The sequence below is a fragment of the Homalodisca vitripennis genome, chromosome 5 (assembly GCF_021130785.1).
Source record: "Homalodisca vitripennis isolate AUS2020 chromosome 5, UT_GWSS_2.1, whole genome shotgun sequence".
NCBI lineage: Eukaryota > Metazoa > Arthropoda > Insecta > Hemiptera > Cicadellidae > Homalodisca > Homalodisca vitripennis.
Window position 1 is genome coordinate 57,378,686 of NC_060211.1, and position 70,547 is coordinate 57,449,232.

General features: G+C 33.7%; 1 protein-coding gene across 1 annotated transcript; it reads left to right on the plus strand.

The window, feature by feature from the left end:
• The first annotated feature begins 3,833 nt into the window (after positions 1 to 3,833).
• Positions 3,834 to 44,865, plus strand: LOC124362252 (tudor domain-containing protein 3-like). Its single transcript, XM_046816599.1, has 8 exons — positions 3,834 to 3,944; positions 5,861 to 5,927; positions 6,363 to 6,524; positions 16,444 to 16,588; positions 18,105 to 18,215; positions 27,397 to 27,627; positions 43,976 to 44,123; positions 44,347 to 44,865. The coding sequence occupies exons 3-8, from the start codon at positions 6,472 to 6,474 to the stop codon at positions 44,841 to 44,843; spliced, it is 1,185 nt and encodes a 394-aa protein (XP_046672555.1). The 5' UTR covers positions 3,834 to 3,944; positions 5,861 to 5,927; positions 6,363 to 6,471; the 3' UTR covers positions 44,844 to 44,865.
• Positions 44,866 to 70,547: the final 25,682 nt, after the last annotated feature.

Genomic DNA, 70,547 nt, shown 5'->3' on the forward strand with positions numbered 1-70,547 from the left:
CCTCAAAATAGATCAAGGTTTCCAGAATGAAAAAGGAACTTGTGAGCCAAATCCGGTAAATACAGTGGAAATTGTAATAATTTTAACTTAAATTTTTTAATTCTGTACACTGAAATCTGCATAGATGTTTTACTCTGCATTGTTTTAATGGAAAAGTATGCATTCTTTTTACAAGAAAACCATTTTTTTTATTTCTGTGCTTAACAGACTGTGTATGTCACATGGTACTCATAAGTTTTTATTTCTTCTTTTACCATGTAATTTATACAGATGGTGTTGTATGGCCATCACCTTGCCAGCTAATGGAATTTTGCCTTCTTTAGACCTCCTTCACTTTAAGAAAGTCACATTTGTTACCATCAATCATTCAATCAATCAATCAAAGAATTCTTTATTGTTAATTTCTTCAAGAAATAACATGGCGTCAAGCTTAAAATGAAATACATTATAAAAGTAAAATTGTACATTACAAAGTCGTGTCTTGCTTTACAGAGTCTTGTTTGAGTCCTTTACTAAGTCAAAATATTCATTTAGGGTGTATAAGGGTCGCTGCACCAGCCAGTCTTTGAGTTGATTTTTGAGTTGTCTTCCAGTAAGTTACTGCTCCTTTATTTAGAGAGCAGTGGTAAAACCAAGTGCCAAACTCAAAACAGTCTTAGGTTAACCATAAAATTGTGTTTATTCTGCCCTGAAAGTCAACATGACACCCATCTTACCAGATTCAAAGACTTTTTTAAACATACATTTTTTGTGCATAACTACAAAAATTGCACTATATGTGACCTCAATATTTTAATGCATTACAATGTTTCATCATATTCGATCATATTCTGGATTTTATTATCATTTCAGGTAGACATGATCATTGGAGGTTATGAAACTTGTTATATCTTAGTGGATGGACAAACCAGTTTTGACTAAATTATCCAATTGATCCAATTTTAAAACAACTGCAAGCAAGGAGCAAGTGTGCCATGAACTTCAATCCAAATGATCTCTGATCTTCTCAGTGTTAGTTATATGTGTTTAATCAACTCTTGGAATCCACTTAAGTTTGTCACTTCAATTGATATGAAAAAGTATTGTATGTAAATTTGACTAATATTTCTTTAGTGTGTATAATGATATTTACTAAAATCAAACCATGTTTTATATTAGTACCATCTCTTGGACTTACTAAACATACTTCCACATGGGAAGGAGAGGCTAATGTTAGAAGTTGAGAGGAAGGTACATCACCTTCAGTTCCACACTTGCTATTATACTTCGGAACTCTGTAAACTAGATTTGTATATTAAGTTATTCCTATACCCAACATTTGTGTTTGTGATGTACTATTACTATCCCAGATGAAAGGAATGTCACTTGTTGGTACCCAGTTCAGTTTCTACAACGTACCGGGAATATATGCCCAATAGATTCAATCAAAACACAACACTGATATCACAAAAAAATCTATGCTACCTAGGATGTCCGATAGCAGCAGTTCAAAAACTGAGAATTTGTCTCCTTTTCATCTTCATTATGATGGTTTACGTTGTAGTTTTTAACTACTCTTTTATGGACTGATTTTATAGCCTTTTAATTTATGTAAAAAAATTAGTGATTCATATAACTATACCACACAAGTAACTCATACCTGCAAAACTATGAAGCGCCTTGTCAACATTGTTCCTGGTCTGCTTGAGAGCCTGTTCCGCCTGCTCCTGTGTGAAGCCCATGTCCATAATGGTGCGCACATTGCGGTCCACGATGGGTTTGTTACCGCCACCAAACACCTTGCGTGCTCCTCCTCGAGCGGCCTCGGCAATAGCTCCCTGCCTCTGTGCTTCAAACTCTGCATTCTCCTTAGCCACATTCTCACCTAATGACCTGGTCAAACAAATTGGGGGCTTATTAAAAATCTACAAATGATATATTTTTTTAAAAAGGTTGAGAGATATAAACCATAATTATAAAATGAAATGATTAATCAATCACACATCATCCATAAATCAACAAATAAAACAAAAATGGCTCAGGTTGTAAGCTTTGGTTACACGATATCATACTTAAAGAATGTAAAACAATGTGTGAAGCTTCAGTCAGATCTAGATGTTTTATTGTACATATACACTAATCATGATAATATGAGTAAAAAATTTAATACATGCATAATAGAGGGAAAAGAGTATTCTGCCAGCTAAAAACATACTAAATATCAAAGCTACACTGTTGCAACCTACCCTTCTATGAGACACATATCACATTATGATTGGTTTCTTTGTTTTGATGGAGATGCCAGTTTTTTTTTTTTAATGTTTTTATTATAATCAACTTTTGTTTAATAACTAATAAGCTAGTACCGCAAAAATTATCAAAATGGCAGGCTGCTTTTTCCGATCTTTCTTCTTGCATACAGGTTTAGACCAATTTTCCCTTACAGAATCACACATATCAAAACCCAAAACGGAAACCCACCCCCCTTACATGTTAAATAATATTTTCATAAATCAGGGGTTAATTTGTAATTATATTGATTTCATAATACAATAAATAATTTTGTATGGGTGAATAAAAACCATTTTATACAGATTCATAAAAGTTAATGCCCTGTAAAAAAAAATACTAAACATTTTTTTTTAACAACCAAAAACGCCTTTTTGAACCCTCAGGACCAGAAATATGATGATGGTGGCGGAAAACAACGTACCAAAACGCATTGTTTGATGAGCCTAGACTAATGAACTACATAAGAGATCCCCCGCGGAGCAGAAACAGCTGTATTGAGCATACTGTTTCGTAAAAAAATTAATATTTTTTTGCTATTTTTTATGCTATTGTCATTGTATTAGGACACCAAAATGTCCAATAAAATAAGGATATGAAATTGGTGTAACAATCAGAAAAAAAGTTTGGTCTGATAGTATAAAAAAATTATTTTTACACAACATTAAAATAACTTTAAAAAATATATTCTTTTTTAGATTTTTAGGTAAATAATAAAAATAGATTTTAACGCATTTTTTATTAATCAATTTTTTAATTCAAAAATAAAGAAAAATTTGTTTAAACTATTGGTGCAACACAGGCCACATTATATTCTTCTTAAAATTTAGGTTTTTATTGGTATGGTCACAAAAAACAAGTTATATTGATGGTCTCCTAAAGATAAAAATTTCTGCAACCAAAACCCAAAAAAAAAAAATAATGCAAAAACAAACTCCTCGCAGATCATCATTGAGAGGGAGGCCGGGTTTAGGGTCATTGTACAGGTTGTAAGTAGGCACTAGCGACGGTAGGGAGTGGTAGAGATGTAGGTCCTACTAAAGCGCCGTAAAAACGTCGAAACCGAAAAAACGCAAAAAAAACACGAGCGTATCGTTATACCCCAAACGTTACCTACACGGGAGAAGTAGGATAGCTGACTAAATATGGGCATTATTTTTCTCTTTTATTTCGTTTCTCCTTCGTTCATCTGAGTCTGAGATTAGTTGGCCTAATAGGTATGGCATCAACATCAGTTGGGTCATCACTGAAAATTTGAATGAAGGCACGTCAGGACCAATCGTCATCTGATAGAGCTCAAACATCCCAGGTTGTCCTGTCCAATTCACTCGAGGTGATATACAATGTTGTCACGGGGGGGGTCTCATATGTGTTCAACCATAACGCAGAACTGATTATTACTCATAAGATTAAAACAAAGTAAAGAAAAAGTGACTAAAAACATCCCCACCCCCCCCCCCCCCCACCCCCCCCCCCCCCCACCCCCCCCCCCCCCCACCCCCCCCCCCCCCCACCCCCCCCCCCCCCCACCCCCCCCCCCCCCATATATACTCCAAGTTTTAGTATGACTGAAGAACTGATATTTTTGCAGGCATTTATCTAATGAAGCCATCCAAAGGATATCCGACAATGGAGCCATCACTAATGTACGGACGCTCCACAATAAAGCTCTAGATGTGAGTAAATATTTTACTACATTGTAGGTTGTTTTTTGTTCAAACTAGGTTTTGTGTATGAATTGGTGTTATGTTTGTAATGGATAAAATAAATGTTTATTTCTTTCTGCATAAAACATGACTGCCACGATAATATAACCCTTGGTTATAGCTGCACTAGCCAAATACACACCTGGTAGTTAATAATAAAATACGTTACATATGTAAATAAACAAGGTCCATTCTACTCCTAAGTGGACACTGGTCTGTTATTTTAAGATATATAAAAATTATGTGGCACACAAGTTGTTGCTATAGCCTATTACAGAATACATGAATTATATGTAAGTTATATTATACAAATCAGTCAGTCAAGATTTTAATTTGGGAGTAAATTGTCTAAATTAAAAATATTAAAGCCTTCGAGAGCCGTATTTGTATTTAGATAAAAACTTAATCTTGTACCATGTTATTTCATTTAACCATATTGTTGTATTTGGTACCTATCTACTTAGAAATAACAACATAATACCTCCACATAACTTACGAGGGCCATCCAGAAAGTAGTACCCGTTTGTGAAATAAAGACACAGAAGTAAATATTAACAAATATAAACATTTTTATTGAAAAGACCATACCTTAAACTACTTCTCCACATAATCTCCAAGCAAATTTAAGCATTTGTCATAACGTGTGACGAGTTTTTGTATTCCAGCGTCATATTCCTCCGCCGCCAGCCGATTGAAATACGTAGTCACGCCTTCTTTAAGTTCTTCATCGCTGTCAAAATCTTTTTTTTCCCGCCAAAAACTCTTTAAGTTTTGTAAAGAGATGAAAAATCTGAAGGGGCCAAGTCCGGGCTATACGGTGGATGGTCGAAAATTTCCCAATTGAATTGCTGCAGAAGTTTGTTGTGTTATCCCGCTGTATGAGGCCTGGCATTGTCATGGAGGAGAATGACGCCATCAGACAATAGACCTCTCCGTCGATTTTGTATTGCCCGCCGTAATTTCTTTAATGTTTCACAATACGCATTAGTGTTAATAGTGTCTCCACGGGCCATAAAATCAATAAGCAGTACACCACGTCGATCCCAGAAAATGGTTACCATAAGTTTCCTGGTGGACAGAAACAGTCTTGAATTTTTTTGGTTTCTTTGGTGAATGAGTATGATGCCACTCCATTAACTGTTGCTTACTCTCAGGTGAAGCATAACAAACCCACATTTCATCACCAGTAACTATGCGATTCAAGAACGTGTCTGCTTCATCAGAAATAACGTTTCAAAAATGTGAATGCAGCAGCCATACGCTTGGTTTTGTGCTCATCTGTAAGCATGCGAGGGACCCACCTTGCACAAATTTTTGAATAATGCAGATGGTCTTTGACAATTTCATGAACAATTGTTTCGAGATGTTAGGGAAATGTTCACAGATGTCATCAATTGTGACGTGCCGATCGTTCCTCACGAATTCGTCTACTGACCTCAGCAGTTGATCTGTAATGACAGATGGTCTCCCTGAACGCTCCCTCTTTCACCTTTATTCAACTAGTGAGACTTCCCATTTTGTTTAAAATCTATTGGTTACAATGGGTGGTTTGAAACGATAACAGGTTTTTGAATATTTGCCATCTTTATATGGTACAAAAAATAGAAAACACTAATTTTATTGAAATTTATCCTTTTCATCAGGTGTTAAAAAAAACTTAAGAGACGTAAGACTATATAAGCACATAATCAATTGTGTTGACTTATGGTTCGTATTTCTTCAGATGTATGCTTGAATTTTTTTTATATATAACTTTTTCTGTAGCAAAATTTCTATCTTGAAAATATGATTTTAGTTTCTCCAGGTGTAATATTTTATGTATTATATTACAATTAAATTTAATGTGATGAACTGCATATAAATTTAAAGTTAATTTATATTTTCAGTTGGACTTGCGAGAGATTTCAGTGCCATTTTTTCCCTGAAGACATAGCCAAAGGAAAACTTGAAGTTGTAAGTAACAGCAGATTATATAAAAATTATTCTTGCAAAAAATGTGTTTGCCAATCACACAATGGACGTGGATCTAGGGTGATGTTAAAGACAAACAAAATAGTACATTAGAGATGACATAACTTAAAATCTCTGACATAAGGTATATAATTAAGTTTTGAAGTTAGACTTCATGATGGTCTTAATTTTTATGAAAGGCAATTTGGAACCACATTTAACATTATTAAAAACTGAGTATCGTTTGTGTTTTTTTAGAGGAAAGATTTAGAACCATACATTTTGTGATGTGACAGATTAGATCAATATGGAAAGAAGCTTTGGATAATTGAGAAAAAAAAATTCTTAACTCTTTGAATCTCACATTCCTGACTAATTGACCTTCTTGGAGGGGAGGGTGAGTCTGAGAAAATTAATGTGATCAATGTATAATTTTAGGTACCAGGAAATGTAATAGTACAAGTTCAGAAGGTGCGGAATATTTCTGCTCCAAAGGCCAATGAAGATTCTCAGGCTGCGCCACGCATGTTGAAGATTGTCTTAACAGATGGCCACACTGTTTGTCACGCAATTGAAGTTGAAAACAGTTAGTGTTCTAAGGTATGTCACCTTTTCATAGGCCGATACTATATAATTCCAGTACTTACTTTTTAAATTACGAATACAAGGGCTATCCAGAAAGTAGATTACATTTTGCTCTGTAACCGCTAAGTACGGGACTATTGTGGCTATTTTGATATCAGGGCGTTTCTCCATTCAGTTACTATCCAGCCGTGTTAGTAAGAGGTTTACTGTCACTCCTTGTTGTTTTACATTAGCAGTTTAAAATGTGCGATGCAATTCAAAATCCCATGAATTCTGAAGTGAGATTGGTAATATAGTTTCTGTTGGCTAAGTAGAATGAAACCTATTGAGAATTTAACGTATGATTAAATAAAAGGTGGAGTGCATTAAGGTTTAAAAATGGCTGAAACTAATTGTGCATGATGGGCAATGAAGTGGATGGCCAAGCATTGTGACCAATGAAATTGTCTCTCAAGTCAATGATAGGATTAAAAAAAGAACGCTGATTCAAAATAACAGAACTCCCACATAGTTTTTCTCAAATTTTAAGGGGTTTGTTACATGAAATTGTTATGCAGAAGTTAGATTATAATAAATGTTGTGCAAGATGGGTACCGAAAATGTTAAACAATAAACTCATAAAAATCAGCGTATGGCTGTTCCATTCACATTTTTGGACAATTGCGAAAAAGATAATTACATGCTGCTTTGATTGAATAAAAAAAAAACACACTTAAATTGCTACACAGTCCTTTGATGACAATGTGTATCTGTGGGGGTGTTGTTACTACCTGGTTGAAGTCTTAGGCGGCAGAATTTATAAATACTGCAATTTCTAAACTAGTTCACCGCTATGTTAAAGTGCCTAAATTTGTATGATTACCATGTTGAAAAATTAGTGTTTTAGTGTGACTTTAAATGTATATGGTACAATTATTTTCTTGTACTTTGTTTTTTGATTGTATCAAAACGTAATGTACTTTCTGGATAGCCCTTGTAGTTATTAATAAAATATTCATCATATTATAGTAGGGTTAAATGTAAACATTATAGATAAAGGTTTATTTACATTTAACCTACAATCGTATGTTGTTGGAAAATCGCTAAATGAGAATAATATTTTGTTAGGCAATCACATCGTAGCAAAAGCGTAGTATTCAATTTTAAAATAATATTTTGCTTTTTAATTCTTTAAGATAAACAAACTATTTATTTGGTATTAAATAAATTTAAAAGAGCATTTAATTGAATTTTTGAACATAAAAGAAAACAAATTAAATAGGGGACGAAAACAGGAGAGGAAAGGAATGATTGGGACTTGTGCATGTACCCACAGCCTCAATACTAATATATAGTATATAAATATTTTGCTTGGTTTGTTTGTGAAGGAAAACAATTTTTAGGTAGTCAATCATTAAAATTTTTGTTTACAAATGTTTTTGGTTTACTTGAAATAATCACTGGGCATTTTGAACAATTTTTTATGAACACTTGAATGACATGGAATACACACTATGAGTGAAATAAATAATTTGGTGTATGAGTAAAATTGTTTCATTGAGATTCTCAGCAGCTTGACTGTTATATTGACTTCTTATAAAAATCTTACCATATATAGTTCCTTAAATCCCGTATATAGTTCTTGGTAAAGCATGGATCATCGAACAGACGTGAATGTCTGGTTTGCTTGGAGGGCCATTGAGGCCAGGCTGGTCCTAGTGTGCAGAGGCCAGGTGGAGTGAGTCAGTTGGTTCAAGTTTTACAAGACTGGTTCCAGTGAATGCCTGCCTTGCTTTAGATAGGTTCAAATGTGATAATGAGGATTTAAATTGAAACGAATTAATCAGTCTATAAAATCTTAACAGTACTCAAGGTAAGTGAATGATTGAAAAACAAATAAAATTGAGAATTCCAATGTATTTAATAGTTATGGTTTTCAAGAATTATTCGAATAATCTATAATACAGGTGGTGGTATAACTTTATGTTACAATTGTTATTTTAATCTTTTAATATTAAAGAAAAAAATCTCACTTATAGGGGCAATGAAATAAAAGATTTTTTACTCGTAATAATAAATTGAAATATCATTACAGTGGAGTCCCGCTAATCCAGAACATCGTGTAATCCGAATGTCGGTTAATCCGAACAGGTCCAGGAGGAATTATTTTATAACGATAATGAACAGTTATAGGAACTAATTACTTAAAAAATTAAAATGAGTGCATCATTTCGTACATAAACAAAGAAAAACTTTAATTAAATAGACATACAGTATTTTATTAAGACAAATTGTGTACGGTACAGTACAAAAATAATGAAGTTAAATACAGTACCAAATTGAAACTTATAGGTTAAGTAATGAGTTAAATTACTGTATTAAGAAGTGAAATCAAACAAAAAATTGGACGTACAGTACTGATATTAATATTGAGTACAATATTAATTGTTAAAAGACATAAATTCAGTTATTGTCTTCTGTAGCATTGAAGACAATGTCTATTGGATGACACGTAGTTTCACCGTCGTGTCGTAAACATGATTATCGGCAGGTGTAGCAGTAGCTCTAAGTATCGTAGTGCAAGGTTAAGCGCTGCTGCAACCGTCTGCGTGTGTCACCAACTCTCCTTATCACCCCAGGTTCTCGTCGGGTCCCGTAGCGCGTGGAACCCGTACAATATCCAGTACGCTCACATTGCAATAGAACTCTCACACTAAATACGGTTAAATGTGCTTAGTATTCGCAAACACGTTTTATTTGTCAAGAAATACAAATGCAACAGTCAGAAAACATATTTTAATACAAAATGTTGATAATTCTATAACAAAAATAGACCCATTCTCAAGTTTTAAAACCGTATTTTTCTGTAAATTCTGGCTAATCCGAACAATCACATAATCCGAATAGGGCTCGGTCCCAATTAGGTCGGATTAACGGGACTCTACTGTAATTAAAAATGTATACATAATATAATCAACCTACCATCAATCTACTTCAAATTTTCTTTGTGCACTCAACAACTTATTGCATACTATACATTTTCTTGTTATTATTGTAATAGCTGTGTTTATTAGTTACTAGCTGTTAACCCACGGCTTTGCACGCAAATCTTTGAACCGAAGTCCTTATATTACTTAGTAAAAGCAGAAGTCAGAAGTCAGCATGCTTTATTCATGAACTTTAAGTACAGAATTTGCGTCATAAATTAATAAAAAACAACATATACTATCAATAACAATAGTAAATAGAATGGTGAAAAATGTTTCTTCTAGAGGATCAAAATTCCTGTGATTGTCGCCATCCGTAAAACTCAGTCATGGAGTAAAATGGGTGGTCAAGAAGCCAGTTCTTCAGCAAGTGACGAAACTGTTGAATGCTTGCAGTCTTCAGCTCTGGAGGAAGGACATTCCACATTCTGGCACCTGCATAGCTGGGTTTCTTCTCAGTCATTGTGCGATGGTGTGTAGGAAGGCTGTAATTGGCTGACTGTCTTGTGCTGTAGTCATGAATCTGAGCTGCGGTTCTTATGGGGCTTAATGATTTTAGATGTGAGTATGTTACAACTTCCAAGATATACAGATTTACTACAGTCAGAATTTTTAGGTCTTTGTATTTGCTTCTGCAAGTTTCTCTTGACTGGAGATCTCCAAGTATTCTTATAGCACGTTTTTGGAGCAAGAGCACTCGTTCTAGATTACCCCTTGTAGTTGCTCCCCATACTTCAATACCATAGCGTAAATAGGTCTCGAACAGGCTGTAATAGGCGATCTTGGCTGTATCCATGTCACAGATGTTCTTAATCCTGCGAATTACAAAACAGGCTTACACTTAGCTTGTTGCACAGGAGATCGATGTGGGGGGTCCAGGAGAGGCTTTCATCAATTGTTACTCCCAAGTATTTGGCAACAGTAACTTCTTCAAGGTCAGGTAACTTGCCTACAGCCTCTCTGTGCTTGCCTAAAATAAGTTGCTTAGTTTTTTGTCTCATTTACAACGAGGTCGTTCCTATGGCAATACTGAATTGCCATGTTAAGAGCAATATAAGAGGTCACTTCAAGATGTTTTGGATTATTGTTGCCCAATAGCAATACAGTGTCATCTGCATACATTAGTGATCTGCAATAGTCTTTTAGATATCTTGGAAAGTCATTGGTAAATAAAATGAAAAGTACTGGACCCAGTACAGACCCTTGAGGAACTCCCCGTGTGATGCTTTTTGGTTCAGATTTGATTTGTTGCATAATCCCCTTGCTATTATGCATAAGTTCAACCATTTGGCACCTCCCTGTCAGGTAACTGTGAAAACCAGTTATAGGCAGTCCCTGTTACACCTATCGCACTAAGCTTAGCCATGAGGTGTTCGTGGCTGAGGCAATCGAAAGCCTTGCTATAATCTAGTAGAATAGCAGTAGTGGTGGTGTTGCCATCTTCAAGTTGATCAATAAGGAATTCTACCAGACAGATTAGGGCGGTGGTTGTTGACTTGCCTTTCAGAAATCCATGTTGCTGGGTTGTAAGGAGTTCATTTGTCGTTACATGGTCTATGAGTTCTGGTTAGTGTCAGTTTTTCAATTATTTTAGAGAATGTTGGAACTAGAGAAATCGGTCGATAATTTGAGGCTTGGGTTGGGGATCCCTGTTTGAACAATGGGTAGACTTTGGCCATTTTTAGAGCAGATGGGAAGTTTCCAGACAAAAAAGATTTGTTTACTATGTCTACTATGGGGTCAATTAGCTCTTCTTTACAAGTTTTTAAAAGCTTTGCTGAGATTCCATCATAGCCTGATGAAGTTTTTGGTTTCAGACTATCCATAACTCGAGACACCTCCTGTCTGGTTGTTTGGTAGAGGTCTAATACAGGAATATCTGGATTTTCAACTGGTAGTAACATTGCTTGGCCAGTAGTTTGTCCATTGTTATGGATTGTGTCATCAGCTATGTTGACAAAAAAGTTGTTCATATAGTCTGCCATCTTTATTGGGTCAGATGAGAGTGTACCTTGTATGTCAAGTTCAGTCGGGAGGTTTATTTTTTTCTTTAGGTTTTCTTTCCGAGTTGATTACCCTCCATAAAGCTTTTGTCTTATTATCAGCTTCGGCCACAGCGTTTTTTTGTGTACTGTTGTCTAAGTAGTCTTAATCTCAAGTCATATTCCTTTTTTATCGCTGATGCATTTTTCTTATGCTCTTCACTACCTGTTGCATTGTATTGGTCTTGGGCCTTAACCAGCATTCCTTTTAGGTGAATTGTTGTAGGGTCATTTAACATTAATTTACTTCGCTTTGGCATTGTTCTTGATTTAACCATCGGACAAGCCTCGTTCATTACATCAGTCAGTATCTGAAGAAATCTGTTGTAGGCATCGTTAACCTCCAGAGAGCTGTAGACTTCTGTCCAGTCTTGTTGGCCGAGACATGTTTTGAGCTTATAAAGATTTCTGTTGTTTATGTGCCTACGCTCCATGGTAGAAGGTGCCTGGAGTTTTGTGCTGTTCAGCTTTAGTGTGCATAGTTGGCCTGTGTGATCGGAAATTCCTGTGTTAATGACATGAACATCAAGCTCCTCTTGTGGGAGGTTTGTGCAAACACAGTCAATAAAGGTTCTTGAAGTTGGTGTAATCCTTGTGGGTGGTAAATCGAGTCTCTCCATATCATGGCTTTTTAGGATGTCTTGCATTAGGATGTAGTCATGCTTTTTATCTAGTGAATCTATGTTAATGTCGCCCATGAAGATGACACGATGCTTTTCTGCCTGTATTTTTTGAAGGATCTGAGCTATGATTTCCAGGCCTTGAATCAAGTTTCTGTTTGTTCTGTACACACCTATAATGAAGGTGGTAATTTTTCCTATTTTGATTTTAATGACTGCCACTTCACACAATAGCTCAATGCACTGGTCATGAACATTTATTGCTTCAATTTTCTCCTGAAGCAACTCTTTTGCATAGATGGCAACACCTCCTTTTAAGAAAGTTGTCCTGCTGAATTCTGCTACTAATTTGTAGCCGATCAGTCTTGTGTTTAGCAGGACCTCTCTTTTTTGTCCATGTTCTGTTATGATGACTAAGTCAGGGTTTGTTGTGTCTAGAAGGGCATTCATCTTGTCAATTTTGTTAGAAATTCGATCTACGTTCTGATGTAATTATGATGTAATATGATGGGAGTCCTAGAAAAAATTTAAAACGTAAGTATCAGAGTTTTAACTTAATTATTATATCATGTTTGGCACGTGTAGGAGCATTTCTGGTTCTAATTAATTATATACATAACATCACAGCTGAATCTGCCTTGTCATCCCGATCAAGAAAAACACAAATCTCGGATCACACAGGAAACTTACTTCGGTCAAAAAGCGTATATTTCCAGTCCTTGTCATATATTTCAGGTCTAAGATATTCCCAGTACCATACTAGAGTTTGCCTTGTTGTTCTGACGAAGAAAAAAAAAAAATATACTTACTTACGTAGGACCGAGATGCCTACTTCGGTTAAAAAGTGACTACTTAAGACTGTTTAAATTCACTTACCTACTACTATGTCACAGTTTTGCTTGCCATATTGCCTCGATCAAAAATACTATATACGTTCGATTATCTAGTTCTCGTAAATCTATTTTGGTCAAAATCGTGTTGACGTAGTTTAGTTTGCCTTGTCCCGATGAAGAAAATACACACATAAGTAGGACTGAAAATGCTATAACGACCTAGGGGGAAGTTCTACCTACTTCTTATTTACTTTCGGTATAAGAGGAAAATCCTTATTAATGTTATGCATTCCAAAATAATCGTTATTAAAATTTTGCGTTACATTTGTTTTTTGGACTGTGGCCAGGGAAAGAATGAAATGTTGAGGCATGTTAGTATTCGTTTCTCTGTTTTTCCATAAGCTATTGTTAAAATGTAATGTCATAATGTCAAGGAAGCCCACCATTTTAAAGTAACTTACGTGAAAACATTTCATGACTTTGTTCATTAAGGTTAGTTTTATAACAGTATTTAATGCATTAGATGATTTTAATTCGTCACTGGCACAATCTGCAGTAAAATTTATATATTAATGTTTTATTTACTATCTGCATTACACTACCGATCAAGCACTGTTTACTTATTATTGATAAAATCTAAATGTAAACAGATGTTTCAGAAAGTTTGTCGAACTATACCTGTCAACAGGTGTTTAGTTTAATTTGAATTATGAAACGTAAAAACTATAATTTTTTATGAATTCCAAAATATTCCAGGTAACTTTTTCATTATAAAAACCTTCCTCGGATTTCAATGGACATTTTACAAAAAGAATTAACAGAATTGGTCCAGCCGTTCTCGAGATTAGCGCTTACCAACACATTTGGTGATTCATTTTTATTTATAAGATAAATAAACATTGTATTAAATTAACATAATGACTGTGGCAGACATCCTAGTGCAGTTTCTCAAAATGTGGTCTGCGAACCCCTAGGAGTCCACGAGCACATACGTAGCCTACGAAATGTGGATAAATATATAGACTGCTGTTAATAGATGTTTTAAATGTGCTGTTAATGTACGTTTGAAATAAAAAGCACTTTCTACTTACAAGAATAACATTTCACGAAATCAAGTATGAATTGGCAATTATATAACTACACTAAACACTACAAGGCCATAATTGTATTGCTCAATCCCAATTTAGCACTAGCATGTTAGCAGGAATAGGCTGCAGTTGTGCCCTTGGCGTTACACCGTAGTGTGTCTACAGAAAAGTTCGAGGGGAGGGGGAAAGCAATGAGTCACGCAGGATGTGACCAAAATAAAACATCAACTTCATCCACTTTCTAATGACAAGTTAGCATTAACACTATGTCAAGTGCATACAGTGCAGTGTGTTTATTTGCCTCATATATAAATATGCATACACTACCCATCTTTAACCACCAATCCATAGGGCACTTTGCTGATTACTAGTGACCTACACTCAAATGTTTATTACAAATGTAATAATTACTAATTGCTATATATTATTTGGTCATTTGTGAGTTAGATATATAACAAAACTTTTCTATATTTTGGATTTATTCAAATAAATTTCACATTGGCTGTAAATGTGCTATATGTGCATTGGAAGAAAATTTATTCTTTACTACTTTTTATTTTAATAAATTTATTTTTAAAAGTAAAATTCAAACTATTAAATATTTAATTCTTTGGTTGTAACAACATTTATTTGTAAAAACCCATATTTTTTAAAACGCCTGTATCTTTAAAATTAGATGAACAGTAATTAAATTAAAAATCTTTAAAACCGCAAAAAGTGCCTGCCACTTTGAGAACTATGATGTCCAGTTCTAGGGTTAATGGCCCAGGTGATGCAAGTAGCACAAAATGTCAAGTGGACACACTGTAACAATACATAAAGATGCACTGGCAGTGAAGAAAATGGTCACCTGAGCTTAAAACTTTTTATTTGACGAACTCGTCAAAATTGTCAATTACATTAATTCACGATTCTTGAACTCTTGCATTTTTTTCCAGCTATGTCAGGAAATGGGAAGTAAGTATGAAAATCTGTTTTTACACACAGAGGTTCACTGGCTTTCTCGAGGAAACGTTCTCTAGCGAATTTTTAAAACTAGCTGATAAAGTAAAAATAATTCTTTTTGATCGATAACAAGTAAAGTTCATTTTAAGAGAACAAGTTCATGACTTCGTGGCTTTGCAAAATTGCTTACTTGGCTGATTTATTTCTACATTTTAATGTTTAAACTTTAGCTGCAAGGACCTGATATTAACATATTTGTGGTAGAAGACAAAATCAAAGCAATGTTTGAAAAACTGAAGCTGTGATCAAATCGAGTGGAAAGAAATTCTTACATATCATTTCCTGTGTTATAACAGTTTTTAACGAAATCTGAAGAAAGTCTACCTGTTGAGTTTCAAGACATGATTGTTGAATATACTACCGACTTAGCAAGTGAATTGAGGAAGTAATTTCCTGCACCAGATGCAAACAATGACTGGAAGAGTCTTGTTTGCATGGTACACTCTTTAAACAACAACCAGCCTTATTGACCTCTCTGAAAATGAACATGATGAAATGGTAGATTTGTCTTGCATTAGGGCTTGGGAAATAATCTTCAAAGAAGAAAATGATTTGTATCATTTTTGGTTTCTTAACCTGTCAGAATTCATAGATTTAGCAAACAAAGCCCTCAAACATTTTGTCCCTTCTTGAACTACTTATTTGTGTTAACAAACATTTTGTATGCCTTGTAACATAAAAAGTGTCAAGAGAAATCGGCTGAAGAAAGTTCAAGTAGCCTTGAGGTTGAAAATTTCAACGATTCTTCTCAAAACTTTGGACATTGTAAAATTGAAGAAACAAATGTATTCCTCCCATTGATAGTGATAAGTTTTTATGTTATATGTTCATCAAGATATATATGGGAAAATACCTATACTAAATATTGTTGAAAATAATTACAGATATATTTATTTTAAAGTCCAAATACAACAGATTAAATTGAATTCTGAATTGTTATTACTGCAATAAAAATTGGTAAACAACATTTTAAACTTTTAATTAGTACTCATTTTTATGAATGTGAGGGTATGCAAATGTGTACTTGATAAATTATCTATTTTGATATATTTTCGTGAATGGGGTTTTATGTTGGTTAGGAGTCCTCGAAGACTAGGTTTTTAGGTGGGGGTCCGTGATTTGCTTGACTTTTGGAACCTCTGTCCTAGTCTGCTTGGTGTCTTATAAGAATACTTAACGTCACTGAGTACAGATCCAGCAGTGAAGTTTTTAAGGGTTTTATATCTCTTGTAAAGTAAGATATGTCATTTTGTGAACTGTTATAAAAATGTTACATTTGTGCTAGGATTTTGTGAATTTTTCAGTTTTAAACTCAATATTTTCTGTAGCTTAAACCTGGAATAGTTAGGCTGTGTACTAATAGAGATGATGATATTGTAGCCTGAACAGCCCGCCAGGCACGAAGGTGTTGTTGAAGGGAGAGTCGCTAGCCATGTCCCACGGTCTGCTGCTGCTGAGGCCAGGTGGTGTCCAGGTGCTGGGCGGCCGTGTCACTGCACTCATAGACAAGTGGGAGCTCAATCGAGTGAGTCTTACTCCTTCCTGTCGCAAGTTCTTTTACTTTCTGAATAAAATTTGCCTTAAGAAAATAAAGGTCTATTACATACTTTTATGTCTTTGTATTGTTTTCATTGCAATAAACATAATTTTAATACTGAAAAGTTTTAATATTATAAAAATACTCCAGTGCAAATAATTGTTATTGAATACCAAAATTAAATCCGTTTTGATAAGTTTTTAATTTGACCAATTCTGAAATAAATATTCTTCAGTTGTAAACATAAAAGGTGATTTCCATAAATTAATAATGATTATTATATTGGGTTTGAAGTAATTCGAGTAATCACGCTTTTAGCAGAAAAACACAATACTGTTTTCATCTTTTATTGTCATCTTCAACTCATTATTGCACACTTTAAATTTTCCTTATTTAAGTATGAAGTCTTGGAAAAAAATAACATTATTTTCTTGTGTGTTAATTGTATTTTCACAAATTAAACCGTAGTTAAGCATTAAATTTTAGTATACCTCCATTTTCACTTTCTTTTTTATGTAAACATATATATCAGTAGTAGCTTCCAATATTTACAACAATAATGCAATTGATATGTATAATGATTAATGTGTTGTCCTCTTTTGGAAATGTACTAATAAATTATAAAATGTTTTTGATTTATTTTCTAGTTATAAAAATTAATTAAATAACTTTTTTCACTAAAGTTTCAGTGCAAAAACATAGATACAATACTTTTAGATCTATAAAGTCCTCTTTACTAACTAACCTGTAGGGCATGTTTCCTTGTAGAACCACTATTTTACCTTAGCAAGGGGGCTATTTAAAAAAGTTGCCAGTTTAAAAAATTATTTTTTCAGAATATCCTGATCATTAAACATGTGCATTTCCTCAGAGTTACTCCTTTCTGTTCTTGAATTTTTACATAATTATTTTTTTAGTTTTTAGATTGACATAAGAAAACTAGACTAGATTAGAGATTAAATAAGCCGTACAATAAATACAAGAATGTGTAAGTGTACTGTGCACTATCGGGTATCAGTGCATGCATATACTATTACAATTTATTGATAATGCAACTTGGTAAGACAGTAACATATTTTATCAAAGATGAAGATTCTGTATTCTACTATGTAAATGACAGATTCTTGTATTGATTGCTCAAAGATAGGTTCAATTATTTGGGTGTAATTTTCAGAAGACATAGACAACAGCATGTGATTGAGTAAGATATTTAAAATTTAGTTCTTAAAAAGAGGTTGTAATGCATGTTGGAAATGTTTGTTACAGTAAAATTAACTATCTTTTCTAAAAACTCTCAGGGCTTATTAGTAACAAATACAAATGGAAAATAAATGTTTTCCTGTTACAGAGATTACAAATGAAGGAGCATTATTTACTACTTAAACATTGATTCAGTTGTTTAGTATTGCTCTTGGATCATTTTAGAGATACAACTGTATGTTCCAAAATGTACACTGTAGGAAGCACTTCACTGTGTAATTGATTTTAACAAATGTGGTTACAGAGTCTCGCAAAACACACTAGAGGAAGGATTGGAGAGGAGGGTGGACCCCCACCATGGATCCCATTCGGTCAGAAGATTCTCCGCCCAAATCTTCAGGACCGAAATTTTAAAGTAAGAAGCATTTGAAATTGTGTAAATTAGAAAGCAACAGCTTTCACAATTGTGATGCCTGAAATGTTTAATTTATTTCTGCTTGTGAAGTGAGTAAACTTGACAAGAGATGTGCAAAAATGTGAAGCAGCTTTCATGTGTGCAATGTATGAAAGCTGAAGTTTTACTTTGATTTTAAATGTGTGGTGATTCTCTATGTTTAGATATCGACTTTTAGCAGCTGGTGAAAGGCTAGCCATTTTGAAATCTTGAGTTTTTAGCATCAGTTTGTTTGAGTATGGGTTCCATTGTCATTCAGGAAAGTATTTCTTATTAGAAATGAATATTAATTGCTTCTAATACGTTTTAACAGCATTTTATGTGTTTTTATTATTTTTTGTAATTTGATTAATGAAATAAATAATTTTTATACATAGTATCTATCAACTATCAAATTTATTTTATTCAATCCCGGAAATTGATTTTGTAGTAAATCTAGTTTAGGTTTTACTGTTTTTAAAAAATAAATTCCATTAAAAAATTAGAGATCATATATATATATATATATATATATATATATATATATATATATATGTTTTTGGTTATTTTATGTGTTTCGTTATGTGGTTAGCTTTGACCTGAAGAAGTGTAATGCGAAATATAGTACATTAACCCTTTTAGTGCCAGACAAAAAATCAAAAGTTGGTCTGAGAAATGCCAGTGATTTTTCACATAATACTACTGAAGGATGCCAGACCTATTTCAGCCGTTTTGCAGTGTTTTACAAAAAAAAATTGTAAAGATTACAAATATTGAGATATTTTCTTAATTTTTTCATTGTTTTGCAGTAAAATAAATTCCCTTATAAAAAACTATAAAGCAAATTATATTTCTAAATGTAATTAACTTAAAAAAATTTAAAAAAGTAGACATTTTACTTACAGTTTTTATATTTTTCCAGTTTCACATGAAAAATAGTACTTTAAAAAAAATTATTTCACTATAACACATACTATCACTTGAAAGATGAATTAAAACTGAATACACACATAAAAAGTTTTGATTAATATTTAAAAAACAAAAAAATTAATGTTAATTATTTTAGAAAGTTACATTTTCACTTTTTTGTTTTATTTACACTATTTAGCTTCTTTATAAAGCTTATAATATTTTCCACTATGAAACCATTAAAAACTGTCTGAAACTACTTTCTACTTAAAAAAATAATGTACACTTTTGTACATAGGTATTATAGTTTTTAGGTATTATAGTAAAAAAGTAAAAGTAAAGAATGTCTTATTTTACCAGGCGAAGTTAGGGCTAAGAAGCCCTCTCTAACACTGAACCTGGAAATTATAGTTATAGGTATTATACTCAAATCATCTGATTCTAATACAGCAAGAACTGTATTCTCGCTAAGTGGAGATCGCAAGCGTTTCATTTTATTGAAGTTTACTTTTTATGTTAGTAAAACATTGTTATTAAACTATTTATCAACAAACAAACACTGTGGAAGCAGCAACACAAACAACCAAACACAGAGGTTGGACGTGAACTATCAGCTGACACAACTTTGTCGGATGCAACAACCACGGCCATTACTATCATGGCTAAACACCTGACTAACCTTACGATATTACTATTATTATTATTTTTTTTATGTAGATTGGTTCATTCTGATTGTTTGTATACCAACAAATTAATAACAAGTTAAAAAATGATTGCGGTATGACTTTTACTCCGAACGTCCGTATATACGGACGTTGGCATTTCTCGGTAGTTTCTCAAACGTCCGTATATACAGACGTTGGCACTAAAAGGGTTAATATTAATATGTTGGCCTTTTTCTTCACACACACACACATATATATATACACAATTTAATGTAAATAAAAGTCGTTTGACAGGTATTTGGTCTTCCGATCATATGTTAGTTTGCTTATTTAAACGCATATGTGACAGATACGGCCAAATACAAAATAATTGAATCGGAAAAAGTAAGCGCTCTGTGGTGTAACGGTAGCACATTCAAATTCAAATTCAAATTCAAATCTTTATTATTGTCATTAGGCTATATTACAAGCAATAGACATTGTCATACTAATACTAAATATACTATGCAGTATACAAATTGTCATAACTACAATAATGATAAAAATCTTCAATAGAATATGGTGCAGTCCTCACCAAAAAACTTGTAATTATTGTTTTGAATACATTAATACATAATTTTTTTACATATTCAGGTAAACTATTATACAATTTAATTTGCATATATTTATGACTGTTTATCACTTTTTGGAGTCTGGTACTTGGTAAATTTAAGATTATCACAGTTCCTAGTAATAGTGGCTATGATACACATTGCGTTCAACAAAATCAGATAAATGTTTTTTAACATATAATAAATTACACAATATATACAAGCTAGGTACAGTTAAAATCTTAAAACTAATAAAATATGGCTTACAACTTTCTATCTGACTTATACCAGCCATAACTCGAATTGCCCTTTTTTGGCATAAAAATACATCGTTAGCTCCAGGACTATTTCCCCATAGCCAATATGCCATAGTTCAAGTGACAATTAAAAAAATGCAAAATAGGCCATACGCAAACAATCAGAATCAACATTATACTTAAGCTTAAACAATAAGTATAACACTCTAGATGTTTAGTAATTAGCTGCTCAGTATGATAATGCCAACTAAGTTTTGAGTCTAGATGAATACCGAGCAACTTGACATGCTGATTGACTAACTCTCCATCTACTTTCCTTAATGTAAAGATGATTTGTTCTGACTTATCATCATTAAGTATTAACTCATTTGCTGAGAACCAGTCACCAGCCCTTTCCACTAATAGAGCAGATTCACGTTTCACATAATCCAGAGAGTAACCCTTAACCAGTGCTGATGTATCATCTGCAAAGAGGACAGACTGATGGGGAGGTTGGATGGAAGATCATTAATCATAATGACAAATAGGAGTGGCCCCAAAACAGACCCTTGGGGAACACCTCTAACCCACTTCCCGCATACGAGGACACACTGATCCCCCATTACAACCACCTGTTTTCTGTTCACAAGGTACGAACGTATAAGGTTTAATTCTTTGCCCATTACACCATACTTAGAGAGCTTTTTTAAGCAGTATTTTGTGCGATATAATATCAAAAGCTTTTCTCAAATCTAACAGAGTCAAAGCCAAAGAAAGAAATTTTTTTTCAAATGCCTTGAGAACTTCAGTAACAACCTTTTCAACTGCATCAATGGTAGACTTACCAGCTAAAAAACCAAATTGTGCATTCGTAAAGTAATTATTTTGTACAAAAAAAAAAAAGAATATAGTCGTCTTTTGATAAAGTGCTCAATAATTTTAGAAAAGATTGGTACCAGAGCAATTGGTCTAAAATTAGCAAGTTCATCTACATTCTTCTTCTTTTTGAACTGGGATAACTTTAGTAACTTTTAAACTTTCAGGAAATATTCCTTGATCTAAAATTTTATTTATTAAATATGTAAACAGGAGATACAATTGCTGGCATTATACACTTTATCATCTTGTTTGAGAGGCCATAGTAGTCCTGACTAATAGAAACCTTTTCAAGTTAGAAGTTAATATGCAACACCTCTGCCTCTGACGCTGGATCCCAGGCCTGTCTAGCCATCTGGATTAGATTTTATTTCGTTGACATTATTCATATAGTCAATATGACTATGCTTCACAGAATTGCCACTACTGTTTGGACCATCCTTAGCAACAGATTCACCTACACTAACAAAGTAGTCATTAAACGTATCTGTTGAAATTGAAGAAGGTTGCTGTTTCTTTACACCAACTTCGTCTTTAATTACCTTCCAAGCAGTTTGACACTTGTTTGTTGCATTATTGATCAGGTTTTCATTATACTTATACTTAGCCCTCCTGATAAGATTTCTATATAAGTTGCCCTACAATTTAAATAACAATTTTTGTCTCTAGTATCCTTAGTATACTTATACCTATTGTACAAATTTATCATAGTATTCCTAACCCTATTTAGTTCAGGTTGTAAACATTTATTATTTGTTTTCTTGCTTCTACCATTAATTAAATTTACTTTTTATTTTTTAAAGGACAATAAATATTAATGTTAGTACATACAACATCCATAAAATGATCAAAGGCAGCACCAGCATCTTCAACCTCAAACAATCTGAGCCAGTTCAGATTATTTAAACTACTGACAAATTGATCAATATTGCCTTTTCCCATTAGCCTAAAGCGAATTATTTTTGGGACATGTTCAGGCTGTTTTACAACTATGGCAATCTGTATTTAACCAGATAAAAATCATGGTCAGATACTTTAAAGCAGCCTATGTTGGACTGTAATCTAATATTAGTTGCCAGATTGTCAAGGCAGTAGTTACCCCTAGTAGGAGTAAAATTTGTTAAGTGGAGGTCAAAAGACTTAAGCAAGTTGTTAAGCATTCTACTCTCCTTTGAATCACTTAATGTACATACATTAAAATCAGACCCTAAAATTACTTTAAACATGGTCAGAATTATCCAGAACTTTACTTAAAAAATTTTCAAGTACCTCTAAAAACATTGATAATTTAGAACTTTGGTGTTCTGTACAGTGATATTAAAATTACTGGTTCTTTACTTTCTAATTTTACGGTAGCAACTTCGAAAACACCAGGTTTACAAAACTCATCAACATTCAATTCCGCAACACAAATGTCTTCCTTAACCAGCACGGCAGCACCACCATAGTGTTTGTTGAGGTCGGCAGTAGGTAGCAGCCCACTTGTAGCCTTGAGGGACGTACAGGGGTACCTCGTGTGGAGATAGCCAGTGCTCATTGACAAGGGCAACATCAAAGTCATGTTCATGTAGAAGGAGAGTAAAGTCTTCAAGCTTGTTGCGAATAGATTGCAAGTTAATATGCACAAACCTTAAACCCAGCATTAGGAACATTTATAATGTTCGCTGGGTTTCACCCCGCAAGTGACAGATCCGGGTTCAAATTATATATATATATATATATATTTAGTAGTTTGAACTCATTTCACAATGAGTTCATCTATTTTATTTGTTTTCTATTTGTTTGCTTCTAGTACAGTGTTAGAACATTGTGTAATCCTTTAATTATTTGATCGGTATATGTATGATATTAAAAAATGTTTCATTTTATAGATACAATTTTATACAAAATGTATTTTCAATAATTTGATAAAAGTGCAATAGTATTTTAAACTATAATTTGAACTTGCCACTTTCTAAAAATATATTTAGTTATAAAATACAATTTCAGATTATTATAATATTTTTTTCTAGCATTGCAAAATAAAAAAAATTAAACAACATTACTTATTTATGTATTATTACATTTTTTATATATAAGTGAATGTTATTGTATGTACATGGATTTTGTTTTACCTTTATCTTAGATAGTATAATCAGTGTCATTATTGAAAACTAAACGAGTGTTGCTTCAAAGCTTTATGATAGCTAAAATATATCAAGCATTTTAAAAATCATTGGTTTTTTTTATTAAGAGTAAAACATTTTACTTAGTTTGTATATCCTGAATTCTGTTATAAAAAATTGTTTAGTATTTTTTTTTATAGACATTACATTTTAATGTTTTATTTATTTATAATTTTATGGCCTACATTGGACCACTGTAGTCACTTTATATTTTTTCTAGTCTTTCTTCTTTTATCCACCCAATATTTCTTCATCCTTTCCGAGCGTAATTTCCTTTCCTCCTCCGGAACCACTCTTCCTATTCGTTGTTTGTTTCTTTTCAGCTGTAGTGTAGAGTGTTTGTCATTTAATATCTTTAATGTGTTTGTCTTGTGTTTTAAATTCTCTACTGTAATTTGTAACTCTCTCATATCTTCCCTTAATTCTGTGATCCATTTAATGTCACTTTTACTATACCACAGTTTTTCTACTATTTTCCTGCTAATTCTATTTTCAGGTGTTCTCAACAAATGCCCCAGGAATGATATTCATTTCTTTTTTAATTATACTTGTAATAGGTTCTATATTTTTGTAGACTGTTTCATTGGAAGCTAGTCTCCAAACTCCGTCTACTTGATAGTTTTTTGTTTAAGCAAGTTCTGACTATTCTTCTCTCCATCTTAAGAACCTTATCTATTGCAATAGTATTTGTTGTTTTAAATATTGTTTCACTTGCGTATGTAATTTGTGGCAGAGCAACTGTTTTGTAGTGTCTTAATTTTGTATTTATTGAAAGACATCTTTTATTATACGTATTCTTAGAAGCATGTTTAATCTTAGTTAGTTTGTCTATTTTACTTTGCCAAGATGGTTTTTTCATTCAGGTTATAAGTGATTACTTCTCCTAAGTATTTAAATTTCTGCACAATTTTTATATTGTGGTTGTCCAACCTTATTTTATTTGCAAGTGGAGGCTGCGTTAATAAAACTTCTGTTTTTTCAAACGATATCTTTAAACCAATTTTTCTGAGCTATATCTTGTAAAGATTTTATTTGCTGTTTTGTTTCCTGAATGTCATTGGCCAAAAGAGCTAAGTCATCAGCAAACCCCAAACAGTTCAGATTAATGTTGTCCCTTTGATATCCAATCTTTGTTTTTTTGGTTATTTCTTTCCCATTCCCTCATGACGTACTCTAATGCACAGTTAAAAAGAAGCGGTGATAATCCACCACCTTGTCTTAAGCCAGTCTTTATCTGAAATGGTTCTGAAAGTTCTCCTCTAAACTTTATTTTAGACTTTGTACTAGTTAATGTTAGTTCTATTAATTTAATTAATTTGGGGTGAAGTCCAAAATGTCTCAGTATTTTTAATAGTGATATTCTATGAATGGAATCATAGGTTTTCTTGAAATCAACAAATGTTATCGAGAGTTGTTTATTTTGTTTTTTTATAATATGCCATAATTAACTTTAGTGTAATTATTTGCTCTGTACAACTTCTCCAAGGCCTGAATCCTCCTTGGTATTCTCCAAGTTCTTGATCTAGTTGGTCCTTAATCCTGTTGTAGAGAATCTTTGAAAAAATCTTATAAGTACAATCGAGGAGTGATATACCTCTGTAGTTATCCGGATTACATCTGTCACCTTTCTTGTGCAAAGGATGAATTATAGCTATAGTCCATTGATCGGGAAATTTCTCAGTAATCCAAATTTTCTGTAGTATCATATGAAGAGAGATATGACTAGATACTCCAGCATACTTCCACACCTCTGCAAACATTTGGTCTTTACCACCTGCTTTGTAGTTCTTCAATTCTTTAAGTACAGTTTCAACTTCTTTTACTGTAGGGGGGTTAATATTTACAGGTTTGGTTTTTATTGGAGTATTAGTGTTGATTTCCAAAATTTCCTCCGGTTCCTCACAATTCAGGAGTTCCTTAAATGCTTCTGCCATTATTTCAGCATTCTCCTTATTGTTATGTGCAGTTTTTTCCATTTTTGTTTTTCAACAATAATGTCGGAGGGCTGTACTTTTGTAATTGTGTATGAAAGGCTTTGTAATAGTCTCTAGAGTTGGTTTTATAGTAATTCTTCTCTATAGAGTTAATTAACTGTGTTTCATATTGTCTCTTACATTTTCTAATAATTTTGGAGAATAGTTTCCTTGTGTTCTTGAGGTTATTGGCATTTTCTTCGGTTTTATGAGATTGAAATTACAACCAAGCTTGATGCCTTCTTTCATGGACTTCGTCACAGTCGTGATTCCACCAAGCATGTTTTTTCCTTGGATTTAGTGATGCCAAATTTGTTGCGTGTTCTTTGAGAATTTGTTTTTATTTCCTCCAAATTTTCAGTCAACTTCATACCTTCTGTAACTTTTCTATATTGTTCATTTTGAATTAGTTGATGAGGGTCAAATGTTCTTTTCTTCTTCACATCTGTTTGTTGTCTCTTTCTTCTTAGTGGAGTCAACTTGATATTAATTTTTATTAAGTAATGGTCCGAACCTGTATCAGTTCCTCTCAGCACTTCGACATTGTAGATCTCCTTGTGGAAGAATTTATCCATGCATACGTGGTCTAATTGCTATTCCCCCTTTATCCAGTCTGGATGTTTCCATGTCTTAAGTTTGTTTGGCTTTCTCTTAAAGTATGTTGATTTAGAGATAAATCCATGAGTTCTGCAGATTTCTATTAATCTTTGTCCGTTTCTATTTGTATGTTAATGGGCAGCCCATTTTCCAAATACATCTCGATATTTCTTTTCTTGTCCTAACTGGGCATTAAAATCCCCTATTAAAATCTTTACATGCTTCTTATCAATCTGACTTATAGTTTTGATCCAGGAGGGTCCCAGAAATCCTCCACCTCTTGCATAGTCCTTGTCAAACGGTTTTTCTCATTAGTGGGGGCGTGGGCATTTATTATTGTATATATTTTTGTGGCAGTCTTCAGGTTTAAAGTTGCAATTCTAGGTGATATAGCCTTAAAATCAATTACAGAATCTATTATCTTCAAATTCACTATAAATCCTGTACCAAATTGTGGGTTTAATGTTAATTAATGTTAATTTTAATGTTATAACATGTTTTATTCACCCATACAAATTATTTCTTGTATTATAATCATATACTACAATTAACCCTGATTACGAAAATATATAACATTATGAGGTTTGGGTTTGATTTGTGTATTCTGTAAGGGAATTGGTGAACCTGTGCAAGAAGATCAAAAGCAGCCTGCCATTTGGTAATTTTTGGGTACTGCGTATAATATTAACAGATTGTCAGAAAGTGATATAATAAAAATATTTAAAAAAAGAAACCGGCATCTCCATCAAAGCAAAGAAACCCATCATAATGTGATATGTGTCTCATAGAAGGGTGGTTGCAACAGTGTAGCTTTGATATTTTGTGTGTTTTTAGCTGGCAGAACCCTCTTTTCCTTCTATTATGCATGTATTAAAATTCTTTACTCATATCATGATTAGTGTATATGTACAATAAACATCTAAATCTGACTGAAGCTTCACACATTTGTTTTATACTCTTTAAGTATGATATTGTGTAACCAAAGCTTACAACCTCTTCACAACCAGAGCGGTTTTTTGTTTTATATGTTGATTTACGGATGATGTGTGATTGATTAATCATTTCATTATAGAATTATGGTTTATATCTCTCAACCTTTTAAAAAAATATATCATTTGTAGATTTGTAATAAGCCCCAATTTGTTTGACCAGTCACTAGGTGAGAATGTGGCTAAGGAGAATGCAGAGTTTGAAGCACAGAGGCAGGGAGCTATTGCCGAGGCCGCTCGAGGAGGAGCACGCAAGGTGTTTGGTGGCGGCAACAAACCCATCGTGGACCGCAATGTGCGCACCATTATGGACATGGGCTTCACACAGGAGCAGGCGGAACAGGCTCTCAAGCAGACCAGGAACAATGTTGACAAGGCACTTCATAGTTTGCAGGTATGAGTTACTTGTGTGGTATAGTTATATGAATCACTAATTTTTTACATAAATTAGAAGGCTATAAAATCAGTCCATAAAAGAGTAGTTAAAACTACAACGTAAACCATCATAATGAAGATAAAAGGAGACAAATTCACAGTTTTCTGACGTGTTGCTATCGGACATCCTAGGTAGCATAGATTTTTTTGTGATATCAGTTGTGTTTTGATTGAATCTATTGGGCATATATACCGGTACGTTGTAGAAACTGAACTGGGTACCAACAAGTGACATTCCTTTCATCTGGGATAGTAATAGATTCAAGATTCAAGATTCAAGATTTATTTCTGTCATTAAACTTTAACAAGCAATAGACAATGTCAATATAGTAATTCAGTACAGTATCAATGTACCTAGAACACAAATTAATATAGTTGCATAACAATGCCTACATGTCATAACTATTTACATAAATGGTTGATTTGTCGGAAAGTTAAAACAACATTTACAATAAAAAACATCTAACTGGTTTAAAACACTAAAATATAGATCAGGCATACATGAAAACCATTTACAGTACAATAAAATAGACATTTTTAAACAACACATCAATAAAACAAAGGTAGCCTACAGAACAAAATGGGCTAGCCCGAACTAAAAGCAGTAATGAATTCCCTAGATGGTAACTCAAAAAATTCCTTAATATCATAAAATGGCCTAACACTAGGAAATTGTACACGGAAAAGACCGAAATTTGCAAAGGCTTACTTGATGAACACAAGGTGGTAACTTATTGAACATCCTAAGACTGACACTATCAAGCCAATTTTTTTGTTAGACTTAGCCTACAGAAGGGTTCTTGCAACTGATAGTCATTTCTGGTGTTATGTTGGTGGTTATCACAGATCAGCTTAAAACTATCAAAATTTTCCTTAACTTTACTAAGACATACATATATATATATATATATATATATATATACATTTACTACAGTTAAAATTCCCTCAGCAATAAAAAAAAGGTTTTACAATGAGCATTTAATGATGCCCTTCTCATAATTCTGATTGCTTTTTTTTGTAGTAACAATACACTTTTTAGATGGTGACTTCCACCCCAAACACTTATCCCATACAACAGAATGCTATGGAAAAAAGCAAAATAAGCATTTTTTAATAGTGGCTCTGGTAACTTATTTCTTAAGTTTCTTAATAAGTAGATTACTCTATTTAGTCTAGCACAAACCTTTTTGGATGTGTGCACTCCAGTTTAGACAAGGGTCGAGTACAAAGCCAAGGAGATTTACATTACTGTAATTTTCGTGACTGACATGGGCTCTGCTTAGAGTAAAAACTAAGTGTTGTGTTTTAGTTTGGTTCAAAGATAGGCCATTCGCTTTAAACCAATGTATGCTTTCTTCAAGAGCGTTTGACATAAATAGGCTAAGATTGTTTAGATCCTTATTTGGCATACTATTGTACAGTGTAGTATCGTCAGCAAAAAAACTACAGAATTACAGCTTAAACTAGATGGTAAATCGTTTATCAGGATTAAAAACAGAAAAGGGCCTAGGACCGATCCCTGTGGCACGCCACTTACAACCTTCGCAATATCAGAGAGTGAATTTTGAGTATTTACTCTTTGTGTTCGGTTTGCCAAATATGATTCAAACAGTTTGAGCTCCACACCTCTTACTCCATAAAAGTGTAATTTTGAAAGAAGGATGTCGTGCGGCACACAGTCGAAAGCCTTAGAAAGATCGCAAAGGATGGTGTGTGTACTAGCATGATTTTTCAAAACTTGTAAGTACAGATCTTATAAGGCCCTCGACCGCGTTCAACCGTTGACCTACCTTGTCTAAAACCAAATTGGAATTTAGAAAAAGTGAATTTCTTTCAAAAAACTCACTTACCTGGTGTTTCATTGCTTTTTCAAGGATTTTTGAAAATATGGGGTACCATCGAGATGGGCCTATAGCTGCTAGCAGATGACTTGTCACCCTTCTTATATACGGGTACAACTCTAGATTGCTTGAGGGAGTTCTGGAAATGTGCCAGCTTTTAAACACTGGTTTATACAAACCGTTAAGGGGTAAACTATAACAGGTAGGACACTTTTTTACTAACACTACACTAATGTGATATATATCTCTACTGTGACTGCTCTTCATGCTATTTACAAATTCCACCACCTGCTCACCAAGACACTGTCTTCCACTGGAATTGATCCGTGGCATCTTGGGTACTGAAGAGGAAATCCATAGCTGTAGTAAGTGATTGTCCGACTTCCTTCGCAATATCAGCCACTGCAGAGATGAAGTACGCATTGAAGTCATCAGCAGAGAGAGAGTGAGTGTCTTTGTGGACAGTCTCTTTTCTTGAAGAATTTATTATTTCCCATGCCTTTTTTACTTTTGTTAGGCGCTGCTTTTATTGCTTCTGCATTTGCCTGTATCTCCGCTAGATGTAACGATTTTTTGTATTTTTTCCTAACTGCAGTATACTTATTTTTGGTTTCCTCCACAAGCAGGCGGTAACGGAGGGCCCCATTGTAGCTTATGAAACCAGCTTTCCACTTCTCTCTTCATTTTTTTGATGTTCGCTAGTATACCAATTTTTGAGATGTAAGGCTGATTTCTTCCTATTTATTTCTTTAATGGGGAAGCATTCATCCATTCCAAAAATAAAGATTTTTATGAATGAATCAAAGGGACAAAGGTGGGTTTTCGACTATTCTATTCCAATCTATCCCACTGAGGAAATCCATAAATTTGCTGATATGTCCTTGAGTAAAGCTGCGGGATTTAATTTTGTCAGGACCATTTTTATCCTCTTCTAAACAGTTTGGCTTACACAAGATCCTAGCTGCCAACGCTAAGTGATCTGAGATAGGTTCCTTAACCTCAACAGACACATATTCCCTAGGAAGGTTTGTAATAAACATTATCCAAGCATGCAGACCCTCTGGTAGGCGTATTGTTTCCAAAATAACAATTTACGCTTCGTAACATGTTTTGAAGCTTTAATGTTGCCGTGTCGTTTACATTTAGGACATTAATATTTATGTCACCACAAATTAAGATAGGCCACTTCTTGTTTGACATACTTAATATCAACTGTTCAATCGAGTCTAAAAAAAACTTCAAGGTCACCATTTGGTAGGCGGTATACTGATACAAGTCTTACCCTGCAACTGTTGAAACACAAAGTCACAGCCACCACTTCACAATGACTTTCCACACAGAATTTTTCTACGTTTATCATCTGGAAATCAACGCCATGTTTAATGTAGATTGCAACCCCTCCTCTCAACTTGTTGCTTCTACAATATGCTGCCGCTTGAAAATAACCTCTCAGCTGTGCATAGGCTATGTTCTCAGAGGAACACCAGTGCTCACATACACAGATAGCGATATAGTTTTCATTTTCAAGGATATGTTCTAATTCAGCCAATTTATCAGCCAGTGACTGTGTATTAATTACATATATGTCATATTTTAATGTCTGGCCACTAATACTAGGCTTATCTACAGATAACGTCACTTTTGGACCTAAGTTCCGCTTTGCATGCAGATGTCCTGTGAGTTTAAAAGCTCTGGTGTACTATTTAAATTATTCTTTTTAATTTTGTGTTTATAAACAGCAATGTAAAAATTTTTTAGGCCAGAACTTAGGATTGTAAATGTCTTCAAATAGGTCTACAGGTATGCCTATTTTAAAAGATGAGTATTCGTCAGGATACTTAGACTGTAATTTTTCAACTACTAGTTTGCCTCTATCTTACCTTGCATAAAAGATTTTACACTTTCACAACTTATTTTTGGAGCCATGCGAGAGACAAACAAAAACTTTTTTCTGTCAGATGAGGTTAGGTTGTCATCAACATCTGACTGACCAATAATAAAATTTTCCCTCTTCTTCCTGGGAAATTGTGTTAAAGAAGGCCTATGTCTAGTTTCTACATTTAAGCTATTTTTTTGCTCTTGATACCCGATTTCGTCTCGTTTGAGCTCGTGACTTCACCAACTGGAAAGGAGGTTTACCCATAGATTCTTCATTGTCTTCGTCCACAAGAGTAGGCATAATTAATTTAGCATCGAATCTTGCCCTAGGCTTACCAGTGTTTAAGTTTGCATCTGGTAAATGGCTTGCATTATAATCAATGCACTTACTAACCTGCTCGACTTTTTGAGGATCCACTGATTTCACTTTCAGAGCATCTGCATATGATTTAAAGTCTTTATCATACCGATTTTGTATCATGTCACTGATAACCTTTGCTTGGGCAATTAAGAGCTGATTTTAAGTTAACATTTTCGCCTTGAAGACTGACAAACTGTAAACTCAAGTTTTTATAGTTTTCTAAAAGGTTAAAAAATTTGATCAGTAAGTAATTTTAAGTGTTCTGGATTTGTAAGTCCATTGTCATCATTTGCTATTTTCTCATTCACACTACAGCACAAACTTACTTCAGCCGGTAGACGACATCTGTCACATATGTACAAAATTTTTACCCTTGAGGGTTTTAATTAGTTCATACTCTTCATTCGATATATTTATGCAAGTAATATGATGCCAAGAATCACAGTTTCCAGCACATAAAAGCGCTTTGCTATTCTTGGCAACATTTTTATTACACGAACCACACTTTGACTGTTTACTATGTGCCGCTATCTTGATGTGATTTTACATCACAAACACAAATGTTGGGTATAGGAATAACTTAATATACAAATCTAGTTTACAGAGTTCCGAAGTATAATAGCAAGTGTGGAACTGAAGGTGATGTACCTTCCTCTCAACTTCTAACATTAGTCTCTCCTTCCCATGTGCAAGTATGTTTAGTAAGTCCAAGAGATGGTACTAATATAAAACATAGTTTGATTTTAGTAAATATCATTATACACACTAAAGAAATATTAGTCAAATTTAAGCGGCCTACACACGTTCAAATCGGCTTGTCAATTCGATGTGAACAAGCCGAACTGACAAGCCGAATTGACTGTGTGTATGCAAAAGTTTGTTCAAACGATGTGAGCTCAAGCCAGAAATTTGAACTGATGGCATGATGGAAATTCATCATTTTGGCTTGACATATCGGCTTGACGGCAAGCCGAACTGATCGTGTGTATGGGAGCGTCAGTTCAGTTCCTCAAATCAACTGTCTGCGCATGCGCACCAGTGACAGGCGTCTGTTTAGCAACTGTCCCGCGTGTTTGCTGCTGTGTCCGTAGTCAGTGAAATTTATAGCCCTTTTCCAAGTGACAACAGACTTTGAAAAAGTAGTTTTTTTTATTTACATTACACTGTGTTGTCAGTGCAATGAGTTCTTGGAGTAAGGATTTCCTTCTTCAGTTCATAGAGTTGTTTAGGGGAGAAGAATGTCTGTGGAAAATAACCTCTAAAGATTATCACAACAATGTGAAACGTGAGGCAGCTTATACAATGCTCGTACAAAAAGTTAAAGAGATCGATCCTCTTGCCAACAAAACTCTAGTGACAAAGAAGATAAATAGTTTGAGAACAGCATTTCGTAAAGAGCTGCGTAAAACAGGAAGTTTGGTTAGTGGAATGAGTGCAGACGACATGTATGTACCTAAACTATGGTACTTTGACCAGTTGTTATTCCTGACGGATCAAGAGGTACCAATGATGTCCAAATCTTCGTTATCAGCAGCTACTGATGTGGTAAGCCCTAATTGTAATAAATTAAATGTATTCAAAAAGTACTTTCATTATTCATAAGTGGCTTGATGGAGCTGGTTCCTAAATGTGTGAAGAATTTAGAACAAAATATTTTAAGTATTCATTAGTAAAGCTTTATTATTGTACAATTGTTAACAGAATAACCAACTCAATCATCAGTGGTATATTATACACGTAATAAGGCTTGTAAGGCGTAATGTTACTACCTTAGAGAGTTATTACACATATTTGTCCTGCCATGGAACCTTTCCATTCCCATTGAAATACTCTACAAATTTGTCCCTTGTGTCCTTTCCAGCTTTTCCTTTTGTTCCTTTTCGATTCCTTTGTAGTTTCCTTCTCGTTTCTATACGTAGTCCATTAATTATTTCTCCGTTGCTCTCTTCGTCAAAACATTCCGATGGGGTGTACTTATTTGGTGAAGTCTCTCGCATAAAATTGTGTAGAGCGCAGCATGCAAGCACGACATCTGTGATTCGATCAAGACGCAGGTTAATAGGCTTTTGGAAAACTCCAAACCTAGCCACTAAAATTCCAAACACATTTTTGACGATTCATCTTGCACGTGAGAACCTGTAGTTGCAGATTCGTCGCTCATGGTTTAGAACGCTGGCATTAAATGGCTTCATTAGGTCATCTCTCAGTTCAAAAGCTTCGTCTGCTATGAATTCGTTATGGCAGTAGTGTGCCGTCGACCATTGTTGGTTTGGGCACTGACAGTGTTTTCTCCAACATTTTCTCATTTATGTCACAACATGCTAAAACTCCTCCATATGAAACACGTCCATTGACACCAAAACTGAAATATATCAGTCTGTAGTTGTAGTCTGCAATAGCCAAGAGGACTTAGAATAGAATAGAATAGCTTTATTTCTCTCAAAACATCACTAATTACATTTTGTGAATATGTAAAATAAATGAACTTAAAATATAACACAAATATTTTCTAAGTTATGTGAAGAGAGAGCCCTCACATGGGCTAAGCCTGTGTGTGAGGGCTGAGTTGAAATCAATAAACAATAAATATATAAAATACAAATAAACAAAAGTTACTGAAATTGAATACAAAATAAATTAAAATTAATAATTCATTACTATAGATTAGAGTGTGTCTCAACCGAATATAGTATTTAATACAATCAAGGAAAGAAATATTGAAATTGATCAATATAGACTAATTGTACATACTCTAAGCAATATTGGATTGACTCACACACTCATTTATTCTCCTAATACCCCTCCCCCTTGCAAAACACTCATTCAAATACACACGCACGTGCACACACACACACACACACACACACACCACTCGTGCAATACTAACTAAATTCCTTTTTTTTTATTTATCCTTTGTATAAAACCCCACACATGCTAGCACACTCACGCATATCCACACAAACCAACAATTTTCTTTTTTTTACGGTGTTTTGTTAGTTAAATCAATCAAACTTAAACATTCAAGGTCTTTTAAAGAAAAGGAAAACGACTCAGCTATTGTTAAAAATTGTATACAGACGTAGTTATGGCACTAGTATTTTCCCTTCCTGTTTCTACTAACCATTTGCATACTTTGTTTTTATACAGTTGAAAACTAATATTTTCAATATTTCTTAGCTCATCAGGAATATTTTGGAAGAGTACGTGAGCTATATAATATGAGTTTGTTGTGTTGATTGTTTTGTAGATTTTTGGTGTGTATATACCTATACTACATTGAAAACGTGTAGAATACTTATGGTTTGCTGATTCTAAAAACTGAAATTTGTTTTTAAAAGCGTATAACATTAGTTTGTTTTACATAAAGTTGTCTGACATCAAGCACTTTAAACTCAGAGTACAACAAATCTGAAGGATATCGGATTGGTTTCTTTAACGCGGCTTTAATTATAGATTTTTGAGTTATTTGAATTGGTTGAATTTTTGAAATAAAGGCCCCTCCCCAAGAAATTATTCCGTATTGTATAATTGATTGAACGTAAGCATAATAAACAGTTTTTAATTTGGGAAAAATTTAGAATACGAGATAAGTTAGAAAACATAAAAATACACTTGCGCAACCTGCTATTAATATATTGAACATATCTCCTCCAACTTAGCCTATTGTCAAAAATAACCCCTAAATATTTATATTCCCTCACCTCTTCTAAGGGCTTGCATCTACATGGAACTCCAGTGCCCTGAACACATGTATGTAATGTTAAAACCATATCCACTGGGTCACTGATAGCCCGAAGTGAAACAGCCATGTGTTTAGTTTTTGATACATTAACCGTCAGACGGTTTTGGTCAAACCACTGTTTAACAACACGGAGTCCTCTCTCTGCATTTAGGTAAGTTTCATCCCAATTATTCCCTTCAAAAACTAGCGCAGTATCATCAGCATATAAGTAAATACTACAGTTATCTAGTTCAACTTTGCTTAAATTATTTATATAAATTAAAAACAAAAGAGGTCCTAAGGTACTTCCTTGAATAACTCCGAAATCAATATTCTTTAGATCACTTTCTGCCCCGTTTATAGATACCACCTGCTGTCTGTTAGAAAGATAGCTTTTAAACCAACTTAGGCTCTTACCTTTAATACCAACAAACTCTAGTTTTTTAATTAAAATGTCCCTGTCTAAAGAATCAAAAGCCTTAGCTAAATCAATAAAAACCATTAGAGAGCGCTTGTTTATGTTAAGATTATCATGCAGCTTATGGGTCAGTCTGAGAAATACGTCATTGACGGTCAGATCACCTCTGAAGCCAAATTGGTTTTCAGATATAATTTTATTTTTGAACAAATATTTAGAAAGTTGTTTCCTTACACATTTTTCGATGACCTTTGACACAACACTTAGCAATGATATAGGGCCTATATTGACAGCAATTCCCCTTCAAACCTCCTTTAAAAAGAGGGATTACTTTAGCAAATTTAAAACAGTCAGGAAAAACACCTTCTAGTAAACTAGAGTTGACTACTTCCAACAAAGCTTTTTTAATACATTCAAAGTTAGTTTTAATCATGTCTGCAGCTATTTCATCTATACCAGGTGCTGAACCTCCCCGCAACTCCCTTACACAATTTGCCAACTGTTCCTCAGTGACAGGCTCTAGCTGGAACTCTGTTTGTACCTGATACCTCTCATCATCAACTACACAGTCTACCGTCGGGATCTTATTGGCTAACTCTTCTCCTACTTTAACAAAATAATTATTTAATTTGTTTGCAACTTCCACTGCTAAACCCTCCCCACTACTATTAGCATGACTAGAAAAATGTTCAATTGGAAATTCCCCATTTTTACTTTTTTTACCTACAAATTCCCCTATATGTTCCCAAAGTTTTTTTTGGATTGCCTACTGATTCATTTATTTTATTTTTATAGTAATTATCTTTTGAAATTTTTAACAAATTACTCAATAGATTTCTATAATTTTTGTAATAGTTGATCAGATTTCCGTTGAAAGGTTGCTTCTTAATTGTTTTACTAATTTTATCTCTGTGCCTAATTGACTTAATCAAGCCCAGAGTTATCCACGGCTTAATTTTAACAAGCTTATTACTGTACTTTTTAACTTGAGTGGCAGAGTCTATTATATTTTTGATTTTTTTGACGAACGTAGAAGAGCATTCATTTGCATTAGTTGAATTGAGAACAGTTTCCCAATTTTGTTTTAAAAGGAGATGTTTTACTTCAAATTTATTAATAAATTTTATATTTTTAAAATTATTTTTAGATTTATTTTTACCAACCGAAACCTTCCATTCCACAGCTGTAGCATAGTGATCAGTTACCCCGGTGTCAACAACCAGTGAAGAAACATTGTCGGTTACTTTTAAATTAACAAAAATATGATCTATACATGTATTTGTCTGTGGCGTGACCCGAGTTGCTTTTGTTATACAAGGAGTAAACCCAGCCCCATACAGAACGTCTAAATAGTGCTCTGATACAAGTGTTCTGTTATCTTCCAAAATACAACAGTTGATATCTCCTATCAACCAGTGCACACAGTCCCTTGACCGGCCTTCATAGTATTGTTCAAGGTCACTGATAAAGAGTTCAAGGTCCCTATCTGTAGAAGGACTGCGATAGACAGCAAGCACAGAAAACTTCTCTCTACCAAGCGACATGTCTAAACACAAACTAGTAGCACTATGCAAACCAACTTCTGACATAGATACGTTTAACTTAGAACTAACATAGCAGATAACCCCGTCATTCTGATTCCTTTTTATTTTATTACAAAAAGTATCAAACCCCTGAAGCTCTACCAAATCACGATCCTCTGAACATAACCACGTTTCTGTTAAAACTATAATATCAAACTCAGTTTTGATTGTACTTAAAACTACCAACAAATCTTCGAAATTTTTGTTATAGCTCCTTATATTTAAATGAAACATTTTTAAAAAAATTCCCAAAACAAAACTTATTTGAAAAAATACTATCAATCACACTTACACTCTCACACTCCAGACATTCCACATTCCTAAACTCATTCAAAACATTTAACGAATCACTCATCTTATAATACACACGTGCCTCATTCGCTCCGCCTGCCCTACCTGTCATTGAAATCCTATTTATATCCTACATAACCGTATCGCACTACATTGTAATGCAAATAAAACTAGCCAATGTTTGAAAAATCCTAAATACATAAAAAATAGCGTTACCAAACAACATAAACATAGTTAAAGATAAAATCCTTATATAGCCTTCAGTATGTAAATAAAGAAATTAAGAAGAAATTAAGAACCCCTAAAATAATACTTTTTAAATTTATATTATAAACACTTCTTGGTTATTTAAGTTTAATGCAATTTTTACCATAAGTGCATATATAACTTAAACATTCAAAATTCACTCACGCAACGTTCAACCATTCCTTCTCATTAAGCCTATGTTTATAAAACAATTCCGAATAATAGGAGTTCAAAAATATCCAATTTAATGCAATAATTATTAGTTACATACTCAAGAGAGACACACAATAAGTGTTAGAAAGAAATAAAAAATAAAATATCGATTTTGGGCACTAATATGCATAAAATACAAAACAAAACCATTTATAAACTTTGATACAAAACTATCAACATCCTATCTTAACTAATAGGCCTATTTTGCTATAATTAATTAATCAGTAATTTTTTTTTTTTTTAAACTCATGATAACTTGTAAAGTTATTATTTAAATAATATAAAAAATTATATCCAAATCGGTAAATATCAAAGTAGATCACCAACATAGGTTTTTATGTAAAATACAAAACAAGGAAAGCCCTTTAAAAACTTAATTAAATAAATATTATTACTTAACGTATATTTTATTTAATTAATTAGCATAGTTTAAAACCTATAATAACTTTCAAAATCTCTTATTAATTCATATAAGATTTATTATACAAGTAGATAAATATTAAAATTGGATGTATGTTAAGCCATCATATAAAGCCTACATAAAATGCAAAACAAAACCCTTTTAAAACTGTTTACATAAATATTACTGTTTTAACTTTTACATAACTTTGATTAATCATTATATTTAGAAAAATTCATTAAAACTTGTAAAAGTTTTTGTTAATTTAATATCAACGATTATTTATTTAAAACTATCTAAGAAATTCGGTTTTAAATTAAGTACTTAAAATTTATGAAAATACTAAATGAAACGTAAGTGTTTTAAAGTAATATAATATAATTAAATATTAAGGCATTGCAGTACCATACTTGCTACATACTTTTAGAGGAGCACAACTGTTCTGGAGGTGGCGCATCCCTCACTATGGTAAATTGTCCACGGGGGCGGCAACCACAGGCATGTTCGTCATCTCACTCATCGGCGGCGTCCTGACGTCGATCTCATCCAGCGACCAGAAGATCCTGATGGCGTAGGAGTCTTGAGTCTTCCTCACAAACACCTTTCCCTCCTTAACCCAGGCGTAGGCAAGACTTCCACTTCGCACCAGACTCTTTGCCTGTCTCAGAAGCTCCCTGTTGTGTTTGGTGAGATGTTCGTTGATGAACACAGGCGCCGGGGCGAATGTTGCCAACACGTCGGTCGTCTGTAACCTATTTGTCTTCACAGCAGCCAGCCACTCAGCTTTCGTAGTTCTATTGACGAATTGAACGATGATGGTTGGCGGGAACTTCTTGTTTCTCGGCTGTGGCAGACGATGTGCGATGGAGATGTCTCGTTGTTCATACCTCACCTTGAGAGCCCGAGCAACCTCCCTCAGCACCATGTAGACATCTTCTCCGGCTGTGACAGGAATGCCCCGGATCTCGAGGTTCTGGAGCTTCGCATGTTGCTCCATCTCCATGACCTCCCACTGCAGATCCGACACTCGTCTTGATAACTTCTCGTTGGCTCCCATCAGCTTATGACACTCTTCTTTTATCTTAACATTCTCTTCTTCTACGGCAACTAATTTAGCTCGAACTCCGTCCAAGGAAGTCTGCAACGTAGTCATAGAAAGTTGCAGAGCTGTGAAGCTAGCTGAGTTGTCCTTGTTACTCACGGTCATTTGGTGCTGGATGCTCCTCAGTAGCTCCATAACAGTGACCTCTTCTTGCTCAGATTTGGAACCTCCAGAGCCAGAGACCTTAGAACATATTTCGCATCGCCACGCAGTCCCACTCGCAATCATAGCACTCAACTTAGCAACAGTACGCACTCGGCAACATGCGGGGTGGAATTCTGCGCAACATTGAACACACTTGACTATCTCAGTCGGAGTAGAGATACTTTGCTTGCACTTATAACAAACCATTGTGATGGTTAACACACAAGGAAATATTAAATTACTGCCAAGCACTGAAACTCACAACACGAGCGAACTGGCAAGGCAGGCAGGGCGGGCAAGGTACACTAGCGGAGCGGCTTATCTATAGTACCTTCCAGCTCGGCGGCCTGATAACAACTTGGCTATGGAACTTCTTGTAATTGAAGAAGAAGACCCACTTCCAGGGGGAGGCACTATAGGCACATGCTTTCCGTCTATAGCCCCCAGACAATTTGGAAAGTTCCATCGTTCATGAAATCCTCTAGCGATGGCCTTCCATTCTTCCTCACTTGTAGGAAACTGTAAAACCATAAAATGAAATTAAAATTTGCATGTAAATTAGATGAATTAAATTAACTTTCTTAATGCAATTTTTTAGGTTGCTGATGACGGTGATGCCAATGATGATAATGATGATGAATATGTTGATGAAACCAATAATGTAAGTGGTTCGATTACCAGCCCTGCTCTGAAAAATCATGCATCACAATTAATGGACAACCAAAGCGTTCGATCACAGACGCCACCCACACGGCCATCTTCTACAGCTTCCGCCGCCAGTACTTCTCGAGTGATCTCAAATCAGTTTTAAACGCAAAAAAAAGGTAGAAGACAAGGTGTTAGAAACTGTTAGTGAAAAACTATCTCAGTTACAGCGAGAAGATCAGTTTGACATATTTGGCCGCAATGTAGCAGCTAAACTGCGTTCATTGCCTCAAGAACAGCGCATCTACGCAGAAAAAAGAATAAATGATGCTCTGTTTGATGCTGAACTGCATGCTTTCCAACAAAACTCAATGACTATCCGCCAGAATTTAGCATCAAACCCTATTACTACTACTCGTCAAACCATTTATCAACAGCCACCAGCCTACCGTCCGCAAACCCAAATGCCTGGAAACCAGAGTTTCACTGTTAATGATGATACAAATGACCACCAACAACAACGCCCGCAACAACAAAATTTGTTCACAGATGAACAAAATCCATCAAATGTCTCCAACTACTACTCCACTTTCATGCCTAGTGATCAGCTCTAAATTAAGTTTGTATAAATTTGAAACATTATATTAAAATCAGCCTTTTTATAAATTGGACAATAACTTTGCTGACAATGCTAAAATTGAAATAGAATTGTTGAATTTACATCGTTCACCCGAATGTAACTTAGATCATTAACTGCAAAAATGTTAACATTTACTTATGTTTTTGACAAAATACATTAATTTTCTTATTTTAATAAAATTTTGTTTCTGACAAATGATGATTATTCATTCGGTAATTGCCTTATATTTGTACCAACTGAAATAAGTACTCTAGTGATTACACAAGTAATAATAAGTTTCAAATCATTGTAAAAGCTTTCAAAACACTTTTAAAGTGTGTTTTGAGTACAAACAATTTTAAGTTTTCAACAATATTTGAGGTGCCTGTAGTTATTCATATTTTAACAAAACTTTTCCATGTTTGTAGGTGTGTTAAATTTTATTTACTTGTAAAAGTCAGACTGGCACATCGGATTGTTTAATTTGTAAATTATTTCATGTGTACGTGTTCTACAAAGAGGAATAAAGATTATCATTATTTGTAGGTAGTGGCGTAACTAGAACTTGGCTCTGGGGGGATAGAACTAATTAAAGAGGACATTGCATATAGTGGGGGGGGGGAGGGTTAATAAGTATGGAATAGTAAAAATTGAACATTGAGAAAAAAAACGAGATTGTAGGTTTTTGGAACAAAATTTGTATTTAAAACCAAGTTAGGTTGCTCATATACGAGTATTTTTATTATATTTTTATAGTTCTGGGAGATTCTATCGACCTCATACACCCACCTTATTTACGCCACTGCTTGTTAAGCCAAACAACACAAAATATAATGACTTGCCTTACAGAATTCATTCTTCAATACTTTTAAAATCGCTTTGCAGGTTTCTTCTATAATGTTACCAAGTGCCTGTGGGGAAACGATTGTTGAATATTTTAGGTCTTCCAGTGGTCTGCCTGTTGCTAGATAACGTAGAGTAGCTGTAAGTCTTTCATTTGGAGTGATTGCTGTTCGCATAACAGTATCCTCCTTCTTTATCAACGGAGAAACACGGGACAGCAGATCTAGATAAGTTTCTTCGTTCATCTGCAAATAATTATGCTAATCTTTGGGGTGAAACCGAAGTTCTTTTAAAAGGTTAACATGGGAGTACTAGCCTCGTTTTAAAAGCCAGTCTTTAGTCCACTGATTCCGCTTGAGTTGGCGCTTTCTTCTTTTCACAATTACACAAGCCACTGCACCATACATTAGTAATAACTCATCGTCTGAAAACATAATTAACTTGCAATTTCCGAAACACAAGCACGACAAAATTTTGGAGTTAACCAGATCGAACTGACAAGCCAAACTGAACGTGTGTATGTGATTGCTGCGTCAGTTAGAATTGACAAGCCGAACTGACAAGCCGAATTGAACGTGTGTAGCGGCCTTTACATACAAAACTTTTTCATATCAATTGAAGTGACAAACATGTTAATTCCAAGAGTTGATTAAACACCTATAACTAACACTGAAAAGATCAGAGATCATTTGGATGAAGTTCATGGCACATTTGCTCCTTGCTTGCAGTTGTTTAAAATTGGATCAATTTTTGGATCAATTCAATAATTTAGTCAAAACTGGTTTGTCCGTCCCCGAAGATATGAACAAGTTTCATGACCTCCAACGACCATGTGTACCTGAAATGATAATAAAATCGATGAACAAATTTAAATGCATAAAATATTGAGGTCACATATAGTGCAATCTTTGTAGTTATGCAAAACAATTTAGGTTAAAAAGTCTTTGAATCTGGTAATATGGGTGTCATGTTGACTTTCAGGGCAGAATAAAACACAATTTTATGGTTAACTTAACGCTGTTTTGAGTTTGGCACTTGGTTTTTAACCACTGCTCTCTAAATAAAGGAGCAGTAACAAAGTGACTTTCTTCAAGTGAAGGAGGTCTAAAGAAGGCAAACTTCATTAGCTGGCAAGGTGATGGCCACACAACACCATCTGTATAAATTACATGGTAAAAGAACAAATAAAAACTTATGAGTATCATGTGACATACACAGTCTGCTAAGCAAAGAAATAAAACAAAATGGTTTTCATGTAAAAAGAATGCATACTTTTCCATTAAAACCATGCAGAGTAAAACATCTATGCAGATTCAGTGTACAGAATTTAAAAAATTCAAGTTTAAATTTACAATTTCATTCACCGGATTTGACTCACAAGTTCTTTTTCCATTCTAAAGCCTTGATCTATTTTGAGAAACTACTTAAATTCTGTTTTTGGACGACTTAAAAAAATTCGAAAAAATTTTTACAAAAATGGTAGGTATAAAATGTTGCACATCAAATCATTTGTTCTATTTTTTCGAAGGACTTATATTTGTACAACCCTGATATCGTGGTGTAGGCTTGGAGTATTCCTCCTCCATCCCACTTATGGTATCTGTTCCTTGGAACCTATACATTAGGTGGCCTTAATCGTCCTGTCTTATTTGGAATGTTCTGTCAAAATGGAAGCCATGTAAGTTATTAATACAATGGAGGTTTTTCCAACATCACGCTTTACAGAATAACAAACAAATCATCTAGAATACAGTGTTTCAGTCGTTTGGAGGTTAATCTTTTTCTGTAGTGTAGCCTAGCTATTATTTTGTTTGATTTTCTATTTTAATTATTGAAAGTCGATTTTAAAACTATTAATTACTCGTATTATTACCATATCTGATCAACCATTTACATATCCTTCATGAATTTGACTATAATTTTCTTATCATTTAGTTAGCACTATAATAAAATATTTTATATGAAAATAACGATAATTATTTTTGCACATTTGTTACTACAGAGGAGGACTGGGAGCAGCAATGGTAAAAGGGAGGAGAGGGGCAACCGACGGAGAGGTGACCGGGATGAGGAGGGAGGCTCAGGACCCAAGCCCTCAGGCCAGGTGTCTCTTTTCGCCTTCTTGGAGGATAAACTGCCCACTCAAAATGGTGAATATGCTTGTATTTTAGTGTTAAGAGTAAAGAAAACCTATTTTTTATGTATGCTGTAAAAGATAATTGGAAATATGGAGTACTTAAAGAAATGTTTTCCTTGCTTAGGATTAAACTAAATTTGTCACAGGTTATTTTTGTTTTATATAGAGTAAAGATTTTGTATTTTATAGATTTTAAACTTGGATTATTTTTCTAAATGACTCTCAATGGGTTTCAGATGAGAAAGAGAATGACAACCAAGCTGTATCTGGTGGATTCAACCACTCTACAAGCAACCAAAGATACAACAATAACTCTGTAGTGCAGCGAGGACGACCCGAACGGCTGCAGAACCGTAGTGGGGGTCGGGGCAGTCAGAACAACGGCCCCACGGAGCCTAGGAGAGACGACCGCAACAGGTCCAACCCCCTGGCCACCCAGCACCAGAAGCCTCCGCGCTTTCAGAACCAACAACGGTACAATGATTCATACCAGAATTGGTCATACGGTTCAAACAATGATTACACTTATGATGATAGGAGCAGTTTTAATAACTCGAGGCTGAGTAGGAACTATGAAGACTTCAATAGTGAACCATATAATAGGAGAACACAGCCCCCACCTATATACGCCAACAATGAGCCCTCTCACGATTATGGGCGCAACAATCGCCGATACGACATACACAGTAAGTTGCGTATTTTTAATTGTGTGTATTGTAATTATTATTATTAATAAAGTGTAAAAATCAAGCATGCTTATTGTTGTTTTATTGTAATTAAGTAATTGAAAATAAAAACTTAGTTATTGAGATATGTCAGTTTAACTTTTTTTATATAAAATTAAATTGAACTTACGAGCAGTAATATTACATTGAGATGCAATCATCTGGTATCAATTTTAAATTTTATAACTACTCATAGGTAAGGTATTTCTCTTTGACCAATATATTTGATGTAAGTTCACATTTCCTTTTTATTTCATAACATTTAGTACTACAGCTACACTTAACACAACGTGACTGACTACAATCTGAACTGATACTTGTTTTAATTTTATGGCATAATGGAATAGTTGTAAATCAGAAAATTAAAAAATAAGTTGACTGCGTGCATATTAAGAATTCCAAGGACATGGTTAGGGAGAGATATATTGACAGGAGTGGAAAAAGTCAAGTATTTAGGATTTTAGGATTGAGACAGAACTTGGTTACAAAGTTCATGTGGCAGTTTTAATATGTGATCTGAAAGTATTGTTAGAGAAATTTATAAAATTATTAATAATAAATCTTTATTGGATTTAGACAACATACATTATTATACAATATAAATTTATATTGTTAATCAATAACAAATTAATTAATTTAAACCATAACATGGTTTTACCAGCAAGTTGATCCTTTCAAATAACGATTTATAACAACCACTTAGTGAACGGTATAAACCAGTAATAACAATTTTCCAAATATTTTTGAAACCAAATTGACTATTTACTCCAAAATTCAGTTTCAAACTTCAAGTAATTTCTAGTAATTGAAATTTTAAAATATTTTTTATGGATATTGCCGTACCTCCCTCTCTTGACTGTTGTTGGGAAATGATCAATCAATTTAAAATTTTAAACATACCAGTTGTCCCTTTTTTAAATCTATGTGAGGAGACAACAAGCGTGTTTGGTGTTATTTTTTTTGTACATAAATCACTAATTTATTCACCTTATTGGAAGCAGTTTAGACGTTTAATTACACTATTTTAACATTAACTAAAGATAACAAAAATTTCTGAGGAATTTTGATTTAATAATTCATATCCTGGTCAGATTTTTTCTCCCCTTTAAACACTGTATCTCTCTTGTCAAGGGCAAATGATAAAAGTGGGAAAAAGGCAGCTTTGGATGACATACAATGGAGTGGTGATACCAATGTTGTTGTTGTACGGCCTTGGTGAGTGATGATACCAATGTTGTTGTACGGCCCTTGGTGAGTGATGATGGCTGTGCAGAGGAAAATACTACTGGGTGTGGCACGTACATATGACAAAGAGCTGGAGATATTGGTGCAATCTGCAGGAGTGACAGAATATCAATTAATTTTGATTTCGATAGGTGGAGAATATTGCTCTGGAGAAGAGAAAGTTTGAATGTTGGCCAGATGTGATAAATAAACAATACAGTAGAATGTGCTAGCAGACCATACAGCTTGTATGGTCATCACAGCTGGTACTGACTGTACAGCTCAATATTTGACCGGTAATGACAATTTCAGTTTTAAATTGTTGGGAATTGGATTGGGATAGGAAGTGGGATGTATTGGGTGTAGTGAGGTGACAGCTCTGGACATATTTTAATGGTACTTTGGAAGTATGAAGATTTGTGGTGATAAAAGAGAAGTGTGATGGCTGCTGAGGACGTGTCCAAGAGCCTTAGGAGACAAGTAAGAGTCTGAAATGAAGAATGAGAAAGAACAAAAGGAGATATTTAACAGAAAGACTTTAGTCCGTAAAGGGAAATTACATAGTTGTTAGGAGAGAAAGTCCCAACTTAGTCGTTTTATTTGGTAAGTTACATAAAGATTTAGAAGCATAATAAAACCACAATTTGAAAATATGTTATGTAAGTATATTACTGTGCTTGATCTAGTTTTTTTAAATTTTGATTTTATTTTGGAAAGCAGGGGACGACAGCTTTGCAGAACGGAATGAGATTAGGAGAGAAGCACAGCATAATATTTTTTATAATACATAATTTTGTTAGCTACAACTGTGCCTATGCATATTTCACCCTTAATACACAAGCAATTAAATAGAATTTGTAACAATAACAATATGTTAGAGATTTTAATTATTTTGAAAACATTATAATGTTTGATATTGGGCCCCTATATGTGGAAGAAAAATTTGAACCACATTTAAATGTCTATTTTGTTATGATGTTGCGTCTAACATAAGGTAAATATTTTTTATACTTGAAATGTGTAGCTTATCGTTGTATGGACTCTGGCAAGTACTTCATGTACTTTCAAAGCTTTTGATTGACCAGAAATGCAATCAAGTTTAAGCAATCTGATGTAGCCTTTTAGGCTAGTCTTTCTAGGGAGAGAAACCCCTATGATCTTTATTGCACTAATTTGAATTCTTAGTAAATTCTTAATTAGTAAATAAAATTTAGTTTTAAATACAACACTATTTTAACTAAAAACCTCAGTAAAATATAAACTCAACAACAATAACTGTCCTAACCTAACAGCATCTACTCGTAACTGCACAGTTGTAAGAAGCCACCATACAACCATAGATGCAAACTGACAGATGTTGCAGTTGAAGTTGCAGATGTAATTTTTAAATACTATTTACTACGAAAAGAATGTTTGACAGCAATGGAGAAAAGTAAATTGAGGAAAGTTTCTCAAAATATAGAAATAATGAATTGGTAGAAATATTTGCAAAGGTAAGAAAACTTTTATTGCATATTCTACACAGGACCTAAAAATATGTTCTTTTCATATAAAATAAACAAACTAACTTTAGCATAATTGTTACGCTTTTGCATCAATCTACTCTACGTGGAGGTCTACCTCCTAGGTAGACCTCGGGTCTACATCCTCCGTGCCTCAAACTACACTACCCTTGTTCTAATCTACCTTAGGTTTCTTTTCTGCATTTTGAAGGCTTTCCTTACTTTTATTTTTACTTAATTGCTGTTCTATTCTCTTTTTCTGTGTTTTCTGCTTAAATAAATTGCATATAATTTAAAGTGGGAATCATAAACTTGAACCAAAAACAATATAAATCAATAATCCTATTTTGTAGTATTATTGTATCAAGAATACTAAACAGCCTCTATCACTGGATGTGGTTGAGAAAGATTGTGCTTTACAGTGTGCTCATTTATCATAGAGTGTGGACTGAGCAGAGCTACATGATTATAGTGTTATGGAAAACTCCATTTCTTGTTGTAACAAACTGTTATCTGCTGTTTCACTGTTATACAGGTATGTGAAACTATGTTTTTTTATGACTGGAGTTCATAAAAAATAATGGATTTATCTGAAATGTAAAGATGGAAAACATTTCAAATTAAGAGTAATGACAAAAATGAGAAGGGGGAACAGGAAAACAAATGAATAGAAATATAAATGCAACAAAATATTGAGAGCAAAATTTGTTATTCGGACACAATCGTGTAAAAAACGTATGTGTAGAAATAAAAGATGTCAGGAGTTATGGTGAGATGGAAGATCAGTTAAATCGTCTGTCAGACTTGAACAAAATTTAAAGTAAGTTGTTCCATAATGTCTGAAGGGCTAACAAATAATAATTGAGTGTAAGGCTTAATCTCTTAAAACAATATGGATCCAACAACAATGAGGAGTTAAATGAAGTATGTGAAAAACAAAGTGAAGATGTTGATCAGATTGTGGTAGATGTTACAGAATGAACATGTTAGATTAGCTACAGTAGACACGTGCAGACAGACGGTCAGTAACAATAATTATTATTCAGATAGCGAGAAGAAAGAAGAAGGAATAAATATTGGCTGTTTGAAGAAAAATTGTTATAACTAATTGATACTAGAATTTATAATAAAAGAGTCAGTTTTTCCTACCAGAAGTGTTAAAATGTCCAAAAAGGACTTTACAGTTTTCCTGCAAATCAAATTCTTAAGGTTAATTTTTTTTAATGTAGATTTTTCTTCTTTATTTCAGAAATTTTTTACAGCTATTGTGGATGCTTTCAAGAATGTTATTGAATTGTTTACCGATGTGGTTTCTTAATTTAGTTTTCTTGCATTCAGTAATAATTGAAGGAGGGTACTTTTTCACGGTTATGATACCCAATTCTGTCAAGCGATGATTAATGACAAAAATTATTAGTGTGTTTAGTTTACAAGATGTATACTCTCAAGATCTTTGATTTGTTTACTGGTTCCGGGTCCCAATTCTCTGTTTAAAGTTTATATATTTGACCTTGGAAGGGTTATGAAGGGAACAAGATTTTTTCCAAATATTTGCCAATGTTCAGTGATACATGAAATCAGATCTGCAATCTGATCTCTTCCTCAGGTGGCTAACTAACCTAATACAAGTACATAACTACAATCTGGGATAGAACGAACTAATCATACCAGTGTCGGATTACACACATGCACAAGGAATTATAACAAATGTGATAAAAAAAATGAAGCACTGGTAAATGAATACAAATTTTCGAGTATTAATTTTATTATTTGCAAGGCTTTTTGGAATCAATGAATCCATCATCAGACATCTTCACAAATGAAAAAAACACTAATTACTAAACCACTACGGAATACAGGTCTGTACCAAATAACGAACCTCAGAAAACCCTTCAGAAGCCAATAGTAATTGGTGATTGTCATGGCAGAAACAAGATGGTGGCAAATCAGGAAATGGGATTGGGCCTACTTTTATTATTGGTTTATTCTAGATGAACTTCTCAAAACCATAATGTGACTCATTATTAATTTTATTTTTTTATGGGGGAAAAGGAGTAGGTCTGCACTTAGTCGTAAAAGGACTTTTGCATCTCCCTTACTTGTATTTTCCTGGTTTTGCAAACAGCAGGACATTTCAGTACTCCACTGATTATTCTGCCTCTCCACCCAGTCTACATTTATCAGTGTGGCTTAAACCCACCTTGGATTTATTAGAAATCTCCAATCTGTTTGTTACTTTAGGTTTCCTTGTTAGTTCGTTTTTCAGAATTTGAAACTAGAGCCAAAGTCTGAGGGTTAACTGATCAGTTAATTCATTAATGTATGAAGCCTCAATAATTTCCTATTAGAGAAATGAGGATGTTATCCCACCTCGTACAATAATCTTTGTACCAACAGTGGTGTGCAATTTTTGACTTCTATGTTAGCCCCTTTCTGTTTTCTTTGTGTTCTTTTATCCTAATGTTTAATGGTCTCTTTGTATCGCCTATGTATTCAATAGGTTTTGGAATCATGGATACCATTTTTAGTATGTTTATTTTTAATGCAAATTGGTGTAAAATATGCGTAAAAATATGTATTATATTTTTAATACAGTTCCTTTGAAACGTCCGGTTTTCGGTTACCCGGGCATTGGTACTGAAAGGAATTTAGTGCCCCACAGATGTCCACCAAATATTTGGTTTGAACTTAGCCAAAGTCGGCTTTTTGTTTAAACCCCTGCATAAATAGATTGGTGAAAATAGGACACAGTGGAGAACCCTTTGTTACCTGAAATTTGATTCTCTTAACACCAAATGATTTAATTGAGTGCATAGTTCTAGCAGTTTCATAATTAATGGTACAGGAAGTCCTTTCATTTAATGTTTGGTCTTCTTTGAAATTAAATTCAATGATTTTAAGAGTTTCTGGAACTGGCTTTTTGGAAAAGCTGTACTAACCTTGAAATAAATATTGTCCTTCCAAGGCAACTACAATACAAATATGCACAGCAAACTTACTGTAATATACATTTTTAGTAAATTCATACTGCAATTTAAACAAATAAATATTCATGAATAATCTTGATTTTGTTAAAAATTTTAATTGGGAAGTACAGAATTACTAGGTTATTACTAAACATTTACTATAGCCAGGGGTTTGGGTTTCACCTCCTGTTTTTAATTCTTCCCACTACTCCACAGATGAGACCTACCAAGGCTGAACACCTTGTCTTCTGTTCCAATTAGCACCAAACAGTGCTGTGAGAGAGTTTGATTAACGTCTATGACAACTTAAAATAATAGTTGGAGAGTAAAAAAACAAAATTAAATCAAACTGTTTAAATTCTCATCAAAGTTGTTAGTATTGGCCAATGATATGCATTGGTACATAACTGAACTTTAAAGTAATATACTAATATGCATAGTAATAGTTTCTAGCATTAATACTAGAAAATTCCTTGTTTATTTTAAATAACTTAAAACAGTTTAGACACTCTCCCTTAAACCGATTAGAGATAATAAAACAGAAACATTCTAAAAGGAATTCCTTTTTCAAAGACTTTTCAATTGAGGCCACATGACGTATCCACTGTCTCACTGCGTAAAATGATAGTTTTCTAAATTTTGTTTTATTTTTATGTCCTTCCATTTCTATCTAACAAATAAATAATCTCAGGAACACCAGTCTTTTTCCGATCTTTACAAGTTGTGTCCTGGGAGAAAAAAAACCGTTCAAGTTTACTTATAATGCTATATTCTTTATTTTTATTGCCTAAAGACAAAATCTTTTGCCAACAACAAAACTCTTGTACTCCTCCACTGTGTCTTCTATTTGTTCTATGAAATCTGACCGCAATGTGAATAATTTGTCGCAATAATGATGAAATTATTTTTTCTTGAATGGCATTATAATAAAATGCAATATTTTCTTATTTTTTAACATAATTCAACAAATTATTGTCTATAACAATGAAATTGCAATTGCAATTGTAATGCATTGCTTTACAATGTAACTGCAAAATGTTTTAAGTTTATATTTATCATAACAAAAAATTAATGGTGTTCCAAATTAATGTGAGCGACTACAGTTTTTGTTGTACATACAAGATAGTAAATTTGTTTAAACTAAAGAAAAATATTCAACACAATGCATTGTGCTTCTACACAATGTTTCTTTAATCAACTATCATTGTTGAAGCTAAAACTACAATTTTACGGAGAATTAGATTTTAATGTATCTTCATGTTAAGATCTTCAGTCAAGTATCTTCATGTTCACTATACCCATTTCATGAAAACAACTCGGATACGTGGTATGGTGTACTCCTACCTTGTATATTACTCCAAAGATTTTAGCTAAATAAATCACTAATATTATAATGAATAAAAATCATTGTATATTTTTAACCCTAGAAAGCTAAGGCGTCGTCACTGTGACGACGCGATACAGTTTTTCGAGTGTGCCGCGCTAAGTTATTGTTTGAACGCGCCCCCCCTCCACGTAAGGTCAGTCAACGCTCCGCCGGGTCTGTGAGTAGTTTGGCAGCCACCTCGCTCGTATAGTTTGTGCCAATATATCGAATGCGTAGTCGTGGAGACGAAACGTTAGCTTGTACGTTGTTTTTACAATAGCATTGTGTCGTCTTTGCCGGACGATAGTTTAGTGTTTTACGTGCTCGTCATATGTACGAATGTTTAGTGTTTCTATGTGTTTCTTGTATGTGATAAAGTTGTAAATATTTATGTAATATAGTTATTGGTGAACTCTCAAAATGGATACGGATCAGGAACAACGTATTTCTACAATGTTTTGAATGAAAGTTTATCTGATGACTTTATATCTGAAGAAGAAGAAACCACTGATCAACGATATTACTCCGGTATTACAGACGACAGTGATGATACAGACGCTGACCCGGACTATTCACCATCAGGTACTAGTTCTGCTAGTGATAATGAAGACTTACTGGAAATACCTACAGCTAAAAATGCTACACAAGGGATAAATTATGGATACTATAGATGAAACTATCAATGCTGTTATTGCAGCTTATTGCCATGGTCATCCTCCACCGACAGACATTCCTCAGGTAGGAAATGCACCTTTAGCTCGTCCGGCTTCACCACCAATGTCTAGACCTCAGGAAGCTTTAGCTCGTCCTGCTTCACCACCAGTGCCTAGACCTCGAGCAGCTGTGGCTCTTCCTGCTTCACCACTAGTGCCTGTACCTCAAGCAGCCGTAGCTCGTCCCTGCTTCACCACCAACTGTAGCTCATGGACCACCACCAGTTCCTCGTGATCCACATTCACTTTATATGTCCTAATCAGCGTATGCGGGGGAGGAACGGACACTTGTGGAGTAACATTCCATCACGACCAACAAATACCAGAGCATCTGCAAGAAATATAGTACATATTCGGCCAGGTCCAACTGTTAATTGCAAGAGACAAAAACAAACCCTTTGGATGTGTTTTCATTATTTTGTACAGATAATATGAAAGACAGTATTATAAGTCACACTAACTCTGCAATAAGAAGAAAACAAGTAAATTACAACCAACTTTACAAGTACAATTTCAGAAAATTACTAGAGAGGAGTTTGATGCATTTTTAGGTGTCCTGATTTTGACGGCAAGTCAAAAAAGATAATCACATGCCCTCTAATGAACTATTCAATGTAGAATTTTGCGGTAACCGTTATCTGGCTACAATGAGTTGTGCGCGATTTGATTTTTTAGTGAGGCCCTTCGATTTGATGGGATATGAAACAAGGAATGAAGACGTAGGCAAGATCGCTTCGCTCCAATAAGGGAAGTCTGGGAGATGTTTGTGGCGTCTTGTAGAGACAATTACAAACCAGGATCATACTTAACAATTGATGAACAGCTGTTGGCATTCAGAGGTCGTTGTAAATTTCGTATGTATATCCCAGACAAACCATCAAAGTATGGAATCAAGATTGTGATGGTTTGTGATAACAGGTTCTAGAATACATGATAAATGCGATGCCATAGTATTTGGGTAAAGGAACCACTCCCAGAAATATACCACAAGCCGAGTTCTTCGTAAAGGAGCTGACACAATGCGTCTACGGTTCAAATAGGAACCTCACCATGGACAACTGGTTCACTTCGATCTCATTAGCAACAACAACTTCTAAATCCACCAATAAATATGACTTTAGTTGGGACTCTACGTCGGAACAAACCTGAAATATACCTCCAGAGATGAAAGAAGCTGGAGATCGACCGGTTGGGTCTTCAATGTTTTGTTTTGATGGACATAAAACAATGGTGTCGTACAAAGCAAAGAGTAAAGAGAGTCGTGTTGTTGCTCTCAACTACTCATGAGCAACCATCCATCAACCAAGGAGCAAGAAGCCAGAGATTATCGAATGTTACAATGCAACCAAAGGCGCCGTTGACAGTCTTGACCAGATGTGCAATAACATGTCGTGCAGCCGAAAAACTAGAAGATGGCCATTGTGCGTTTTTTATGGCATGATTAACATAATGTTAGTCAATTGCTACACAATTTACGCACATAACATGGTTGCTCAGGGCTCAAAGCCAGTTTCAAGACGTGATTTTGCAAAAGAATTGCACAGTGAACTCGTCAAGCCTTGGCTTCAACATCGAAATCGCATCACAACTTTGCCAAAGCGTCTACGCGCAATCTATCGCCAGCATCCTGGAAGTTGATATTCCTGCTGCCCAAATAGATCCTCAACTTGTCCAGGGAAGAAAGATTTGTGCATTTTGTCCTTCAAAAAAACGACGAATGACCTCCCATTTCTGCCGGCGCTGCTCAAAGGCAATGTGTGGCGAAACACCAAGGGAAGTGGTGTGTGGACTGCACTTGTTAAGTTTTCAATTGAAAAAAAAAACTATTATATTTAATGTAAGTAAGCTTTAATAATTAATTTTTTCTCATTAAAAACCCTTTTTATGTAAAATAAAATGTTTTTTATTAATGGTAGTCTCCCTGACGAATGTTTTAGCTGTAACGTGTTTTTTACGAACCTTAGCTTTTCTAGGGTTTAATTTATCACTGGTTTATGCTGTAAACTTAAATAAAAGTGTGTTATAGTATACATCATTGTAGTGGCTATTATGTAGATTGTTCTAAACAATGTCTGTATATAAACGTCTAAAATTTCCCAAATTTCTCACCAATATTTCACGATATTTTATTGAATAGCTCCACTGATTTCTATAACTATTTTAGACCAGTCTAGAGAAATCCTGTCTATCAGCTTATAGAACAGCTGATAAAAAAAAAGCAATACATCAGTCACTAATTTTATTTATCATTGCATTAATGTGAAATAATTTCATTAAAAAATAAAATTGTGGAATTTTATTTACACCCACAAAATTAAAATTTTATGGTTGTTATAAAAAAATTGCTTGCAACTTTCATTACATTCATCTTCATTTACATCCAAACAGTAATGAGCCTATTCCTTCCTTATTGCAACCATAAATAACATTCCATTACAATAACATAAATTACAGATTACACAAACAAACAATAACCCAGTTCACGAGTAAACTGCGTAGTCACGATTGCGAACTGCAGACAGCCTGTATGCTGTCAGCTGGTGCCCACAGCCATCAAAATGTTGGCTAGGAGAACAGCTGATAAAAGCAACACATCAAGTTACTAATTTTATTTTTTATGCATTCATATGAAAATAACATATTTTATTATAAAGTTTTAATACTTTTATTATTTAAAATAAGATTATTAAAACCTTAGTGAAATACAAGTTAACTTGTATTTCAGATTTTGAGCTCTGTGAATGGACTTCGAGTACTTGTTTTTTCAGTGTGAATGGGTTAATAAACTTATGGTGTAGTAAATTATATTTTACTATGGTTGATTAGAATCTCAATAAAAACAAACCTCAGACAATGAAAAGCTTGACTTTTACAGACAGCAATAAACATTTATTATCACTTGTTTAAACATGTTATTATCATACTTATTATTCTTGACTTTGACATTGTGATTAAAAACACATTTTACTATCTGCTGATCAAGTCAAAAGGGAGGTTTTTAAGACCATTGGAGATTGTAGCCCGAATGGATTTTTTTAAATTTGTGTATCCAGAATGCCCATGTAAAATTTCAGTACAATGGTCTAGTAGTTTCTGTGTGATTGGGTAGTAACACATACAAACATACAGAGAGACACTCATTAGATTTTTATATAATAGTGTAGATTTATAGGTATGTCATCCAGTATCTGTTACCATTAGAAATATTCTGATTTGGCGCTGTATATTGACAATAATGACAGAAACTGTAATTATAACTATATTAAAGAATATTATTAAACATGTTATATTGAGTAAATTGTGGAAGAAAAGGTGCCAAATATTTTATATGTAGTTCAAAAGAAAAGATTGAGCTTGGTAGCACTATCTACAAATTGCCACTAAATACTGTTTTATTATCACTTAGAATTTCTGTCACACCCCTCCCCTCCCCTTGTGTGAATGTGAGGTAAATTTCCTTGTTTCATCAAAGCTTTTTTCATAAAGGTGAAACAAATAGCTATCAACTAAAGTAATTACTTATCAAATGTTGTATTTGAATAAACTGTTTGTGAAAAAAATATGAAATACATGGAAATAAATGACGTTATATCATATTAAAATGCTAACTTTGAAACTTAAATGTAGTAGAATTTTGGTGAAACCAGTTTTTGAAATAGTTTGTATTATAGAACACACTTTGATGAATGCTTGTGTGGTTTGCTGAAAAAACACATGGTATCCCAAAATTTACATTACTTTTTCTTTTTAATTCTATGATTAAACAAATACAAAAAATTGAAATTTAGTGTTGTTGCGGTTTTTTAACCCTTGAAGCGTTAATTTTAAATTACTGTCAAACGCTAAGACATAAAAAATATATTTTTTTAAATTTCCCAATGCTAATTTTTGTTTCATATTCCTTGGTATTACCTTTATAAGAAAAAATAATAAAACATGTAATATTTACACATTTTTAAGAATTTTATACACACGAAAACTTTTGAAATTTTAGAAAAACTGCATTGCAGGATAATGTACATATGAACACTATTTGACAGATTACATTACATTTATACAGGTTATTTATAATGAGTAAATTGTAACTGAAGTTTCTGTATAATTAGTACATAAAAATAAATAAGTTCAGTATAAGATTTTGAAATGTAAATATATGAAATTCAACACAAACTTATTTATACGATAGCCTACAAGGGAAATGAAATAAATATTGTGCTTATAAAAACTTATTTATTTAGAATAAATAAACTGGACATGTATGGTGAAACTGGTATAAAATACAAAACAAATAATTGAATAAAAAATATTACACATAATATACCAAAAATGCGCTCAAAACTACGTTGTTCATATAATCATTTGGATCATCTGGATTAGCCATTATAACAAAAAATAATACTAAATGTTAGTAAAAACAAACTAAAACACAGAATAACAACGGACTGATTCAAAACCACTTTGTTTAACAATATAACCAACATACGACCAACACACACATAGTTAAACAGCTGAATGAAACGAATGCGTCTGTAGGCGTATGCCGCGTCACAGGCCATACAAAAAAATGCGCGGCGATTGCTTTCAACCCCGAGTAGATACCGTTACAACGTCCACCAATGGTGACAAAGCGTTTTTATCTAGTCCCAACAGTCGAAAGGAACATCGACCTGCTCTCTACGGAAGTTTAACAACTAATTCTTCGCCATTTCAAAAGTAAAGCTTTTGCGTTTGTAGACGTTATCCGCGTTTAAGCATCGGCAGTTCCGCGTCTATAGGCGTTTTAGCCGCGTTTGGAAGGGTTAATCATCAAGGTGATGAATCAAATCAAAATAAAAATGGTGTATTGTCTTTAGGGCAAGTATAGCGATTTGACCATGGATACCATTCTCTGTTATAAGATTATAGACTTGTTGTAGTTTAATGTTTATATTGCCTTAGATAGGAACTCAAGACTAGTGTAAATTTGATAATCATAAAACATCAGCCAGAGATATTGGTCCCATTTACGTATTGTATCAGAGTACCCAATTTAAAACATCAGATTTTCAAATAATTTTAGGTATATGGTGGGAAGAGGAAGAGTTGATTCAATTGTGAAGGTTGAGTTTTGCTCCGGTTATTCACCTTCTCCTCCTAGCGCAGAGTCTGTGAATCTTGACCACTGTCTACAGACTATAAACTCTTGGAATTTGTGAGTCCATGTTCTATCCTGAAGAGATTCAAAAGAAGCTACAAATAACCTTTTTATATCGTTTTTGACATTCAGTAGACACCCCAGACTACAAAAATATATAGTGTAATCTAAGGTGAAGAAGTAATTTTATTAGTTTATTCAGGTGCATAATTGAGTGCTTTGTATGATGTTTTTAACAAACCCACGAAATCTCTTAAGCAATGGTACACAGCAAGACCAAGTTTTGCTTACACATAATGTTAGCTATTAAAGGGTTGATTTCAACCCTAAAAATAGCCCTAAACCCCACCTCAAAAAAAATAAACACATATTTCAAATGTTGAATGTTTGGAGTTTGGCAAGCCAGTTCACTTTTCATCTTATTCTGATGCTTGTGTCTGATTCTCGTTCTGGATGTCAAAGACGCTATAAAGAGTATCAAATTTTGATCTTCTTTGTCACCGACTGAGTTTTATATAATCTCTTCAGAGAAACCATGACTGGGATTCCAGGAATCAAGGTCCTTTGACAGTGTTAGTATTCACTTTTATAAATGGTTTCAGCATATTATGTTCCAAATATATAACATTCTATCTTGCAGAGTAGAAACCTCATCTTTTCTGGTTTGTGAGTCAATTATTCTTCATGATTTTTATAAATTATTGCACATTCAACATCGTAATCTTAAAAATCATGGTTGTGGTAACAGAGACTTTTTCAAAATGATTTATGACCATTCTATCTTAAACAAAAGGAGAGTTCACTATCACTAGCTACGTTTTGACTTCTGCAATCCTGACCTTTTAACTCTGGTGGTTTTATAAACTAATATAACTCACAAGATGTAGGTAAAAGTAAAACGAAAAAACCCCCCATACCAAAGTGTTGTAATACGGCCTGTGTAATAAATTGCAAACAAAAATCGAGTGACTTGTCAATTCCATGCGTCATTATCTCCAAACATTATGTGTTTGTGTATTATGTGTAATACCCCCCACCCCCCCCCCCCCCCACCCCCCCCCCCCCCCACCCCCCCCCCCCCCCACCCCCCCCCCCCCCCACCCCCCCCCCCCCCCACCCCCCCCCCCCCATGCATGGACAACAACACAAGACATGGCAGGCAACTTCCACCTTCCGGCACACAGAACAGCCACCTAATGCAAAAAAACCATCTTATGCTGGAATCAAGATATATAACACACTGCCCTGAAGACTTGAAAGACCAACAGCCCACAGAACCTGAAGAAGGAACTCCGGACCTGGCTCCAGGAAAGACCCTTCTACAGCATGGAAGAGTTCTTCAATTGGAGGGACAATGCATGAAGACCCAACTCATGAGGAAGAAGATATTTTTTGTCTTTAAACTTGGACATGTATTCTAATCTTGATGATTATGAATAAAGAATTTCTGATATTCTGATTTCTGATTACAATATGGCAGCTTTCACTTTTTTCAAATTTTACCGATTGAGTCAGACATGATGATTTCTGATAGAATAGTTATGTATTTCTCGCATAGTTATAAAATTACTTAAGGTATTTTTAACATTTACTAGAAAATGTAGACATACAGACTTAGAAAGATCATTATGTTAAGTTCTTACAAAATAGACACAAGTTTTTTTCTGGAAAACTTTTTATTGCTCTTTACTCATTTTCATATAGTTATTCAATATCTGAGATGGAATTTGAAAAAAAAAAACTTCATGGATTGTATAGCAATGCATGTTTAGCAGTAATATTCCAAATACATTAGATAGTATGCCATCTGTATAAAAAGATAGGTAATACTTTTGCCATTGATATTTTGCAGTACACTATTGATCAGTCACCCTGTAATTAATAAAGTTTTTTCCCCTGATTAGAAATTCTGGAAAACTTATCCCAATGTTAATACTTGGTTCCAATAGTTTTAAGGTTAATTGAAAGGATAATATTTTCATGTCCTCATATTATTGATTAATAATTTCCTACCTCTAAGGTAACACAGCTTCACTGCAGGAAGATCCACTATAAGTGCTCTCACTAATCTGATATAATACCTAATTGGCAATGAAAGAACAATTGCTACTGTTTTTTATTGTGATACCCTGGATAAAAAAATGCTTTTGCTAAAAATTCAGTTCTCTTGTTATTGTAGGAATAGCACTCAGTTGATATAAAATCCTGGAAGTAAGAAAACAGATTGTTGAAGTGAAGCAAGTTGTCAATTGAGTGTCTAGGAACGAGAAGAAGTCCAAGTTGATGACTGTGAGAAGAGTAGTTCCACAAGGATCTCTTTTGGGATCTATGTTATTTTTTTTCAATACTAGTGACCTGCCAGACTGAATCACTACTGTTACCTGCTTTATTTGCCAGATGACACAATTGTAATCATATTGTACCACGATTAGAAATCAACACCATTAAATTTGTAAATATTGTTCAAGAGTACTATTTAATGAATGATCTAGTTATCAGTTCATGAAAGACTAACTGTAGTTCAATGTGCTTCAAAAAGACCTTAAAGTCTATACTTCACTTATGTTAAAGAAGTCTACTCAAGTGGCTTGTAGGAGAGTCCATTTATAGCTTTCAAGAGTTTAAGTACATTGATAATTCAATTATGCTGCATTTCCAAGTCTTTGAAGTCAGGAGAATAATACTGTTGTAATGGTAGTTAATCAGGAAATGTTGTTTTGGCAAATACTGGTTGATTTCACCAATGTTTTGGACCAATGCTAATTTTAAAGTATAAGTTGTTTAATAAGATTTTACAAGAGTTTACTTGATCACCATACAATTCTAAATACCCATCCATAGTTTTATAATAATGTAGACTAGTGAATAGTCCAGATTATGTGCTCTTTCAATACTCATTCTTTGTTTTATTAATACAAATCCAAATCTACAATACCTGTACTAGTGAGTAGTCCATCACCAAGCCAAGGTACCAAAATGAAGTATTCACGTCCTTTTGTTATGTGCTGAACACTCTTGAGCAATGCCTATGAATATAAAGGTAAAAACACTAATTTTTCAATGAACAGTCACAGTATTAATGATAAGTTTTGAACTTTTCAATACAAGTTTCATACAAGTTGAATTTTTTTAGCTCATAAGAAATTATTATAACTAAATAATTCATTGTTAGATAGGTATCAAACTGCTAGACCCAGTTGCTGTGTATTAAAGACTACTGTGCATATCACGTATGTTGCACATAAAAAGCCTCTATGTTGCAGGCCTGTTGGTCTTGTTTTCTTTGCTCATTTAAATTAGATGACTCTGTTATTATTAACTGCATATTACAAGAATCAAGAATATTTATTTCCAAAGTACATTACAATCATTTGTTAAAACAAAAATAACATTCATAAAAAGTAGATAAAAGTACAATGGATAGGCACCTCTGAGCTATTAGGTTTGCCATCACTAATTAATTAAAAGCAGATTAATTATATTATTTACTTGTTAGTGTTATATGTTACATTATTACTTTGGTCTTAATTGTATTTTGTCATTCTCTCTAGTAATTAACAGTTGCTAACTACTTGTTATATATATTGGCATTGTAGTTGGAAATTAAATATCATCAAAATATACTTCCTAATGTTACCCTTAAATCAACTTGCTCTCTTCATTGTTGTTTGAATTTAAATTTGAGCAAATAATTTAAAAACAATCTAAAGAAAATAGTTCCAGGATTAAAGAAAAATCATTGTCAAGTTATGATGGTATTTCAATTATATAATTAAGCGCTCATTACCTTATATTTTAAAAGTTCTCACTCATCTGATATATTCATCTTTGATTTTCAATAATTTTTCAGATCAGTTAAAGGTAGCAAAAGTTAATTCCTGTTTTAAAGAAAGGTTGATACTACACACCACCCGTACACTATAGACCGGATTCCCTACTACCTGTTTTTTCAAAAGTTTTTTTGAGCAAGTAGTTTTCATTCAATTTACAACCAATTATCTTGAATGTAAACCATCTCCTAAATGAAAAACATGTTTATTTGTAATAACATGTTCTTTGGAAAAAACAGCTGGCATTGATTTGAGTCTATAATTTTTGCTTTTGATCAAGAAGAAAAGATGATAGAAATGTTTCTGGACCTTACCAATGTATTTGATTCACAAAGTTAACTTTTAAAAAAGATATTGTAGTGCAAGGCAAGAAGGTTTAGCTCCTCTTTAGAAAACAGAAGACAGTTTGTTGAAATAAAGTATGTAACAGAACATGGACCCCGTAGATAAGCTGAAATATACAGTTCTCGGCTGCAGACTGTACCAGTGGTGTTCCACAGGGATCTATCTTAGGTTCCTTATTTTTCTTTGCCACGTGAAAGGGTTCACCCAGTTGTAGTGCTGAGGGATTGTAGTGTGATGAGCCTGCACACTGATGATTCCAACATTTTTAATCTCAGGAAAATCGCAAGACCAAATTGAAAATGTCATCGTACTGTGGTATTTTCAAAATTAAAGAATTTATAGACAGTAAAAACCTTCTTTTTATATTCAAATAAGTCAAATTTATTTCTTTTAGCACACAAAAAAATTAGTAACAAAATAGTAACTAAATATTTTTAATAAATAAAAACAGAATCAACCTAGAAATTGTACTGGTTTTAAGGGATATTAATATATGAAAGTTTAATGTGGTACTATCATTAATAAGATAGTGTGGGACTTTGTTATTAATAAGATATCTACTTGTGTGTATGATATGAGAATCAAAATTCTTAAAAACATTTACTTTCTCTAATTCATTCACATGTAAATCTGGTATTAATATATGGCACTAACACTAAAAATAAATTTGAATAAAATATTAGAACGATAAGAATTATAAAAAATCTAAAAACATGCAAATTTAGTAAAGTATAATTTCTCTGGAGTTTTTTCTTTCTTTGTTAAGATTGAATGATAAATAACTAAGAAAATGCATCTTTACTATTATGAAAACAATAATAAGGGAATTGATTTTTATCAATTTGTAATTAATTATCAATACATTACTTGAACCACATTTAATTAAAATATATGTTTATTCAAACATTAACAATTTATTTTGCCAGTTACTATCCATCCAATCAAATCTATCAAATATTTTGTTTCTATGAGACAATTCGTTTTTGTTTTTAATTTATTACAGTTATTTTAAATTTTTATATACAAGTGTAAAATGGCAGACTAAAAAAAAACCATTAGAATTGTTTTAGTTTGCAATTATTACAACCAGCCATGCATATATTCTGATTTGACTGAAATTCTTTTAACCTGTTGAGGAGTAGCTGAAAGGTTCCAAAAGAGTACAGACGGTTATAGCCGTTTGATCCCAAAAGAGTATTGATGGTTATGACCGTCCAAGACGGGGTTTGCTAAAACAATCAATATTGCAACTGTTTTATGCACTCTAGTGGCGTTCTTACATACTATTTCGACTGTGAAATGTTCAAAGTAATAATTATCAGACAGATACTGGAAGCACATGTTGCACCAAGAGAAGAGGCCGCAGCTGTGACGCGTCTGTTGGGCGGAGCCCCAGCAGCCGCTACGCTTGTCAGGTCACCATTTCCCCGCCCACTACCAGTAATGGGAAACTGGCCGAAGGAAGCTAAAACGCATGCTTTGTGTGTTCAAATACAACACGGGATGAGTCGTAAAAAGGAAAGAAACTGCTTATGAGTGCACAAAATGTGAAGTAGCACTTTGTGTGTACCCGTTGTTTTGAACAACATCATAGGTTTGTAAAATTCTAAAAAAAAACAAACAAATGTTAGAATTTTATCAAGTTGTAGATCCACAAAATGCATTATCATGATATTTTGTAAGGTTTCAATACATTTTTGAATGAAAACAACAAAAATTTTTTCTTTACTCCCTGGAGTTCATTAAGGATAATTTTGCTTACTCTAGTATACACTAGGTAGGATGACGGTTTATAGCCGTCAGTACTCCCCAACAGGTTAAGACATGATTAAAACACATGACCATAAGTAGTATACATTGATACTTACCTCAAGATTTCCCTGGAGATGACAAAATTTACATATGGGACTCCTAAAAACCACATTGAGCACAATGAAAGTATGTTTCCCAAACACTTTCTCTAAAAATGAAAGCACTCCTGGAAAGTAAAAGAATGCATGTTGGCGATCAAGATATGAAAAACACTACTAACTTAAGAATTTGTTTAGAAAACAAACACTAATACTTGTTTTGCTACCATAAATCCAACTTTTTAGCATTTTTCATAATAGTGTACGCAACAAAAATCATATGTTATTTAAATTGTATACCGTATTTCAAAACTTGTCTGTGTATGCACAAGATTGGCATTTGATATGAAAGTTCACAAGAAAAGATGAATAACTTTTGTATATTGTTAGAAACAAACCCCTAATATGATCTATTAATTCTACCAGATCGTCTCAAATTGTCAATAAAAATGTTTTTGGGAACTATTTTGTCTTGAATAAAATATTAAACCAGTAAAGTAATTGTTTACTATGTTAATAACAATAAAATTCTTAAATTCAACCATGAAATACCTTCTGTTTGGCAATACAGCAGCTTCATATGAAAAAGCCCAACTTTCTGTTTCCGTGTATCCTGGGATAGAAGAAATTAATCTACGGACTCTTATTCCACACCAATAGTAGAAATGAAAAAATATCAACAAAAGCACAATTAAAATCAACACAAAAACGCCAAAGAAAGACATCATACTGTACTACTCTGATTACATCTGATTTGATATCAAACAATTAGTCTCTAAACTTGTCTGTGTATGATCATTAATAACTCAATCTCATGATTGGCAGGGACTGTGGAATTTGATCTCTGATAACCTGAGATCTTTTCCTCCTTCTAAGCCCAATATCGTAACTGCCTCTTATAATGTGAATTCATTTCCGTTTCAACATTGTTTACCATCTTACGTAAGCAGTTTTCATGTTATAAACATATTTTGAAATGATTACAGTATCGTATTAGAAATCTCATACCGTCACCAGTGACCTTCATATCCTTAGCAAAACAAAGACATATTTTTGTCACTATACATAAAATCTCGTACATTAGTACATAAAACTATCCTAGATAATCTTGATGCACTATCATATCCATCTGAACACTACTGTCACACATCCTTTTACAGTATTAATAAATACACAAAACATATTTTTACTACACTTGAAGATAAAGTTGATTCATAGAAATATGTTTTTAATATGGACCTTGACACCATATCTCTGGAAATATTAATCACACAAAGGATGGGGAAAGATTATTTGGAAGGAATTAATTATAAATCAAACTGAAACCATATCACATGTGTACCGAGGAGTGGGATATATATATATATAAAACTTTGTTGAGGTCTTTCATGTCAACTGTTGACCTTCAATCGATTGGTTCAATTGACAGTGACATTAAATTTAACCCTGACTTGTGCAGTGGAATTAGTTTCACATTTTTTAGACAGTCTTTACTTTGTTTGCTAGTAATTTAATTGAAATAGAAATAATTCATAAATATTAAAATAAGTAGATATTAGAACTTACATATAATGAACTGAAGTCGCAACCTTGAATTGAATTGTTTTCCAGATTTAATGATGGACTGTATTGGATAGTTATTCTTGGATTAGATATTAGCTATTATTGGATAGTTAAATAGTTTTTCCAGAAATAAAATTGGTGCAGAGATTGACAGGAAGCTGAGTAATTTTGGACTCTAATGACTATGTGGAGAAATTTCTGTTTTTATTGTAAACACAATGTATTAGAAATCCTCTTACATAACCAAACTTACAATGACAACGGTATCATATGTAAAACCTCTTATCCTTTGAAATTCTTAGTGTGTTTATATACTTCAGGCTGAGCGATCCTGTCCTTGCAAGCAGCCCCTCCTTGCCGCCGCCGATTGAAGGTGAATTCGGAAGTCACCTTTAAGCCATTTGGCCCCCAGATTGTGTTAGAGAGAGCTTCTTAGCCCTAAACTTCATCTGGTAAAATAAGACCTTCTTTACCTTTTACATAAACAATATATTTGCTAAATTGTAATTTACTTCATATTCTTAGTACTTACTTACTCCCATAGTCATGGATACACAAGGTACTATCAACTAGCTACCTCCATCTATCCCGGTCTTTACCATCCTCTTCTACTCCTGCCAGTTTCCTTAGATCTCTCTATACATTTCTACATAGACCTTCCATCATTTCCTGGGTCTTCTACGTTTGATTTCTTATCCATATTTCCCTTTCTCTCTACTGGTGACTGTAAACTTATTATATTTCTAGCTTCAGCCATATCTGAAGATAATGAACAGTTCCTCAGGACAGGAGTAACCTCAGGGCTCTGTTTTGGGACCTGTCCTTTTTATTTTATTCATCAATGACATGCCATAACATCTTGGTAATCTGAGCACCTGTTTAATGTATGCTGATGATATTACTCTTGTAGTTAGCCGGTGAATCAGCTGCTAGTTTTAAAAGGAACACTCTTCCCAAAGTTTGAATAAGTATCAATATTGCAGGGAAAACGACTTGGTTGCAAACACTACAAAAACCCAAGCACATAATTTTTGGAAGGAGAAGTGTCACACTAGGTATAGACAATGTAGTACAAGAAGAGAAAATAAAACTGCTAGGAATGACGATTGATGCAAAACTCACTTGGACCCCCCACATCGACAACTTGTGCAAAATAGTTTTCCTCTGGCCTATACGCTGTGCAAAGACTTAAACAAATAGCTGATATTAAAACTGCCAAAACAGCATATTTTAGACTAATTGAGTCACATATTAGATATGGTCTAATTAATTGAGGTGGATCCTCAATCTGCACCATGGAAACGAGTGTTGATCCTGCAGAAACGAGCTGTGAGGATACTTGCAGATCTGCAGCCACTACAGTCTTGCTGTACATCTTTTAAAGAGCTGGGAATCATGAACAGTGGTTAACCTCTACATACAAGAAGTAATCATGTATGCCGACAATCAAGATCCACCTCGTAACAACCAACGTCCCACAGCTACCCCACCAGGCATGCTTCATATTTTGCAACACCACACAACATCGGCTCACTCTATCCGAGAGACAACCACTCTACATTGGCTGCAGACTCCATAACCATCTTCCAGATCAACTGAGAAGAATAAGAGGACAGAACCTGAAGAGAGAGCTCAGCAAATGGTTGGCAGAACTGCCTTTCTATAGCATAGCCGAGTTCTTCAATGACAATTGAACAATTGTATTTTGTGAAATATTTTTTTTTGACTTAAGTATATTTTAAACCTCTGACAAGCAATTGTTAACAAACTTCTTATTATTCTTTACTTTTTGGAAAACAGTATTGACGCCTTTGTATTCCTCTACGATATCACAAATAAAGAGATTGTTTGATTGGTTCTCTAACTTTTCAGTTGTGTTTTTATCCTCCATATGTCAGCATCTCTTTTAGATCCAAATATTTTCCTCAAAAGTTTATTTTTGAACATTACTAGTTTATTTTGTAAATTTTTTTGTCAAGTCTCAAAACATATTGTCTTCACAAACGTGGGAACGGGTGTCAAAATTGATTTTGACTATAATTCAGTTTACTCTGTAGGGTTTACCATTTAATATTTTCCTAACTTAAAATGTGTGAACTAAATGTTAATAGTGATGGGATCACAATGAAAAAGGACAATCTAAACTGTTCTCCTATATTTCTTAACACAATGACTGTGGTGGACACAAATTACTTACTATCCCGGCGGCCATAAAGTCAGTAAATTGACTAGAGCAACAATCAAGGTGTTAAACAATGTACTTTGTAGCTAGAGATGAATCATAGTGTAGCACAATGACTGCGGAGGACACTCATTACTACTATCCTGGCTGTCCTAAAGTCTGTAAATGACTAGAGGCACAATCAAGGTGTTAACAATATAATTTGAAGCTAGAAATGTATCATAGTTTTAACACAATGACTGGCGGTGGATACACATTACTTCTATCCTGGCTGTGTCCTAAGTTAGTATGTGACTAGAGCCACAGTGACGGTATTAATGTATTTTTGTAGCTAGAGATGTGTCATAGTTTAACACATTGATTGCGGAGGATGCTCCATTACTAATATCCCGGCTGTCCTAAAGTCTGTAAATGACTAGAGGCACAATCAAGGTGTTAACAATGTACTTTGTAGTTAGAGATGAATCATAGTGTAACACAATGACTGCGGAGGACACTCATTACTACTATCCTGGCTTGTCCTAAAGTCTGTAAATGACTAGAGGCACAATCAAGGTGTTAACAATATAATTTGAAGCTAGAAATGTATCATAGTTTAACACAATGACTTGCGGTGGATACACATTACTTCTATCCTGGCTGTAATAATTTAGTAGTACATGACTAGAGCCACAGTGACAGTGTTAATGTATTTTGTAGCTAGAGATGTTTCATAGTTTTAAACACATTGACTGGCCTTTTTTATAACTAAAAAATATAAATAAATATTGTTATTAGTTGATACTAATAATATAGTGTTTTTAAATCAGTATTATTATTTTGTCCAATAATTTCTACAGTTTATTTAATTAAAAATACAAGTATATTATTTTATACATTTTAGGTTTTTTTTTAGTAGTTCTAGTGTGTAATTTAGAGTTGAAATATAATACAACCTATTTTCCGTAAAGAAATAAGAAAATTGTTTAGGATAACAAAAGAAATAATATTTTATATTGAATCTTCATATTTTTTAGAGTCATACTTCCCCTCAATGGAAGATCATCCGCTACAATCTCCTCATTTCTTTCATTACTGTGACCTCTTCCAAATTGGGCTTCTCTATTTTTGGTTGAACATTCTGGCAGGCGCACTGGATAGTCCAAATTTATATGGTTCTTATCCTCCCCCATTTTATAGGCTCTTGATATAATCTCTCCATTTATTTATTAGATCTTGATTTCTTTCTGTAATGATGGTCCTATTATTTTCAATTCCATATGAGCTTGGTGAGAATTTCTGAATGTCTTTACAACAATACAAATATTTTATACAGGTGTTGAATGCATTGGATGTAGATACACACAAAATAATCTCTTTGTGAAAATACACTTGAAATAGTCTCCTTTTTTTCTTAGAAATAGAACTACCTGCCACAAAGATGTACTGAACTTTATAATTATTTAAAAATATCAGTGGAAGGTAATAATTGTTGGAGCTAATACTAAACAGTTAGTAAATTGTCAGTTAAAATTAAATTTAGGTCGAAGTTAGTCATGATTGTCCTTTTACTACAAGATTTGTCAATTTGTCTAAAAGATGTGTGTGGCTAAGGCAGTCAAAGGCCTTATAGTAGTCGAGCAGGATAGCAGTGACTGTGTTGCCTTCTTCCAGTTGGTCTGTTAGGAATTCAACAAGGCTAATAAGTGCTTTTTATTGTTGATGAAATCCCAGTCTGAAATCCGTGTTGCTGAGATGAAAGCAGTGTGTTGGTTGATAAGTGTTGTAGGAATCTGCTCCAAAATAATTTGTCCATAACTTATAAAAAGTTGATATCAGCCGGTAGTTAGCTGGTTGGTTGTTGGTGTTTTCCTTGTTTGACCTTCAGATAGACTTTAGATTATTTTTAAAAACAGATAGAAATGTTCCAGAAGTGAAAGATTTGTTAACATTAGGCATATTGTTAACACGGATGTTTTTCCCTAAGTATTCATCTTGTGTACAGTTATCTGCTCTCATTTACTTTCTCTTTTGATAACTTGAACCCATTTGGGAATTGGGCTCACTCATAACCATGTGGTTTGATGACACCTAAGACACACTGATTGCAACAGACATATTTATAGTCTATCTTTTAGTATACAATATAACATAATTTAAGTTCAGAAAATTGTAAAAACAAAAATAAATGTGATTTAAAATACATTGTGGTCACTTTGAAAAAACTGTTTAATGTGTGAAAAGCATATTAACAAATTAAGTAGACAATATTATGCAGCTTGTTCTCTGATGCACATCAAGGGGTGTCTATTGAAGGCACACCCCTTATTTATCAAAGAAATTGTTAAAAAATCAGTTTTACACAAATGACCTGTTTAAGACCAATCAAGTGAGGGACACACATCCAATATAAATTTATTTCCTAAATATAACAGAGTTCTCTCACTAATTTACATACATAAAGATTTATATAGTAGAAATCCTCTTAAAACGAAAAACGAAAATCCATTTAATCCAAACATCATCAACGGGAAATAAAATAGTAAAATATTAATCATTCAAAGAAAATTAAATTTCATACCTAAAAAAAATAAACAGCCTTTTATTTAAACTGTAAATTTATTTGATTCTTGTAAATGCACAATTGAATAATTCGGTTCAAATTTTCAACAAAAATAAAGTGACACATAAATCATAGTATATCAGAAGTAGATGAAACAAAATATCTGGGCTATTTGATTGATAAAAATTTAAGCTGAAACCAACATGCACACTGATGAATGAAAGCTATTATGAAAACATATCATCCAAGTTGTATGCTCTAATACAAATGTCAAATATGTGTAAACAAAGCACTGAATCAATTTTACTTTGCATTAATATATTCACATATTAGTTATGGAATTAGTGCATACAGGGCAATTTCAACGAAAAATCGCGATAGGATCTTAAAACTACAAAAGAAACTGTGAAACTCCTATTTTCATTTGAGCTAAACATATTTACAGCATAAATTCAATACATATTTGAAACACGCAAAATATAAACCCAAGGTCCA

Bases quoted from the DNA above. Each gene is read 5' to 3' on its own strand.
- LOC124362252 (XM_046816599.1), top strand. From the start codon at position 6,472: ATGGCCACACTGTTTGTCACGCAATTGAAGTTGAAAACAGTTAGTGTT. The intron at 6,525-16,443 runs GTATGTCACCTT...ATGATATTGTAG, and splicing joins AAAACAGTTAGTGTTCTAAG to CCTGAACAGCCCGCCAGGCA. The intron at 18,216-27,396 runs GTAAGAAGCATT...TTGTTTGACCAG, and splicing joins TTCAGGACCGAAATTTTAAA to TCACTAGGTGAGAATGTGGC.